Genomic DNA, 72,089 nt, shown 5'->3' with positions numbered 1-72,089 from the left:
TAAGGAGGATCAATGGGATCTCTATGGTCTCTAGATGAGCCTCAGAGTCCCTTGATTCCTCAGAGGGAAGCTCCTTATTGATCACTGGACGTCCCAGGAGGTCTTCCTCCTTGGGATTCACGTCCTCTCCTCTCCTTACAGGTTTGGCCATGGCACTTATGTCAATGGCCTTGCACTCTCCTTTTGGGTTCTCTTCTGTATTGCTTGGGAGAGTACTAGGAGGGATTTCAGTGATCCTTTTACTCAGCTGGCCCACTTGTGCTTCCAGATTTCTAATGGAAGACCTTGTTTCATTCATGAAACTTACAGTGGCTTTAGATAGATCAGAGACTAGATTTGCTAAATTAGAAGCATTTTGTTCAGAGTTCTCTGTCTGTTGCTGAGTTGATGATGGAAAAGGCTTGCTATTGCTAAACCTGTTTCTTCCACCATTATTAAAGCCTTGTTAGGGCTTTTGATCCTTCCATGAGAAATTTGGATGATTTCTCCATGTTGAGTTATAGGTGTTTCCATAAGGTTCACCTAAGTAATTCACCTCTGCTATTGCAGGGTTCTCAGGATCATAAGCTTCTTCTTCAGGAGAAGCCTCTTGAGTACTGTTGGATGCAGCTTGCATTCCATGCAGACTCTGAGAGATCATATTGACTTGCTGAGTCAATATTTTATTCTGAGCCAATATGGCATTCAGAGTATCAACTTCAAGAACTCCCTTCTTCATAGGCGTCCCATTACTCACAGGATTCCTTTCAAAAGTGTACATGAACTGGTTATTAGCAACCATGTCAATGAGTTCTTGAACTTCTGCAGGCGTTTTCTTTAGGTGAATGGATCCACCTGCAGAAGTGTCCAGTGACATCTTCGATAGCTCAGATAAACCATCATAGAATATATCCAGGATGGTCCATTCTGAAAGCATGTCAGAAGGACACTTTTTGATCAACTGTTTGTATCTTTCCCAAGCTTCATAGAGGGATTCACCTTCTTTCTGTCTGAAGGTTTGAACATCAGCTCTAAGCTTGCTCAGCTTTTGAGGAGGAAAGTACTTGGCTAAGAAAGCCGTGACCAGCTTATCCCAAGAGTTCAGGCTGTCTTTGGGTTGAGAATCCAACCATAATCTAGCTCTGTCTCTTACAGCAAAAGGGAAAAGCATGAGCCTGTAGACTTCAGGATCAACTCCATTAGTCTTAACAGTATCACATATCTGCAAGAATTCAGTTAAGAACTGAAAGGGATCTTCAGATGGAAGTCCATGAAACTTGCAGTTCTGCTGCATCAGAGAAACTAATTGAGGTTTCAGCTCAAAGTTGTTTGCTCCAATGGCAGGAATGGAGATGCTTCTTCCATGTAAATTGGAATTAGGTGCAGTGAAGTCACCAAGCATCTTCCTTACATTATTATTATTTTCGGCTGCCATCTCCTTCTCCTGTTCGAAAATTTCTGAAGGATTATCTCTGGATTGTTGTAATTTAGCTTCTCTTAATTTTCTCTTCAGAGTCCTTTCAGGTTCTGGATCTGCTTCCACAAGAATGTTCTTATCCTTGCTCCTGCTCATATGACAAAGAAGAAGGCACAGAAAAATAATAATAATAATAGAGATCCTTTATACCACAGTATACGGATCCCTGTGTGAGTGGAAGAAGAGGGGGAGACAAAGAATGTAATATAATGGAAGAAACACAACTGTGAGGAGGCTAGAGATGTGAGATGAGATGTTAGGATATGAATGAATAAATAGAATGAGATGGTAGAGGGAAAATTTTCGAAAATTATTTTGAAAAAGAGTTAGTGATTTTTGAAAATAGTTTTTGAAAAATGTTTAGTATTTTTTTTCGAAAATTTTTGAAATGAAAAATAAAAATAAAAATAATTAGTTAATTAAAAAGAAATTTTTGAAAAAGAGGGAGATATTTTCGAAAATTAGAGAGAGAGAGTTAGTTAGGTAGTTTTGAAAAAGTTAAGAAACAAACAAAAAGTTAGTTAGTTAGTTGAAACAAATTTTGAAAAGATAAGAAGTTAGGAAGTTAGAAAAGATATTTTGAAAAGATATTTTTGAAAAAGATAAGATAAGAAGATATTTTTGAAAAGATATGATTGAAATTAGTTTTGAAAAAGATTTGATTTTTAAAATCTCAATTAATGACTTGATTCATAAGAAATCACAAGATATGATTCTAGAACTTAAAGTTTGAATCTTTCTTAACAAGCAAGTAACAAACTTCAAATTTTTGAATCAAAACATTAATTGATTATGTTATTTTCGAAAATTTGGTATAAAAATAAGAAAAAGATTTTTGAAAAATATTTTTGGAATTTTCGAAAATAACTAAGAATTTTGAAAAAGATTTGATTTTTGAAAAAGTTTTTGAAAAAGATAAGATTTTCAAATTGAAAATTTGATTTGACTCATAAGAAACAATTAAATTTTAAAAATTTTTGAAAAAGTCAATCCAAATTTTCGAATTTGATGAGAGAAAAAGGGAAAGATATTTTTTTTTTGATTTTTGAATTTTTATGAAAAACATGAAAATTATGTAATGCATGAAATTTTTAGATCAAAACAATGAATGCATGCAAGAATGCTATGAATGTCAAGATGAACACCAAGAACACTTTGAATGTCAAGATGAACATCATAGACACATTTTTGAAAAATTTTTAATGCAAAGAAAACATGCAAGACACCAAACTTAGAATTCTTTAATGCTTACGCACTAAGAATTCAAGAATGCATATGATAAACATGAAAAGACACAAAACAAAAAATCATCAAGATCAAACAAGAAGACTTACTAAGAACAACTTGAAGATCATGAAGAACACTATGAATGCATGATATTTTCGAAAAATGCTAGATGCATATGCAAGTGACACCAAACTTATGATATGACTCAAGACTCAAACAAGAAATAGAAAATATTTTTTATTTTTATGATTTTCTAATTTTTTGGATTTTTTCGAAAATAGTATGAAAAAGAAAAAATAAGGATTCCAAAATTTTTAATATGAATTCCAGGAATCTTGCCATGTTAGTCTAAAGCTTCAGTCCAGGAATTAGACATGGCTCACTAGCCAGCCAAGCTTTCAATGAAAGCTCCAGTCCAAAACACTAGACATGGCCAATGGCCAGCCAAGCTTCAGCATTTAACACGAGAGTATATTGCTCTTTATAACAAATTGCAAGCATCAGTCCAAATAAATTTAGACATGGCTTTACAGCCAGCCAGGCTTTACATGCTCCATGAAACACTAGAATTCATTCTTATAAATCTTGAATAAAATTTTTGAAAACATTTTTATTTTATTTTTTTTTTCGAAAACAGATGAGAGATTTTTGAAAATATTTTTGAAAGATTTTTTTTTTGAAAAGAAAACGAAAAGAAAATTACCTAATCTGAGCAACAGGATGAACCGTCAGTTGTCCAAACTCGAACAATCCCCGGCAACGGCGCCAAAAACTTGGTGTTGTTGCCGGATCAAAACTTGGAACTGGGCACTATTGTTGCTGGACCAAAAGAGAATTTGGCACTGATGTTACCGGACCAAAAGCTTGCCAAAAACTCGAACAATCCCCGGCAACGGCGCCAAAAACTTGGTGCACGAAATTGTGATCTCCAGGCTCGAACAAATCCTGGTAATGGCTCCAAAGCTTGGTGCTCTGATCTTAATTCATAATTGTCACAACTTCGATACAACTAACCAGCAAGTGCACTGGGTCGTCCAAGTAATACCTTACGTGAGTAAGGGTCGAATCCCACGGAGATTGTTGGTATGAAGCAAGCTATGTTCACCTTGCAAATCTCAGTAGGCAGATATAAATTGATAATGGTGTTTTCGAATAATAAATAATAGAATAGGGATAGAGATACTTATGTAAATCATTGGTAGGAATTTCAGATAAGCGAATGGAGATGCTTTCGTTCCTCTGAACCTCTGCTTTCCTGCTATCTTCATCCAATCAGTCTTACTCCTTTCCATGGCTGGCTTTATGCAAGGGCATCACCGTTGTCAGTGGCTACATCCCCTCCTCTCAGTGAATAATATGCTCACGCACCCTGTCACGGCACGGCTATTCATCTGTCGGTTCTCGATCATGCTGGAATAGGATTCACCCTCCTTTTGCGTCTGTCACTAACGCCCAGCACTCGCGAGTTTGAAGCTCGTCACAGTCATTCAATCATTGAATCCTACTCAGAATACCACAGACAAGGTTTAGACCTTCCGGATTCTCTTGAATGCCGCCATCATTCTAGCTTACGCCACGAAGATTCTGGTTAGGAGATCTAAGAGATATTCATTCTAGCTTATTTCATGTAGAACAGAAGTGTTTGTCAGGCACGCGTTCATAAGGGAGAAGGATGATGAGCGTTGATGACAAGTCATCCTAGCCTATTTTAACTAGTCCTTTTTCTTTTGTTTTCATTAGAATTATGCACTTTCTTGAGCTACAAGCAAGCTAATTGAGTAGATTTTCATGTTTTCCTTGATTGAACCAACCATATATGAATTTATGCCATTTCATGAGGTTTTATGGTATATTTGTTGCATATTATGAAAGAATGAATATCTCATGATTTTGAGCATAACTTTGATGAGTTTGGTTGATTAATGATAGGTGAAGAAAGCTTGGAGAAAGGTTGAAGCAAAGAGGAATGGCTAGGAGTGAAGAGAGGACAATGGAATAAGTGAAATTGAACCAGGAAGCAAGAAGTTAGCCCCAACGTTAGCCCCCTAACTTGGAGGCTAACGTTGGAACTTGAAATTTCCTCCCTGGCCATCCCACGTTTGCGCCAACGTTAGCCCCCTAACTTGGAGGCTAACGTTGGCACATGAATTCCTCCCTGGCCATCTAACGTTGGCACATGAAAACATAAGGGAGAAGGGCCAACGTTTGCGCCAACGTTAGCCCCCTAACTTGGAGGCTAACGTTGGCACATGAAAACATAAGGGAGAGGGGCCAACGTTTGCGCCAACGTTAGCCCCCTAACTTGGAGGCTAACGTTGGCACCACAAGCACACTAGACAAGGCCAACGTTAGGGTCAAAGTTAGACCCCTAACGTTGGCACCAACGTGCATACCAGAAAAATGTGCTTGCTGCTACGAAAAGTTGGAGCCAAAGTTAGACCCCTAACTTTGGCTCAAACTTTTGGTCCAACTCTTGCAAAACTCAAACCCGGTTCAATTGGTTCACTTTGGTTCTTCTTCAAACTTCAAAAGCAATCAACCAAGGCCTCTTTCAACCCAATTCCACCAAGAGCAAAGGCCCAACTCAAGGCTTGAAGATCATTGGAAGAAAGTGTATAAATAGGATAGAATTCAAGTTATTCGGGAGCTTTCCTTTTGGAATTTTCATAAGAGTTTTTTTGGAGAGCTTTTGTTATAGAGTGAACTTTACTTTCTTTGTTTTCATTGCTTTCAATTTCAATTACACTTGTCTTGGACCTTGGATTGGAGAATTGAAGAAATTCTGTTTCAATCTCAATCTTGGATCTCTCTGTTTTCTTTACTGTTAATTGAATTTCATTTCCGGCTATTTGCTCTTCATCTATTCTCTTTGCAATTTACAATTCCCTTGCAATTGTTCTTGTTGGATCTAGGAAGGCATTGAGATCTAGACTTGGTTTTCTAGTCTTTGGGTCCTGAGTTCTAAATTTCCATTTCAATCCCCTGTTTACTGCTTTTTCTGTTCATTTACTTTTCTGCTTCATATCCGGTTCAATCCCAATTCCCTTTTACTCTTCTGTTTGATGCAATTTAGCTTTTCCTTGTTTAATTTCTGCAAATCCACATCCCAATCCCCTTTACATTTCAAGCAATTTACATTCCTTGCACTTTAAGATTCCGCAATTGACATTTCTTGCACTCTAAGTTTCTGCCATTTAATTTCTTGTTCTTTAAGTTTCAGCCATTTATTTCTTGTTCTCTTTACTTCAATGCAATTTAATTTTGCAAGTCACACAACCATCAACCAAATCTTGATTCGCTTGACTAAATCAACCACTAAACTAAAATTGCTCAATCCTTCAATCCCTGTGGGATCGACCTCACTCCCGTGAGTTTTTATTACTTGATGCGACCCGGTGCACTTGCCGGTTAGATTTGTGAGTTTTGGGAGAAATTTATTTTTCCTCCAAAATATCTCATCAAGTTTTTGGCGCCGTTGCCGGGGATTGATTAGATTGACAATGATTAAGTGAGGTGGTGATCTAGATCAAGCACTTTTTCTTTAATTTTTGACTAACCCACTAACTGTTTGAAGTTTTGTCCCAACCGGCTACATCCAATTTTCAAGAGAATCACTGTGTTTTCTATTGATTGATTTATATGTCACAGGGAAGAAGGAGTTTCTGAGAAAGAAGAACATCACAACATGAAGCCACAACTCATTACACTAATAGAGAACAATTGTTCCTATGGTGGAAATCCCTTGGAGGATTCTAAACAGCACCTATCTATTTTTCTGAAAACTTGTGGGGCTGTCAATCTCAATGGTGTAGACCATGATACCATTAAGCTCTTGTTATTTCCCTTCTCACTGAAGGATGAAGCGGCACAATGGCTTGAAACCTTTCCCCAAGGAAGTATAACTAGTTGGGATGAATTGGTTGCCAAGTTTCTAGCCAAATTGTTCTCACCCCAGCAACACATCAAGATGAAAGAAGGAGTACATCCATTCATACAAAGAGAGGAAGAACCACTGTTCAAAGCATGGGAGAGACACAAGAAAGCAAATGACAAGGTGGATTTTCGAGCGTTCTATGAAGGATTAACCTCCGAAACAAGAAAAGCAGTAGATTACTTCTCAGATGGCCTACTCAAGGCAACAGCAACCATCCAAGGAACTGCAGAGTTCAGTGATAAAAGAGCTAACAACCAACACTCATTTGAGACGCCACGGAATGCAATTTCAAAAAAGGAAGTAATGAATCTTGAAGGAGTGAGAGCAATCATGAATCAAAACAAGCAGCTACACCAGCAAACTCAGCAGCACTTGGAATCAATAGCTAGACAAATTGATTCTCTACATTCTGCCACAGTGAATGCACAATTTCCACCATGGAAACCACATTCTTATTTAAGAATGAGGGAATCTCAGCATCAGGAACAAAGGGACTTCAACTATAATAACCCCAACTTCCCAAACCTGCAGAAACATCATCATACCAACAAAAATCACTACACACCACCCCAATATACACACCTCCAACCCTATCCTACATCACCACCTGCCCAAAATGACTTACATCAATCACCACAATTAACACAGTCACAACCAATCCTAAACTTTCAAAAACTCTATGTTCTAGAAATGATGATGGAAAGGTTTATAAAAATTCAAGAAATGATATTAATAGAGCAGGAGGACATAAGGAAAAACCAAGAGGCATATCTCAAGAGAATTGAAAGGTACATGGAACGAATGGTTCAAAACCCTGCTAAACTGGGTGAGAGGGAGGGAAATATATCCCTAAGAGCCACTGAAGATGACTCAAAGAACAATGAAAAAGCTGCTGAGTTGAAAGGGAAAGCAGTTATGGAAAACAAGGAGAAGCCTACGGTAAGAGGAGGAAACCAAAGGCAACTGAGACCTCAACTTCCATGAGCATAGAGTGAAGGATGTCAAGCTTGTGACAATAAAAGAGCGCTTGTTGGGAGGCAACCCAACCTGAGGTAGTTTTCTGTTCATAACTATTTTAATAAAAAGGTTAATTAGTTTTATCTACATTGCGAGAAGCTAAGTTTGGTGTTGCACACCAAAACAATATAAGGGAGAATGAAGGATTCTAAGTTTGGTGTTTCACCAAAATCCCATCATAAAACACATTCTCATTTTCTGCATAATGCTGGCTTCAAGCATGATGGATGAACAAGTTAACTATTCTGCTGTTTCCTAGTTTTCAGTTTTGTCATTTTTGAAAAAGAAAAAGAGTTTTACACATGGTTAATCTGATGCACAAGAACCATTGGCAAGGTACTAAGTTTGGTGTTCTCACACCAAAGTAAGTACAAAGGCCCACAAATAAATCCTGCATGCTAACCATTGTTTTTAAGTGCTTGGGGAACAAGCAACTTCCAATATCATTGCAGAGCATCGTACAAGCTGTTGGAAGGATTGAGCATCATCAACCAAAGAACAAAAGATGAACCTAAAGGCCAGCAATGATGATGATGAGAAAAAGAAAAGCAATTGAACTCCAACAGGTTGTATTGTTAAGTGATACATCAAATATTGCTGTGATTGAAAGTTGGATTGTATCCTTAATTGCCCTGCCTGTCTGCATAGTATAATTTCTTTCTATATACCCCTGCCTGCATACATAGTATAATTTCTTTCTTTATAATTCAATAAGCAAGATGTTTGATCATTCACAACATTCTTATCTTCAAAACTTGTTTGCACTCAATTTCCAAGAAATGCATCACATGAAAGTTCTTTGAAAAGAAGGATTGAGGAATTAAACAATTTTGAGGCAAGCAAAAGATTAGGAGAAGTGGTGGTTCTAGTTGTATGATAATGTATTGAGGTTGCATGCTTGTGAAAACTTGCATGGGAGCTCATAGGCGGGACATGAAGTTCAAAGAAGTATTATGGAGATTCTCAAAAACTTATTGATCCAAGAAGCAGCAAACAAAACAAAAGAAAGAAAAGAAAATGCAAAAACAAAAAGAACATGGCCCAAGGCTCTGAGCATCAATTACTAGGCAGAAAAGAAAGAAGAAACAATGACTCAAAGAGTTGTTAGCCTAGTAAAATGCTTGTGGTTGAGTTGTGTCAAAGAAAGAGGCTTGAGCAAGTAAATCCTTAGGGGTGCTTTAACACCTAATACCTTAAAACCAACTGGTTTAGGAGTATTGATTGAAAGCTTATCTAAAGAGCCGCTTTGAGACATGATACTTAGAGTCGAGGCCAAAGCACAGAAACTATAAGCTGCTTCAAGGTGACTACATATAAAGAGATCTCCATGATACCATTTGGATGAAAATCCTAAGACCTACGACTCCCAATATGTAAGGACTAGTGAGCACTGAAGCCCTTGCATGAGCATATGATTTAGAGTTCACCCCACTGTTACTTGATCACTTCACTCACTGTACTTTACAAGTGTTCCTCAATCCATCTTAATTGAAAGAATCTCTGAGCATAATTCATTTCTTGCTTGAGGACAAGCAAGCTTTAAGTTTGGTGTTGTGATGACAAGTCATCCTAGCCTATTTTAACTAGTCCTTTTTCTATTGTTTTCATTACAATTATGCACTTTCTTGAGCTACAAGCAAGCTAATTGAGTAGATTTTCATGTTTTCCTTGATTGAACCAACCATATATGAATTTATGCCATTTCATGAGGTTTTATGCTATATTTGTTGCATATTATGAAAGAATGAATATCTCATGATTTTGAGCATAACTTTGATGAGTTTGGTTGATTAATGATAGGTGAAGAAAGCTTGGAGAAAGGTTGAAGCAAAGAGGAATGGCTAGGAGTGAAGAGAGGACAATGGAATAAGTGAAATTGAACCAGGAAGCAAGAAGTTAGCCCCAACGTTAGCCCCCTAACTTGGAGGCTAACGTTGGAACTTGAAATTTCCTCCCTGGCCATCCCACGTTTGCGCCAACGTTAGCCCCCTAACTTGGAGGCTAACGTTGGCACATGAATTCCTCCCTGGCCATCTAACGTTGGCACATGAAAACATAAGGGAGAAGGGCCAACGTTTGCGCCAACGTTAGCCCCCTAACTTGGAGGCTAACGTTGGCACATGAAAACATAAGGGAGAGGGGCCAACGTTTGCGCCAACGTTAGCCCCCTAACTTGGAGGCTAACGTTGGCACCACAAGCACACTAGACAAGGCCAACGTTAGGGTCAAAGTTAGACCCCTAACGTTGGCACCAACGTGCATACCAGAAAAATGTGCTTGCTGCTATGAAAAGTTGGGCTCAAACTTTTGGTCCAACTCTTGCAAAACTCAAACCTGGTTCAATTGGTTCACTTTGGTTCTTCTTCAAACTTCAAAAACAATCAACCAAGGCCTCTTTCAACCCAATTCCACCAAGAGCAAAGGCCCAACTCAAGGCTTGAAGATCATTGGAAGAAAGTGTATAAATAGGATAGAATTCAAGTTATTCGGGAGCTTTTCTTTTGGAATTTTCATAAGAGTTTTTTTGGAGAGCTTTTGTTATAGAGTGAACTTTACTTTCTTTGTTTTCATTGCTTTCAATTTCAATTACACTTGTCTTGGATCTTGGATTGGAGAATTGAAGAAATTCTGTTTCAATCTCAATCTTGGATCTCTCTGTTTTCTTTACTGTTAATTGAATTTCATTTCCGGCTATTTGCTCTTCATCTATTCTCTTTGCAATTTACAATTCCCTTGCAATTGTTCTTGTTGGATCTAGGAAGGCATTGAGATCTAGACTTGGTTTTCTAGTCTCTGGGTCCTGAGATCTAAATTTCCTGTTTACTGCTTTTTCTGTTCATTTACTTTTCTGCTTCATATCCGGTTCAATCCCAATTCCCTTTTACTCTTCTGTTTGATGCAATTTAGCTTTTCCTTGTTTAATTTCTGCAAATCCACATCCCAATCCCCTTTACATTTTAAGCAATTTATGTTCCTTGCACTTTAAGATTCCGCAATTTACATTTCTTGCACTCTAAGTTTCTGCCATTTAATTTCTTGTTCTTTAAGTTTCAGCCATTTATTTCTTGTTCTCTTTACTTCAATGCAATTTAATTTTGCAAGTCACACAACCATCAACCAAATCTTGATTCGCTTGACTAAATCAACCACTAAACTAAAATTGCTCAATCCTTCAATCCCTGTGGGATCGACCTCACTCCCGTGAGTTTTTATTACTTGATGCGACCCGGTGCACTTGCCGGTTAGATTTGTGAGTTTTGGGAGAAATTTATTTTTCCTCCAAAATATCTCATCAAGCGTCACACATAATCATCACCTTCATCACGTTCTTGGGTGCGAATGGATATCTTAGAAGCGAAATAAGAAGAATTGAATAGAAAACAGTAGTACTTTGCATTAATCTTTGAGGAACAGCAGAGCTCCACACCTTAATCTATGGAGTGTAGAAACTCTACCGTGAAAATACATAAGTGGAAGGTCCAGGCATGGCCGAGAGGCCAGCCCCTCTGATCTAAGAACCAGGCGTCCAAAGATGATCAAAAGATCCTAAGATGATCAAAAGATGCCTAATACAATAGTAAAAGGTCCTATTTATAATAAACTAGCTACTAGGGTTTACATGAGTAAGTATTTGATGTATAAATCCACTTCCGGGGCCCACTTGGTGTGTGTTTGGGCTGAGCTTAAGTGTTGCACGTGCAGAGGCCGTTTGTGGAGTTGAACGCCAGTTTCTGTGCCAGTTTGGGCGTTCAACTCTGGTTTTGGATCCTTTTCTGGCGCTGGACGCCAGATTTGGGCAGAAGGCTGGCGTTGAACGCCAGTTTACGTCGTCAATTCTTGGCCAAAGTATGAACTATTATATATTTCTGGAAAGCCCTGGATGTCTACTTTCCAACGCAATTGGAAGCGCGCCATTTTGAGTTCTGTAGCTCCAGAAAATCCACTTTGAGTGCAGAGAGGTCAGAATCCAACAGCATCAGCAGTCCTTCTTCAACCTCTGAATCTGATTTTTGCTCAAGTCCCTCAATTTCAGCCAGAAAATACCTGAAATTACAGAAAAACACACAATCTCATAGTAAAGTCCAGAAATGTGAATTTAACATAAAAACTAATGAAAACATCCCTAAAAGTAACTAGATCCTACTAAAAACATACTAAAAACAATGCCAAAAAGCGTATAAATTATCCGCTCATCAGCCTGCCATAGAAGAAATCATTCACAATTGAAGAAGACAGTAATACCAGAGTTAATCCAGAAGGATAAAGCATCTCTAAGCCTTACCCATCTTTTTATCATTGTAAACAGGTCAACCTAGTTTAGATTTCATTATTCCTTTTATGCAATTAAACAACATACCAACATCTCCTACTCACCTGACTAAGATCTGCAAGATAACCATAGCTTGCTTCAAACCACAATCCCCGTGGGATCGACCCTGACTCGCTCAAGTATTACTTGAACGACCCAGTGCACTTGCTGGTACGGTTGTACAAAGTGTGGGATTTGTGCACCACTCATCCCCAATTTCTCATAGCCAATGATACACACACCTCACTGCAATTCCTTTGAGAGACAACCTGATGTTTAATACTCTCAATTTTTATTGGTTTGCGTTATGACAAACAAAATTAAACTTTGATTGAGAGTTAATTTTTGGTTTAGACTATGCTTGCAACAAAATTGTGCTGAGAAATTCTAGACCGAAATTAATCCTTACATCAATTATTTACGATTTATTTTATTAACCTGAACTTATTATCTTTAGAGGGCTATTTCATTAAATATAATTACATTAATTTTATGATTATTAAGTTTAAATTAATTATGATTTATTCTATTAGTTTGAACTATTTATTAGAAACTATTTTAATAGGAAAAATTAAATTAATTTTTATAATTATTATTATCATTTGAGTTTGAATTTATTAAGATTATTATATAATTTTGCTATAATAAGACATTTTACATAATTGATTTTATACTAACTAGAGTTTAAATTAATTAGGAATTTTATATAATCTTTATTATAATGAGATATTTTGAGAAAAGATAAAATTATTATTATTATTATCATCATTATATTGATATTTTATTTTTATCCACTTTAATTAAAATAAGAATCTGTTTAATAATATTATTATCAAGTTCAAAATCTACCGGTATGAGTAAATATCAATACTACTCTTCGATGAACTTAGTTTTGTTAATGCTTCATCATATATCTTTTATTCTTATAATCATTATGTTACTAATGTCATTTATATTAGTAATCCCTATCTATTCATCCCTACATATATTATTACTTGTGTTTTAATATATCAAACTTTTATAGTTATCCGTTTAAGATATTTACAACTTGAATCGTTGACTTAACAGCTATATATTGTGACACCTGATGCATGAGCATTTTAGTTGTTTTCTTTAGCATTTCTTTCAAAAAAGTTAGTGAATCCCTATTCTTAATTGAGATTTTAGTACTTTAATCAATATTTCTTGAAGTTTCTTTGAGCTTTGGTATGTGTATGAAAGTGTTAAAAATAAGGAAGAACAAAGATGAAAAGAAGCAAGCAAGAGAAGCACTAGAAGCAAGGAGGAAGGGAGTCTAGAAACCAAGACACTAAGAGGCAGAGAAAGAAGGGATCAAACAGAAAGCTCTCTGGACCAAGAATGTAACAAAAGAATCCCCTGCAGTGTTGGAGCAAATCCATGCATTATATGCATGGAATGGTGCATATAACGTACCAAATTTTACACTTCCTAGTTGTCAAACAAAGGCCATGTGTTATACGCATGCCATTTGACATATATATGCTAAAACCTGATCTCTTGACACTCCAATGAGCATAACTTGAGCTAGAGAGGTCCAAATGAAGTGGTTTTTATGGCATTAGAAAGCTAACATTCAGAGCTTTCTAATGATATATAATAGTTTATAGTGGAAATGCATCTAGAACAACCTCCTCTTGCATTGAAGACAGCCACACTAAAGCCACAAAAAGCACTTTCAGGGAGAAAAAGAAGCCATGCGTTATACGCATGGAATGGTGCGTATAACACATTAAATCAGCCCTCCCAATAGCAACCCCCAAGCCAGGCGTTATACTTGAGACTTTATGCGTATAACGCATGGGCTTGGAACACCTCCAGTGGCTTGCATGAATTCTTGCGTTATACTCAAAAATTCTTGCGTTATACTTGCCAAGCCTCATAGAGACCAAATATTCCCAAATGAAGACCCATGCGTATACCTAATAAACCCCGATTTTGTGATTTATCTTGTGCTTAATTTGGGGGATCTTATCAACCTTTCTTATATTTATTCAATGAAGTAGCATGGTTTTGTATTTCTCCCTTGATTTGTGCTTAAGTGTGAAAACTTGCTTTTTAGGCCTTAAAAATAGCTAAATTTAACTCACTTTAATTCCATTCAATGCCTTGATATGTTTGTTGAGTGATTTCAGGTTTGTAAGGCAAGTATCGGAAGGAAGAAGTGAGGAGAAAAGCATGCAAAGTGGGAGAACTCACGAAGAAATGAAGGAACCGTAAAGCTGTCAAGCTTGACCTCTTCACACTCAATCAATCATAACTTGAGCTACAAAGGTCCAAATGAGGTGGTTCTAATTGCGTTGGAAAGATAAAATCTGAGGCTTCAAAATGATATAAAATTTGGGGACAAAAGAAAAAGAAAAAAAGAAAAAAAAGTGACAAAAATGTCCCAAAGTAAAGTTCAATAAAAATCAATGCATATGGAATGTGAATTAAAGAGAATGCATGAGTATGTGAAAAAGTGGGAATCATGGGTAGCTAGGCAGTGTATTAGAATTGTATAGGTTGTTATATGTGTTTGGTGAGAGCTTAGGCTAATCAAAGATTCAAATTTCAAGCTCACTTGACCATATGCATCCTTACCTTTACCCTAGCCCCATTACAACCTATGAATAAGTCGTCATGATAAATGTGTGCATGCATTGAATAACTGTTGATTGTTAGAAGAAAAACAAATCATGGAAAGTATGATTAGAAGAAAATTGAGTGATCAACCCTATACACTAGAGCGACTAGAGCGGATACACGTCCGGTGAGGGTTCGATGCTCAATTCCTTGTTCCCAGCTTTCATGAGCTTTCTTCTTGCAAGTCTATTTGAACTTCATGTTGATATTTGAATTGGTAGGATTCATGAGTTATCATAATACTCAGCGCTACTTGATATATATTCTTGGAGATTGATTTAATTTTAACCAAGTAGGTAGAAGAATTTTGCATTTAGTTGCATACATATAGATAGGTTTATATAGTTTCTTTGCATTGAATAAATATTCATACCCTTTTTCTTGTCCTTCTTTATTCTTAGCATGAGGACATGCTTGGTTTAAGTGTGGGGAGATTCGATAAACCCTGATTTTGTGGTTTATCTTGTGCTTAATTTGGGGGATTTTATCAACTTTTCTCACATTTATTCAATGAAATAGCATGATTTTGCAATTCTCCCTTGATTTGTGTTTAAGTGTGAAAACATGCTTTTTAGGCCTTAAAAATAGCTAAATTTAACTCACTTTAATTCCATTCGATGCCTTGATATGTTTGTTGAGTGATTTCAGGTTCATAAGGCAAGTATCGGATGGAAGAAGTGAGGAGAAAAGCATGCAAAGTGGGAGAACTCACGAAGAAATGAAGGAACCGTAAAGCTGTCAAGCCTGACCTCTTCGCACTCAATCGATCATAACTTGAGCTACAAAAGACCAAATGAGGCGGTTCTAGTTGCGTTGGAAAGCTAAAATCCGGGGCTTCAAAATGATATAAAATTTGCCATAGTTGGCTGGCGTCTAGGGACGCGCACGTGCACTGTACACGTGCGTGCCGATGGAGTAGCGTGGGTCCACTTTGGGCAACTCGTTAGGGGCAATTTCTAGCTCATTTTGGGCCCAATCCAACTCATTTTTGATGCTATTGAACCCAAGTATTGAAGGGGTAATGAACCAAGTAGTCATAGTTTAGTTTTCATGATGTTTTAGGGTAGAATTCTATAGAGAGAGGCTCTCTCCTCTCTCTAGGCTCTCTCCTCTCTCTAGATTTTGGATAGAAATTAGGGTAAAGTTAGGTTAATCACTCTCAAATTTCTCTTTTAATTCTTGTTTTGATTTCAATTCTCTTTATGTTTTAGTGTTCTATTGTCTTTGATCTTCTAGTTTCACTTGTTAATTTCTTATTTTGCTCTCTTTAATGTTGATGAACATTGTTGGATCTAATTTTCTTTTAATGCAAATTCATGTTTCTATGTTTCTTTTATGTTGATCTTGATTGTTATTATTGATTTCTTGCTTATGTTAGTTATGGGTCTCTTTAATTCTTGCATTTGGTGATGTTTACTTTTCTTGCACTCTAGGTGTTTGATAAAATGTCTCCATTAGTTTTTGAGTAGTTCTCTTTACTCTTGGCCTAGGCTATGGGAATTGAGTGACCTTGAGTCATTGGGTCTTAATGATTTAGTGATTTGAGAACCCTTGGTGATCAATTTGATATCCATTGATAATAACCCACTACTAATCTAATTAGTAGATAGGTTGGGACTTATGGGTTGATGTGATCAAGCCTATTTGACGTACTTCAAGCCTAGGAGTAGATATTAGTTACTTAAGGCTTTTGGAAGTAGACTTAATAGGTTGGCCTCTCATAATTGTCAATATATGGTTTGTAGACAAGGATGGTGATCTCAATTACCTATGTCAAGCCAAGAGTTCTTTTCTTTCTTTTGTTAGTTAATTGTTCATTTACTTTTCTTGCCATTTATTTTCTTGCCAAAACTACAAACCAAACCCCCACATCTTCATAGCCAATAATTATACACTTCATTGCAATTCCTTGTGAGATGACCCGAAGTTCAAATACTTTGGTTAATTCTTATTGGGGTTTGTACTTGTGACAAAACCAAAATTTAATTTGATGTGAGAGTTGTTTGTTGGTTTGGAGCTATGCTTACAACGAAATTCTTCTTTCTATAAGAGAAATTCCTAACGAACACGATTCATGCAATCAATACCGCATGGTGCATGCGTATAACGCATCAAAATGGGGCTCTCTTAGGGCCTTCAATTCACTCACCGATTCCTCAATTCTTCAAGCACTTAAGTGGGTAACTCAAGACTTATCATAAGCCCTTGAAATCAAGCATTAATTGCCAATTGTGGATATGATAAAGGGAGATTATCTGGAAGGAAAAATTCTCCGAGAAGACTTAATTAATGATATTTGATTTGATTTAGTTTTGCTTTTGAATTAGTTTGAATTATGAATTAGTTTTTAGGGTTAGTATAAAAGGCAAAGGAGGCACACACGTCCTTTCCTCCCTTCAGCCATTTTGAATTCATAATTCTACGTTTTTCTTTGCCTCATGAGCAACTAATCTTCTCTGTTAAGGTTCAAAGCATTGTTCATCTTTTTATGAATTATTAATTTAAGTATTTTACTTTATTTGAGATTTATTGGAAAGCATTCTAACTCTATTTTGAATTCTAAATATTGTTTTGGAGAAAGTAATTTGGAATTAGCTTGAAAATAATTTCTCACTACTTTTTTATTTAACTAGGAATAGTTTCAAAGAGTGTGTGACACTTTATAAGTTTCAATTATTTAGGACTAGCTTGGATAAGTGATATATAATTCAACCTGAGGACTATTCTTGAATCTTATTTGAAATTAAATCAGAATTGTACTTCACCTCTTTTCTTAAATAATAAGGAATTAGCAATTAATTAGGTTAAAGAGAAATTAACTTGCCAAGAAATTCAAATTTGATTATTTATGAAATTTTGTGATTAATTTTTGCATACCTCAAATAAATGAACACAAGGATTACTTTCCTAAAGAGTGAATATCTCTGAAACCTTAACATTCTCACTATTATTGTCTTTAGATTCACTGTTTGGTATTCTGATTGCTCTCTATCACGTTTATTTCTTCTTATTCCTCTGTTTAATTGATTTATCTAATTAGAATAATGAATTGATCATTTTGCTTAATCCTTTAATACTCATGGGAATGATAACTCACTCATCGTGATATTAATTGATACAATTTGGTGCACTTGCCGAGTTGTGGTGTTGCAAAACTCCGCATCAACACCCAACTCCCTTAAGACACCTAATCATCATTGTCCCATTAATAATCATCATTCAGCCATGTATGATCCATTATTTATGAAAAAAGAGAGAAAGGGCCGAGAGATAAGAGAGAAACTGTGACTCCCTCCATGAACTTCCAACTTTGATTCCTTGAACTTCGTAACCCCAATAAAAGATATCTAATTTGATTAAAGTGTTTGTATCTTCTTCCTCTTTATGTTGATGTCACTTTTGTTTGGGAGAAATCAACGATGAAGCTTTTTTCCAAGTTTGCATGGTTCGACCAAAGTGAGAAGTAGGTGGAGTAGCTGATTTTCAACATTTTCTTCTTCAATTGTTCGGTCAGAAACCTTTCCTGGAGCTTCGGTTGTTGTGATTCCCGTACGGTGGTAGGTTTGGTAAATTAATTAAAAATTAATTGTGTTCTTGAAGTTTGATTGATGATTGGTTGTTCGGTGATTGAAACTGAGTGTTTATACATTGATTTGATCATGTTTCTTTGGTGAAATTAAGCTTGGAATTCAAGTGACTTAGAAGTCACCGCTGCTGCTGTTGAACCGTGAGCTTCTGATAAGTGAGAATTTTTCGTATAGTTCGGAATTAATCAAAACAAGAATCAATTCGTTAGTAGTATAGTCCAAACTAACAATTAATTCCTAAATCAAATGTTTTAAATTCAGATTATAATAACTGAGATCAAGAGTACTTCAACCTCGGGTCGTTCTCCCTAAGATGCAATTGAAAGTTTTTCTCTTTCGGTTGTAAGGGCGAAAGGGGGTTTGCAAATCAAAGAACTAAAGATTAAACGAACTAAGCAATAAAAGAACTAAGCAATGAGCAAAATTTTAATTAAGGCAAGTAAAAGGAAAACAAGATCAAAACTAGTGAAAATGCTATAAATGCTATGAAAGAGCCTTGACTTGGGAATGAGAGTCTAAGAATTCTATCATTGCCATAACCACAACTATGATAATTATGATGAGTCATCAACCCCAACCATCAAGGAGTAAGTCAAGCAAGCATAATTGACCTTAATCCATAATTCCTAGCTAACTTACCAAACTAGTTGATAAAAAGCTAGTGTCAATGGAAACAAGAATCAACTAACTACCCATGAATTAATACTAAATGTTAGACATTATGACTCTAGTATCCTAAGAACTCAAACCACAAGCCAAGGAGGAAAAATCTACTCAAATTCTAAAGTTGGAATTTTCACAAATACTTTGTGTGCATGAAAGTAAAACATGGAAAATTGCAAGAAAAAATAACAAACTATAACCAACTATCAACAAAACCAATCATAAACAAGCAATCAAACATAAAGAAAGCATGAAACATTAATTTCATCAATCAAAACTTCAAGAACTCAAAATTGTACTTATAAACAAAGTGCTTGAACCAAAGGAAATGAAAATAAAGACAATGTAATTAAAGAGGAATTAAAGAGTACTTACGATTAAAGATGATCAAAATCCACAATTAAGCTTGCTATAAGATCTTACATGAGAATGGAAAATGAAAATCCTAAGAGAACAATGCTACACTACTCTTACTCCTACTCCTAAAACTATGAAAATTAAATGCTAAGTCCTCATGTCTTCAAATGTGTTGATATCCCCTTTATATAGCCTTCTATTTCAGCCTTCCAGCCTTCCAAAATTGGCCAAAATGCCTCAGAAAATGCGAGTCACGTGTTTCATTAATGAAAACACGTGTTGGGTCTTGTACGGACGCACGGATACATGTGCGTACATGACGAGAGGAACTTTTGCGTGGTCTAGAAATTTGCAGATAAATCGTCATTGCAAGTATAGTTTCTAAACCTTCAAAAGTCCTTTCATACAAACGTTTTGGTTGTCACAAGTAACAAACCCCTTTTAAAATTGATAACCGAGTATTTAAACCTCGGGTCGTCTTCTCAAGGAACTGCAAGGAAGTATGTTCTTATTATTGGCTATGGAGATTGTAAATGGGGGTTTCAAGAATGAAGAACGAATAGTTTAATTAGCAATTAAAGTAAATGAAGAACAAGTAATTTAAATAGCAAGTGAAATAAATAAATGACTATAAATAAACTTTTGGCAAAGTATGAGAAATTAGAGGTCCTAGCCTGGCTATCCTTATCAATGATGATGAGAATTGAATCTTAATTCCACTTTGTTAACCTTTACTAATATAAAGGAGGGTCAAGGGATTAATTGGTTTGATCTTCGGATCCTATTTATTTCGTAAGAAAAGATTGGGATTATTGAAGTTCAATTCAATTAACAAGATAACAATTATCAATCATGTTTGAGTTTGACAACTCCTGAGTTACTGATTTCTTAACCAAAACCAAAAGGAGAAGTAAATCTACTGGAATAAAAATGTCTTCAGAGTAAAAACAGTAATAGCATAAATAAAAGAAATCAATATTAAACTGAAATACCTCAAATAACATTAATAAAAGAGTAATCCATAACATGAAAGGATTCATAAAGTAACTTGCAAAAGTAAATAAAAGGAATATTGAACCTGATCAAAAGAGATAATCCTGAAAGCGAATAAAAATCCTAAGTCTAAATCCTAATCCTAAAGAGAGAGGAGAGAGCCTCCCTCAAAACTAATTCTAATTCATGGGAAGTAAAAATTGGCGAGAGCTCCCTTTGGATGGATGCATTCCCATACTTCATAACCTCTGGTCTATGCCTTCTGGACTTGGATTTGGGCCAAAAAGGGCTTCAGAATTCGCTATGAGCGTTTTCTGCAATTTTTGGTGCGTGGCCTCTGTCACGCATCCGCATGGGTCACGCAGTCGCGTCATTCGGAGCTATTCTTGTCACGCGGTCACGTCAGTCATGCGTTCGCGTCATATGTGTTATGCTTAAGGCGCGCGGTCGCGTCAGTCATGCGGCCGCATCGTCGCTTCTTCGCGCTTGGCATGCGATCGCGTCGTCCATGCGATCGCATGGAGCCAGTTTCTTCAAGGACTTCGTTTTGTGCTTTCCTTCCATTTTTGTATGTTTCCTTTCCATCCTTTGAGTCATTCCTGCCTTAGAAGATCTGAAACTACTCAACACACTAATCACAGCATCAAATGGAAATAAAGGTAATTAAAATAATTAATTTTAAAGCATAAGAAACATATTTTTCACATACATCACACAATAAGGAAGGAGAAGTAAAACCATACAATTAATATGAATAAGTGGGTGAAGGATTGAATAAATCACTCAAATTAAGCACAAAATATATCATAAAATATGGGTTTATCAACCTCCCCACACTTAAACAATAGCATGTCCTCATGCTAAATCCAAGGTAAAGAGTAAGGTAAGATTAAAGTGGTGGAATGTTATGCAATGCAACCTATTCTAAATGCAACTACCTAAATGAGTCATGCAATTCTAATTTATTCACTCATATATAAAGCTTACATGTAGTTAAATTAATTCACATTCTCAAGGAATCATATATATACATAGCCAACCCTTAAATAATAAAGCACCTTTGCAAATGAGATGGGAAAGAAAAATATTTTACAAACTTGTAAAACAATTAGTAAATTAAGCATAGATATATATTGATGAGTTATTGAACCCTCACTGGATTTTGTGTTTACTCTCTAGTCACTCAGTGTTTATTGGGTTAATCACTCTATTCTTCTTTTTATTCTTACTTTCTATAACTTTGTTCTTCATCTAACCAATCAACAATTATAGAATATAGTCATACCAAAAATCATGATGTCTTAAGTAAGGTTGTAATGGGGCCAAGGTAAAGGTAAGGGTATATGTATAAGGCTAAGTGAGCTAATTAAGTGAATCCTTGAATAGTCTAAGATTTCACCTAACATACATACTTTCTAAATTAGAGCTTCTTCACTTCTTTTCCCATTTTTTTCACTTTTGATGTTACATGCTCATGTCTTGATCTTTATTTTTATCCCATGTGCATTGTTTTTATTTTGCATTTTGGGGAATTCTTTTGTATCCCCTTTATTCAAATGCTGAAAATTAAAATATTATAATAAATTATTTTATTATTATTTTTATTTTTTTATTTTATTTTTTTTAATGCACATGGTAAATTAATTATTTTAATCTCACATGAGCATGTTTCCCAAAAATTTCATTTTGATTAATTTTATTTCTTTCAACTTCCTACCCTTTCTTTCTATGTTCCCAATAGGTTTCTCCACACTTAAACAATAAACAATTTCTATCTTAAGCTAACCAAGGATTCAACTTGGGATTTTTATTTTGTTTTTCTACTTAAGGCTAGTAATGTGGTTATTAAAAAAAAAGGGATTTAAAGGCTCAAGGGGGCTAACAAAGGTGATGTAAAAGGTAGGCTATTTTCGGGACAAGTGGGTTAAAATCAAATAATGGCCTCAATCACTTTCTTGGTATGTATCTATATTCTACAACTGGACATATAGATTAAAACAAAGTAAAGAACATCAGAATAAAAAGAAGCGAAACACACAGGGATGAAATTATGGTTTGAATGCAACCATACAATTAAGCTCAAGACTCATAGGCTGTGTGTTCTCTAACTCAAACATCATATATCATTCATATATGTTATGCAGGTTTAGTTAAAAATTCCCATTATTCTCATAAAAAAATTTATTTAGGGTGGCCTTTAAGGTTTTAATGTTTTTCCTTGATGAAATGTTGTTAGTTTAACTACATGATGTAATGCTACATATACAAGGTTTATGGATTTGATTCTGTTATGTTCAAGTTCCTAGCTTACTTCCTTTTTATATTTTCCAATTTAAACTAAGCTCTCTTATGCTAAAAAGGGTAAACTATACTAATTAATCCACTAATAAGTTAGAATTGCAAACTAAACTAAATAACTAAAATATGAACTAAAAAATGCAAAATGCAGGAATAGAGTAAAAATACATAAAAGTAGCAATGTATAAATACTCAGAAAATAAAAATAAAAACAGAGAGAAAAATACAGAAAAATATCCAAAATAAAAGAAAAAGAGTCTGTAGTGGTTCACCAAGATAATACCCCAGAGATGGCGACCTCCCCACACTTAAAATGAAGCATCGTCCCTGATGCTCAATCAAGCAGGGCGTGAAGGGGTGTCATCACTGGAAGGAATGGTAGCTGAAATCTCTGTTGTGGTGGGCTGAGGATTTGGCTGCTGTAGAGGAGGTACTGGCTGGATAGGGATCTCAAGATCTACAGCCTGAATCTGATGTGGAACCTCTGCCTGTGGTGCAGCCTGCTCTGTGCCTGCCTGCTCTATCTCTCCCTGGGGATGGGTTTCAGCCTCGGGATCATCCGCCTCCTCCTCAGATGCCTCGGATGGTGTGTCAGGCTCGGAGGAGATGTCGCTAGAGCGTATCATCAGCTTCAGGTGCTCATAGCGTCGCTTGTTGCGACGCTCCATCTGGTCAAGCCGTCGAAACAGGCGGTGCACTAGATGATAGATGGGCTCGAGGGCAGGTGGAGGTGCAGTGGTGGTGGAAGGTATAGCTGTAGAGGAAGAAGGGCCGGCAAATGGTGTGGCAGTGTCACCAGGGAGGGCTAGAGGTTTGTAACCCAAGGCCAGAAAGTTCCTACTGTGCGGGATAATCTTTTTGCATTCTGCAGCAGGTGGCCTCTCATCAGCATCCTCCCAAGGCACGTCAGCTCGACGGCCCAGCTGGGTAACCAAATAGGGAAAGCGGAAAGTGCCTCAGACGTGGACCCTGGCCATATAGTGCCGGATAAAGCGTGGCAAGTACAGGTCCTTACCCTCCATCACACACCATAGGAGGGTGATCATAGTGGCTGGTATCTCATTCTCGTGAGTACTCGGCATAATGAAGTTGCTAAGTATCTGATGCCAAAGCCAAGCCTCGTCATTCAAGTATGCCCGCTTGATTCCCTTGGGCAAGGTAGTGTTCTGACCCATGATCCAAGGAACTATCGGGTAAAGGGCAATCCTCGCCTTGACTGCATCCCAGTTAAATCACATATAGCGCATATCCTCCTCAGCTTTCTGATAACTGTCTGGCTGATCAAATTTAGGCAGAAGCTTCAGAATGTCCTCTATGGCCTCTTCAGTGACCAGAATTTGCTTTCCTCTGAGGTTCACTGCATCTAGGGTAGTGATGTAGTAATTGCAGTAAAATTCTCTTACCCAAGATGCATTGAACTCTGTCAGATTTCTCGCTAGAAAGAACCAGCCTCTTTGCTTGATTTGATCAGTGGTGTACTGCTGAAGTTCTCCTGGGATCTTGAGAGTCCTCTCCAGGTATAGGTTCCTGGAGGTTGCAAACACCGGATACTTCAGCTCACAGTATCGGTTTACAAATTTTACTGGATCATTAGCAGGGAGCAGCTGGTCGGCCTTCTCCTGCTGGGTAAAATTTTTCTCCTGCCAGGAAGAATCATGCATGAGATCAATGATGGACATGGATGATTCTCCCCTTTTATGTTTGCTAGTAGTAGCCTTGCCTTTTCCTTTCCTCTGACTGGCAGACATCCTGAAAAATGAAAAACCAGGATATATAAAAATAGGAAAGCAAATAGGCAAATAATCAAAGAAAACACAAAGTGGCAAATGAGCAATAGGATAAGGAAAATGAGTTAAGTAAATGCGCATTAAGGATTGTGTAGGAGTTAAAAGTTCGAAAAGAAGAATTTACAATCCAAAATGTAATTGAATTCATGTTAAATGGAAAAATTAACATTATGCCATGGTTAGAAGGTTAAAAGAAAGTGAAAAACCAGGAGAAAATTTTAAAAGGTTAGTTTGGTTAGGAGTGAAAAAAAGAGTTTAGGAAGTTAACATTAGTGAGTTAGTAGAAAGTGGGTTAAAGTAAGTGGCATAATGAAAATATTCCAAGTAACAAGTATTCACAGTTAGAAACTATAGGTAACTCATAACCACATAAGGAAAACAGGTTGATGCTGATTCAAATAGATATAGAGAAAGAAAAATTGGAATCAAAACATCACAAATGCAGTTTATGAACCAGAAAATCAAAAAGGATAGAAAGCATGCCCTAGCATTCATGAAATGGTTTGGATAAAGCAGAGGAAAACGAAGTTCAAAATACCAAAACCAAAACATGAATGAAAACATTTTACAGAAATTTGGGCAGCATTTCGGCTAAAATTGGATTGTCCCGGAAAATAAACAGCAATCAAATAGTTCATATGAATTAAAATTAAAGCTTGCAGTTACATATAAGGAATATAATCATGAAAAATCAATGTAAAGAGCAGCAATATACAGGAGAGTACAACATATGAACTAACATTACAGCAGCAGCAGGATTGCGAAAACATAAAGCAATAAACATGAACAGCGCAAATAAACAGACCTAAATCCACTAACCACAGCCTAGGCTACCTAACAACCTAAAATCCACTACAACATGCATATCTAACTAGCCTAAATATGAGCATAAATAGAAAAAAATTAAGAACTAACTACGAATGGATAAAAAGGTGACGTTTTGCGGAACCTGGGAGACGAATGAAGGAGGTTGGGGTAGAGAGGTGGCTGGGGATGATGGGGCAGTGGCGTCCGGCGCAGTGGCTGGTGGTGGCGCGGCGGCGGTGGTGCTGTTCGGAGGTAGGTAGGGGGAGAGGGGGGTTTTGGGGGTCGGAAGGGTGGTTGTGGGTAGTGTGGGGGCACAGCAGTTGATGGCGGCGCGGTGGGTGGTGCTCGCGGAGGAGGGAGGCAGGGGTGGTTGTGGGTGGAGGAAGAAGGAAGAGGAGGGAAAAAGAGGGGGGGTTTGGGTGGTCGGCGGGGTCTGGGTGGTCGGCGGTCAGACGGTGGCTGGTGGTGGTTGGTGGTGGGAGAGGAAGAGAGGGAGGAGAGGGTTTGGGGGGGCTGCGCGACAGGTAGGGTTCACGTGAATGGGGGGTTATAATTTTGAATCCACGCGATCGCATGGGGCACGCGATCGCGTGGTTGTGGTGAAAATGGGGTTGACGTGATCGCGTGGGTCGCGCGATCGCATGGACGGGTAAGAGAGGGGATGACGCAATCGCATGGGGCATGCGAACGCGTCATTGGAAATTGTGCTAAACGCACGATTCCAGCGTCGTTTCAGCGCAACTCTCTGTCTCCTTTTGGGATTTGTGCAATCCGTGCGACGGGATCGCGTCGCTCACGCGGTCGCGTGGGATTGGTTGTGTGCATGTGACGCGATCGCATAGGGAATGCGATCGCGTGGGCCATTTTGTGCTAGACGCACAATGGCCGCACGATTCCAGCCCAACTTTCTGGACGTTGGATCCTTACGCCGATTTCCATATCACGTGGCCGCGTGGGTGACGCGATCGCGTGGGTAGTGTTTTTCGCAATATGACGCGATCGCATGAGTGATGCAGTCGCGTCGGGCGGGTTAGATAGTAGATTCTCACCATAGTGACCAAATATTTTCCGAGATCCATTCAATTGAGCATGATACCAATCCGTGCACTTCGAGTTGAAGCGTGGAGCATTATTGAACCTTGTGCACCAGCTCTGAGTGCGAGGCATTTTCCTCTTACTCTTAAAGCCGCAGAGAGCTCTAAGCTGGCCATCTGTTTCAAGTAAACCATATTCAAGTGAATAAGTAAAGTTAAAGGTTAAGGATTGTACCCACTTGAAGCTTGTATTAGGTGGTAATGGCCTTGGGGTAGGTGTTTCTGGTGGTTCTGTAAGTTCTACTCCCTTGTGCTCTTCTGTGAATTCCTCCACTTCCTTGTGACAACCAAAACGTTTGTATGAAAGGACTTTTGAAGGTTTAGAACCTCTGATTCTTGGGGTGATGGATTTGGACATAAAACATAGGGAAGTGGTGGTGCTTGGGGGTGATTGGATTGGAACTGGGGTAGGAAAGGATCATATGGTGGCGAATGATGAAGATAAGCTTGTGAGTGTGGTGGTTCGAGGTTATGTTGAGAGGTTGGTCTATAGGCACGGGGTGGGGCTTGTTGGTAGTCACAAGGTTATCCATCATATCTTTCAGCTGGGTATGCATTGTAGAATGGTCGTTGTCCGTGATATCTTGGAGGGTGTTGTTGCCTAAAGGGTTGATTAGATCCTCTTGGCTCCATCCATCCTTGATTGGTCTGACCTTAATGCATATTCCTGCTGTAACTTCTATTTCCTTCAACAAAGTTAGAACCAAACTCAAATTGAGAGGGGTGAGAGTTCATAGTAGCAAATAAAATTAAAAAGGAAAAACAAAAATAAATAAACAAGTAAAAGAAAAATATTTACAATAACCAATAATAAGGCACACGTTAGCAGTTCCCCGGCAACGGCGCCATTTTGACGAGAGGAACTTTTGCGTGGTCTAGAAATTTGCAGATAAATCGTCGTTGCAAGTATAGTTTCTAAACCTTCAAAAGTCCTTTCATACAAACGTTTTGGTTGTCACAAGTAACAAACCCCTTTTAAAATTGATAACCGAGTATTTAAACCTCGGGTCGTCTTCTCAAGGAACTGCAAGGAAGTATGTTCTTATTATTGGCTATGGAGATTGTAAATGGGGGTTTCAAGAATGAAGAACGAATAGTTTAATTAGCAATTAAAGTAAATGAAGAACAGGTAATTTAAATAGCAAGTGAAATAAATAAATGACTATAAATAAACTTTTGGCAAAGTATGAGAAATTAGAGGTCCTATCCTGGCTATCCTTATCAATGATGATGAGAATTGAATCTTAATTCCACTTTGTTAACCTTTACCAAGATAAAGGAGGGTCAAGGGATTAATTGGTTTGATCTTCGGATCCTATTTATTTCCTAAGAAAAGATTGGGATTATTGAAGTTCAATTCAATTAACAAGATAACAATTATCAATCATGTTTGAGTTTGACAACTCCTGAGTTACTGATTTCTTAACTAAAACCAAAAGGAGAAGTAAATCTACTGGAATAAAAATGTCTTCAGAGTAAAAACAGCAATAGCATAAATAAAAGAAATCAATATTAAACTGAAATACCTCAAATAACATTAATAAAAGAGTAATCTGTAACATGAAAGGATTCATAAAGTAACTTGCAAAAGTAAATAAAAGGAATATTGAACCTGATCAAAAGAGATAATCCTGAAAGCGAATAAAAATCCTAAGTCTAAATCCTAATCCTAAAGAGAGAGGAAAGAGCCTCCCTCAAAACTAATTCTAATTTATGGGAAGTAAAAATTGGCGAGAGCTCTGGTATGCGAAATTGTTACTCCTGGTTGTAAAATTTGTTGTTCGTTCTCTCCCTGACAATGGCGCCAAAGACTGGTGCACAATACCATGGTCCAAACATAACTTCACAACTTCGCACAACTAACCAGCAAGTGCACTGGGTTGTCCAAGTAATAAACCTTACGTGAGTAACGGTCGATCCCACAGAGATTGTTGGTATGAAGCAAGCTATGGTCATCTTGTAAATCTCAGTCAGGCAGATATTAAATGGTTATGGAGTTTTCGAATAATAATAATAATAAATAAACAGAAAATAAAGATAGAAATACTTATGTAAATCATTGGTGAGAATTTCAGATAAGCGTATGGAGATGCTTTCGTTCCTCTGAACCTCTGCTTTCCTGCTGTCTTCATCCAATCATTCCTACTCCTTTCCATGGAAAGCTTTCTGTAAGGGCATCACCGTTGTCAATGGCTACATCCCATCCTCTCTGTGAAAAAGGTCCAAATACTCTCTCACGGCACGGCTAATCATCTGGAGGTTCTCGATCATACTGGAATAGGATTTACCCTCCTTTTGCGTCTGTCACTACACCCAGCACTCGCGAGTTTGAAGTTCGTCACAGCCATCCCTTCCCAGATCCTACTCGGAATACCACAAACAAGGTTTAGACTCTCTGGATCTCAGGAATGGCCATCCATGGGTTCTAACTTATACCACGAAGATACTAATAACTCGGACTCGGTCCCCTGTATTAGATATCTAAGAGATATTCATTCTAGCTTGTTTGCATGTAGAACGGAAGTGTTTGTCAGGCACGTGTTCATAAGTGAGAATGATGATGAGCATCACATAATCATCACATTCATCATGTTCTTGGGTGCGAATGGATATCTTAGAAGTGGAATAAGTTGAATTGAATATAAAACAGTAGTACTTTGCATTAAATCATGAGGAACAGCAGAGCTCCACACCTTAATCTATGGAGTGCAGAAACTCTACCGTTGAAAAATACATAAGTGAAAGGTTCAGGCATGGCCGAATGGCCAGCCCCCATGATCTAAGAACTAGGCGTCCCAAGATGTCTAATACAATAGTAAAAAGTCCTATTTATACTAAACTAGTTACTAGGGTTTACAGAAGTAAGTAATTGATGCATAAATCCACTTCTGGGGCCCACTTGGGGTGTGATTGGGCTGAGCTTGAAGTTTACACGAGCAGAGGCTTCTTTTGGAGTTGAACGCCAAGTTGTAACGTATTTTTGGCGTTCAACTCTGGTTCGTGACGTGTTTCTGGTGTTTAACTTCAGACTGCAGCATAGAACTGGCGTTCAACGCCCTTTTGCGTCATCTAAACTCGACCAAAGTTTGGACTATTATATATTGCTGGAAAGCCCTGGATGTCTACTTTCCAATGCATTTAAAAGCGCGCCATTTTGAATTCTGTAGTTCCAGAAAATCCATTTTGAGTGCAGGGAGGTCAGAATCCAACAGCATCAGTAGTCCTTCTTCAACCTCTGAATCTGATTTTTGCTCAAGTCCCTCAATTTCAGCCAGAAAATACCTGAAATCACAGAAAAACACAAACGCATAGTAAAGTCCAGAAATGTTAATTTAACATAAAAACTAATAAAAACATCCCTAAAAGTAACTAGATCCTACTAAAAACATACTAAAAATAATGCCAAAAAGCGTATAAATTATCCGCTGATCACAACACCAAACTTAAATTGTTGCTTGTTCCCAAGCAACTGAAAATCAAATAGGCTAAAAAGAAGAGAATATACTATAAATTCTAAAATATCAATGAAACATAGCTCCAATCAGATGAACGGGACTTGCAGCTTTTTGCCTCTTGAATAGTTTTGGCATCTCACTTTATCCATTGAGGTTCAGAATGATTGGCATCTATAGGAACTTAGAGTTCAGATAATGTTATTGACTCTCCTAGTTCAGTATGTTGATTCTTGAACACAGCTACTTTATGAGTCTTGGCCGTGGCCCTAAGCACTTTGTTTTTCAGTATTACCACCGGATACATAAATGCCACAGACACATTATTGGGTGAACCTTTTCAGATTGTGACTCAGCTTTGCTAAAGTCCCCACTTAGAGGTGTCCAGGGTTCTTAAGCACACTCTTCTTTTGCTTTGGACCTTGACTTTAACCGCTCAGTCTCAAGTTTTCACTTGACACCTTCACGCCACAAGCACATGATTAGGGACAACTTGGTTTAGCCGCTTAGGCCAGGATTTTATTCCTTTAGGCCCTCCTATCCACTGATTCTCAAAGCCTTGAGATCCTTTTTATTTACCCCTGCCTTTTGGTTTTAAGGGTTCTTGGCTTTTTGCTCTTGCTTTTTGGTTTTAAGAGCTTTTGGCTTTTTCTGCTTGCTTTTTCTTTTTCTATTTTTTTTTGCCATTTTTTTTCTACAAGCTGTCTGTATTCACTGCTTTTTCTTGCTTCAAGAATCAATTTTTATGATTTTTCAGATTATCAAATAACATTTCTCCTTATCATCATTCTTTCAAGAGCCAACATATTTAACATTCTTAAACAACAACTTCAAAAGACATATGCACTGTTCAAGCATTCATTCAGAAAACAAAAAGTATTGTCACCATATCAATATAATTAAACTAGTTTCAAGGATGAATTTGAAATCATGTACTTCTTGTTCTTTTGTTTTTAAAACATTTTTCATTTAAGAGAGGTGATGGATTCATATTCACTACTTTAAGGCATAGACACTAATGATCATGTAATAAAGACACAAACATAGATAAACATTTAACATAAGAAAACGAAAAACAAAAAATTTAAGAACAAGGAACGAGTCCACCTTAGTGATGGTGGAGTTTTCTCCTTGAGGAACCAATGATGTCCTTGAGCTCTTCTATGTCTCTTCCTTGTCTTTGTTGCTCCTCCCTCATTGCTCTTTGATCTTCTCTAATTTCATGAAGGATGATGGAGTGATCTTGATGTTTCACCCTTAGTTGCTCCCAATAATTGTGTGGAGGAAAATGTATCCCCTGAGGTATCTCAGGGATCTCTTGATTTACAGTCAAATATTCTACCACTGAGCTATAGACCCTTGAAATGAATCTCTCCATCTCCTATGACTCGGAGGTGGAAGCTTTTGTCTTCCCTTTGCTCTTTCTAGAGGTTTCTCTGGCCTTAGGTGCCATCAATGGTTATGGAAAAACAAAAAAAAGCTATGCTTTTACCACACCAAACTTAGAATATTGCTCGCCCTCGAGCAAAAGAAGAAAGAATAGTAGAAGAAGAAGAAGATATGGAGGTGAGTTGATGGTTTGAATTTGAGTGTGTGGGTGTAGGTAGGTTGTATGATAGTTTTAGGGGAGTAATGGATGTGAGTGGTGAAGGGTTCTTAGGAAAGGGTGATATAGGATTATGAGGAGGTAAGGTGAGTGGAGGTATGTGGGGATCCTGTGGGGTCCACAGATCCTGAGGTGTCAAGGATTTGCATCCCTGCACCAATTAGGCATGTAAAATACCCTTGCATGCAATTCTGGCGTTTAAACGCCGAATTGATGCTTGTTCTGGGCGTTCAGCGCCCAGATGCAGCATGTTTCTAGCGTTGAACGCCAGTTCTATGCTTGTTTCTGGCGTTCAGTGCCAGCTTTCCTCAGTGTGCATTCCTGGCGTCTGAACGCCAGGATGCTGCTTGTTTTGGGCATTCAACGCCAGATCCATGCTCTGTTCTGGCGTTGAATGCCAGCCAGATGCTCCTTACTGGCGTTTAAACGTCAGTAAGTCCTTCCTCCAGGGTGTGATTTTTCTTCTGCTGTTTTTTATTCTATTTTTAATTTTTTTGATTTATTTTGTGACTCCACATGATCATGAACCTAATAAAACATGAAATAACAATAAAAATAAAAATAAAATTAGATAAATAAAAATTGGGTTGCCTCCCAACAAGCGCTTCTTTAATGTCAATAGCTTGACAGTGGGCTCTCATGGCTCCACACAGGTGATCAGGTCAATTTTATAGACTCCCAACACGAAACTTAGAGTTTGGCTGAGGCCTCCCAACACCAAACTTAGAGTTTGACTGTGGGGGCTTTAGTTGACTTTGTACTGAGAGAAGCTTACTATGCCTCTTTTCCATGTTTACAGAAGGATGACCTTGAGTTTTAAACACAAGGGAGTCCTCATTCAATTGAAGGACTAGTTCACCTCTGTCTACATCAATCACAACTCTTGCTGTGGCTAGGAAGGGTCTTCCAAGAATGATGGATTCATCCTCATCCTTCCCAGTATCCAGGATTATGAAATCAGCAGGGATGTAAAGGCCTTCAACCTTTACTAACACGTCCTCTACTTGTCCATAAGCCTCTTGTCTTGAGTTGTCTACCATCTCTAATGAGATTTTAGCAGCTTGCACCTCAAAGATTTCCAATTTCTCCATTACAGAGAGTGGCATGAGGTTTATTCCTGACCCACGGTCACATAGAGCCTTCTCAAAGGTTATGGTGCCTATGGTACAAGGTATTAGGAACTTTTCAGGATCCTGTTTCTTCTGAGGCAATCTCAGTTGATCCAATGCATTTAGTTCATTGGTGAACAGGGGAGGTTCATCTCCCCAAGTTTCATTACCAAATAAATTGGCATTCAGCTTCATGATTGCCCCAAGGAACTTGGCAACTTGCTCTTCAGTAAGATCTTCATTCTCTTCAGAAGAAGAATACTCTTCAGAGCTCATGAATGGCATAAGGAGGTTCAATGGAATCTCTATGGTCTCTAGATGAGTCTCAGATTCCTTTGGTTCCTCAGAGGGAAACTCCTTATTGATCACTGGACGTCCCAGGAGGTCTTCCTCCTTGGGATTCACGTCCTCCCCTTCCTCCTTGGATTCGGCCATGATGGTTATATCAATGGCCTTGCACTCTCCTTTTGGATTTTCTTCTGTATTGCTTGGGAGAGCACTAAGAGGGGTTTCAGTGATCTTCTTACTCAGCTGGCCCACTTGTGCCTCCAAATTTCTAATGGAGGACCTTGTTTCATTCATGAAACTCAGAGTGGCCTTAGATAGATCAGAGACTAAGTTTGCTAAATTAGAGGTATTTTGTTCAGAATTCTCTGTCTGTTGCTGAGTGGATAATGGAAAAGGCTTGCTATTGCTAAACCTGTTTCTTCCATCATTATTAAAGCCTTGTTGAGGCTTTTGTTGATCTTTCCATGAGAGATTTAGGTGATTTCTCCATGAGGAATTATAAGTGTTTCAATAAGGTTCACCCATATAATTTACCTCTGCTATTGAAGGGTTTTCAGGATCATAAGCTTCTTCTTCAGAAAATGCCTCTTGAGTACTGTTGGATGCAGCTTGCATTCCATTCAGACTCTGAGAAATCATATTGACTTGCTGAGTCAATATTTTATTCTGAGCCAATATGGCATTCAGAGTATCAATTTCAAGAACTCCCTTCTTCTGAGGCGTCCCATTACTCACAGGATTCCTCTTGGAAGTGTACATGAACTGGTTATTAGCAACCATGTCAATGAGTTCTTGAGCTTCTGCAGGTGTTTTCTTTAGGTGAATGGATCCACCTGCAGAAGTATCCAATGACATCTTAGCTAATTCAGACAGACCATCATAGAATATATCCAGGATGGTCCATTCTGAGAGCATGTCAGAAGGACACTTTTTGGTTAGTTCCTTGTATCTCTCCCAAGCTTCATAGAGGGATTCACCTTCTTTCTTTCTGAAGGTTTGAACATCCACTCTAAGCTTACTCAGCTTTTGAGGAGGAAAGAACTTGGCTAAGAAAGCCTTGACCAGCTTATCCCAAGAGTTCAGGCTATCCTTAGGTTGAGAGTCCAACCATATTCTAGCTCTGTCTCTCACAGCAAAAGGGAAAAGCATGAGACTGTAGACTTCAGGATCTACTCCATTAGTCTTAACAGTATCACAGATCTGCAAGAATTCAGTTAAGAACTGAAAGGGATCTTCAGATGGAAGTCCATGAAACTTGCAGTTTTATTGCATCAGAGAAACTAATTGAGGTTTAAGCTCAAAATTATTTGCTCCAATGGTAGGGATGGAGATGCTTCTTCCATGTAAATTGGAATTAGGTGCAGTAAAGTCACCAAGCATCCTCCTTGCATTATTATTATTTTCGGCTGCTATCTCCTCTTCTTGTTCGAAAATTCCTGTAAGGTTGTCTCTGGATTGTTGTATTTTAGCTTCTCTTAGTTTCCTCTTCAGAGTCCTTTCAGGTTCAGGATCTGCTTCAACAAGAATGTTCTTGTCCCTGCTCCTGCTCATATGAAAGAGAAGGGAGCAGAAAAAAAATAATAGGGATCCTCTTTGCCTCAGTAGAGAGAGGTTCCTTTGTGTGAGTAGAAGAAGAAAGGGAATAAGAGTGAAGAAGAATGGATAATCCAAACACAAGGGTGAGGATAGAAGCAGAGATATGAAGTGAGGAGAAGTGTTAGTAAATAAATAATTAAATAGAAGAAGATGAGAGAGAGAAGTTTTCGAAAATAATCTTTTGAAAAAGAGTTAGTGATTTTCGATAATTAAAGGAGGAATAAGATTAAAATCAAAATTTGAAACAATTAGTTAATTAAAAGAATTTTGAAAATAGAGGGAGACAATTTTCGAAAATTAGAGAGGGAAAATTAGTTAGGTGGTTTTGAAAAAGATAAGAAACAAAAAAAAATCAATTAGTTAGTTGAGAAAAGATTTGAAAATCAATTTTGAAAAGATAAGAAAATAAGAAGTTAGAAAAGATATTTTAAAAATCAAATTTTTGAAAAAGATATGATATGAAGAGATATGATTTTGAAAAAGATAAGATAAAAATATATTTTTTGAAAAGATATGATTGAAATTAGTTTTGAAAAAGATTTGATTTTTAAAATCACAATTAATGACTTGACCCACAAGAAATCACAAGATATGATTCTAGAACTTAAACTTTGAATCTTTTTTAACAAGCAAGTAACAAACTTGAAATTTTTGAATCAAAACATTAATTATTGATAATTTTTTCAAAAATTATGAGATAAAATTAAGAAAAAGATTTTTGAAAAATATTTTTAAAATTTTCGAAAATAAATAAGAAAAATGAAAAAGATTTAATTTTTGAAAAAGATTTTGAAAAAGATAAGATTTTTAAATTGAAAATTTGATTTGACTCATAAGAAACAACTCAATTTTAAAAAGTTTTGAAAAAGTCAACTCAAATTTTCGAGAATTTATGAGTGAAAAAGGAAAAGATATTTTTTTTATTTTTGAATTTTTAATAAAGAAAGAGAAAAACATGAAAAAGACTCAATGCATGAGAATTTTTAGATCAAAACAATGAATGCATGCAAGAACACTATGAATGTTAAGATGAATGATGCGGGTGGAAACTGTCTCTCAACAAATTTCCTTTGGCAAGTGTACCGAATTTGTCGTCAAGTAAAAACTCACAATAGAGTGAGGTTGAATCCTACAGGGATTGATTGATCAAGCAACTTTAATTAGAAGAATGTTCTAGTTGAGCGAATCTAGAATTTGGGTTGAGAGTTGCAGAAAATAAAATGGCGGGAATGTAAATAACAGAAAAGTAAATGCTAAAATTAAAGGACTGGAAGCAGATGACTGAAAATAAATTGCAGAATTGTAAATGGGAATGGGGGATTTGCTCATAAAAGTAAATGGCAGAAATTAAAGAGAATGGGTAAGATCAGATATGGGGAGTTCATTGGGCTTAGGAGATGTTGCAATTCTCCGGATCAAGTTCATTTTCATCTCTTCCTTAATCAATGCACTCATTGATCTCCTTGGCAATCTTAATTGATTGAATTACAATTTCTTGCAATTCAATCTCTCAAATCTTGATCAATAGCCAATTCCTTGGTCAATTGCTCATGAGAAGAGATGAAGTATGGTCACTGATTATACCACATGCATTTCCCAAATCAAGTATTGAGAGGGTTATAGTCACATACCCATCCAAACCCAATTTGGTCCAGCATGAGAAAGCATTTCTAGCTTGATCTCTTCATTCCTCTTTCAAGGTTCAGAAGAGATCCAAGTTTGAATAGCTTCTTTTCCAAGATAACTACTCAATTGGATGAAGATCGAAAGCTTTCAAGTAAAATCAAGAGAAAAGATAGAAGAAGAATAATGAAAATTAGTATTGATCCATCAAATTACAATAGAGCTCCCTAACCCAATGAAAGGGGTTTAGTTGTTCATATCTCTAGAAAATAAAAACAAAGATGGAGAATACATCATAGAACTAGAAATTGCAGAGAAAGTAAAATACAGAGAGTAGTTCTCTTTTTTTTAACTTCCAGAACTCCTTCAACAATTCAAAGCTACTCCTATATATACTACTTCTCTCAGCTTCTAGTTGGCTCTTCAAGTCTTGGGCCATTGGATCTTGAGTTTGAAGCAGTTCTCTTCTTCATTTGGGCTTGGCTTTACTTGCAGAGAGAAAATGTGAAGTGGGCAGAGACTTTAGCTCAGGACGTTAGGGGTGTTAACGTTTAGTGAAAATATGAGTTCGAGAACGTTAGTGACAATCAACTTTCTTACTAACGTTCCTAAGTAAAAGCCACGTTAACTTCAACGTTAGTGGCACAAACGTTGCCACTAACATTGCCTCTAAGTCCTTCGCACACGTTATTGAGACTTAACATTCCCAATAACTTTGAAAAGCCCCTTTTGTTCCCACGTTAGAGCCCACGTTAACTTAGTTAATGTGGCTTTTTAACGTGGGCTTGCCATCCTTCGAGAACGTTAGTGACACTCAACATTGTCACTAACGTTCTAAGGTGCCCCTATGTCTCACGTTAGAGTCCACATTAACTAGGTTAACGTGGCTTCTAACGTGGCCATGCTTAGCCATCTCCAACGTTAGTGACAATGTTGAGTGTCACTAACGTTGGCCATTCTTTCACTCATCAACGTTAGCTTCCACGTTAACTAAGTTAACATGGAGGTTAACGTGGCTCCTTGGGGGGTTGTGTGGTTGCTTCCAACGTTAGTGACAATGTTGGGTGTCACTAACGTTGTCAACCACTCTTGCTTCTTACGTTAGCTCCCACGTTAACCAAGTTAACGTGGGAGTTAACGTGGTATATTTCTCCTTAGGCCAACATTAGTGACAATGTTGAATGTCACTAACGTTGGCGTTTCTCCCCCTTTCTAACGTTAGAGGCCACGTTAACTAAGTTAACGTGGACTCTAACGTGGCCAATTATGAGCATTTGCCAACGTTGGTGACAATGTTAAGTGTCACTAACGTTGGCTCAACTTCCCCTCTCCACGTTAGAGTTCTCATTAACTTAGTTAACGTGACTCTCAACGTGGTCAATGATGGCTTCGAAAGCGTTATTGGCAATCACTTTTCTCATTAACTTTGCAAGTTACCTCCCATTCCTTGCTTCCTTTGGTCCTGAAATCAAGCAATAGAGTGCATCAAAGTTCTAGTACAAGTCATGGGTAATGCAACATACAATTTGTCACTAAACTCATGCAAAATCCTCATGAAATAATGTAAGATGCACAATGTATGCTTGAATCAAGGTGTAAGTGAATATCTACCCAAAACTAGCTTATATCCTAAGGAAATGCATGAAACTAACCTAAAAACAGTAAAGAAAAGGTCAGTGAAACTGGCCAAGATTCCCTGGCATCACAACACCAAACTTAAAGCTTGCTTGTCCCTAAGCAAGTACTGGAACAAGAGAATGATGAATGGAATGCCAAGAGCAATGAGTCATTCTTGTGGAAGTCATATTACTGATTTTATGGTGGTTTCATGCATAGCAACTTAGGTTCATTCCTGGCTTTCAGACCTTTATCATGTCTTAAAACACTCACTTTGCTTACATCCCATGAAACTTTTATTCATTGATCCCTTTATTGTCATTTCAGAGCTTATTGGTGTTCTTAGGCTAAGTGCTCTGTAAGGGGACAACTTTTTAAGATAAGCTTTCAGCCAACACTCCCGAACCAGTTGGTTCAAGGTGCTAGGTGTTGAAGCACCCCTAAGGACTTACTCCCTCAAGTCTCTCCCCCATACATACACACCACAGGCATATAGTTCATTTATTTTCCTTCTTGAGACCTTGGTGTCTAGCACCTCTTTGGGTTACTAAATGCTCTGTGGTGAGGGTTACTCTTGATAATGGACTTTCAGCTGATAATCCCGGGTTAGTTAACCCAAGTTACAAGGTGATAAAGCACCCCTAAGAGCTTATTCATCCAAGTAGATCCCTCACACAGGAACACCACAGACACATATCTTAAGATCAAAACCATTGGTGCCTAGCCTTATTGCTTACTCTTTTTCTTTTGTTTTTTTCCACTTTCAATATTCTTTTCTCTTTCTCTTATTAGGATCTTGTCATATACTTAGTCTCATGAGTATATTCAAAGCAAAGTATTCAGGCCAGATAGTTGTCATCCCACCTTATGGTTGAACCAACTTAGCTAACTTATGATCATACCACAAACTCATGAATGTACTCCATAGTGTGAACTCCACTCTGGTCTTTTGAAACATAAACATTCTCTCTTCATTTGATTAAAAGGGACAAGCATGCAAGTAAGTAAAGTAAGGATGCAGTGAAATAAAGACTAGTGCACATAGACCTATTCAGAACTTAAAAGACAGAATTTAAAAAGGGTTCAACTACGAGTAACTACAAATCAAAAGTGCATTCGGACTTCCAACTTTCAACAATTCTGAGTACAATGGAATTAAGTAACAATACAACCTTCGGGTGATGATTTCTGGTTGCCCTTTCTCTTTGTCATCATCCTAGTTTTTTGCTGCCTCGCTTCTTTGGGTGGAGGTGCACCATTTCCTCATAAGATTCCTGCAAGGTTACTGGAAGTTGCTTGTTCCCAAAGCACTTGAGACATAGTTAGCTTGCATGTATGCTGGTGCTTTTTGAACTCAATTTGGTGTGTGAACACCAAACTTAGTTCCTTGCCCAGTGCAAACATTGCACATATGCAGAGAACCCCATATCTTGTTGTCAACAAAGGAATGATCACCTATAGTCTAACTACATCTAAGTGGTTTCTCTTGATTGGATGGAGCTAGCAATGTTCTTTTGGAGTGGAGTGTAATTCTAACCAATGTCCTTTGGTGGAACACCAAACTTAGAATTACACCATCACTCTTGGATTGTTCTGGTGTGGAACACCAAACATAGCTCCTTACAATACAGGGGAAACGACTTGTGATTTTTTATTGAAATAAAGATGAAAGTGAAACTACCTGAGGTTGGGTTGCCTCCCAACAGAGCGCTCTTTTATCGTCGCTAGCTCGACGAGTCCTTAATTACTTGAGATGGTACTTTACTCTGGGGTTTTCCCCCATGTTGTCCAGATAATGCTTGAGTCTTTGTCCATTCACTGTAAAAGTCCTCTCTGAACCTTCATCCGTGATTTCGATGTGGCCATATGGTGATACTTTCGTAACCATGAAAGGTCCGGACCACCTTGACTTGAGTTTTCCTGGGAACAGCCTTAATTTAGAATTGTAAAGGAGTACTCGCTGCCCCTTTTCGAAACTCCTGGGCGCAAGATGCATGTCATGTTTTCTCTTTGCCTTTTCTTTATACATCTTAGTGTTTTCATAGGCTTGTGACCTGAATTCCTCCATTTCTTGCAGCTGCAAGATCCTTTTTGCACCAGCAGCAATGCTGTCAAAATTTAGTATCTTGATAGCCCAGAGAGCTTTGTGTTCCAGCTCCAGTGGTAAATGACAAGCCTTCCCATAAACCAGTTGATATGGAGACATTCCAAGTGGAGTTTTGAATGCTGTTCTGTATGCCTAATGAGCATCATCCAGCTTCTTCGACCAATCCTTTCTAGATGCACCCACATCTTTTCCAGGATCCTCTTCAGCTCTCTGTTGGATATCTTAGTTTGCCCACTTGTTTGAGGATGGTAAGGTGTGGCTACTTTGTGTTTTACCCCATATCATAGGAGGAGAGCTTCTAGTGGTTTGTTACAAAAGTGGCTCCCTCCATCACTGATGAAGGCTCTTGGGACTCCAAACCGGCTAAAGATATTCTTCTTGAGGAAGTTCATGACTACCTTGTTATCATTAGTTGGGGTTGCAATAACCTTTACCCACTTGGAAAAATAATCCACTGCTACCAGGATGTACTTGTTTGCATATGAGGTTGGGAATGGTCCCATGAAATCTATTCCCCACACATCAAACAGTTCCAGTTCCAAGATGAAATTTTGTGGCATGGCGTTTCTTTGGGGCAGGTTTCCAGATCTTTGGCATTCATTGCAGCTTTTTACTAGTTCCTTGGCATCCTTGAAAAGGGTGGGCCAAAAGAATCCGCTTTGTAACACCTTTGCTGCAGTTCTGTCCCCTCCAAAGTGCCCGCCATAACATGAACCGTGGCAATTCCACAGGACTTCTCTTCCTTCTTCTTCCGAAACACATCTTCTAAGGATTCCATCTGAACATTTCTTGAAGAGATATGGCTCGTCCCAAACAAAGTATTTTGCATCATTCATGAGCTTCCTTTTTTGATGTTTATTGATCCCTAGGGGTAATGCCCCAGTTGCCTTGAAATTTGCAATATCTGCAAACCATGGTACTTTGTGAACTGTCATCAACTGCTCATCAGGGAAGAGCTCGTTCACATTTGTATCATTTCTTCCACCTTGATCATGAGAGATTCTGGATAGGTGATCTGCCACCTTGTTCTCCACTCCTTTCTTGTCTCTGATTTCAATATCAAATTCCTGCAACAGTAAGATCCACCTTATTAGTCTTGGCTTTGATTCTTGCTTGGCAAACAAATATTTAAGTGCTGTGTGATCTGTAAAGACAATCACTTTAGCACCAATGAGGTATAATCTAAATTTGTCAAATGCAAAAACTATTGCTAGCAACTCCTTTTCAATAGTGGTATAATTTCTTTGAGTTTCATTAAGGACTTTGCTAGCATAATATATCACACGAACTAAGTTATCTTTCCTTTGTCCTAACACTGCCCCAACTGCAAAATCAGATGCATCACACATCAATTCAAATGGTAGGTTCCAATCAGGTGGGGAAATGATAGGAGCAGAGGATAACCTCATTTTCAAATGTGCAAATGCTAGCATGCATGTTTCATCAAAGATAAATGGTGTATCAGATACAAGAAGATTGCTTAAGGGCTTGGCTATCTTTGAAAAATCTTTAATGAACCTTCTGTAAAAACCAGCATGCCCTAAAAAACTCCTAATTGCCTTGACATCACTGGGTGGGGGTAGTTTTTCAAAAAGTTCTACTTTAGCTCTATCAACCTCAATGCCTTGGTGAGAGACCTTGTGACCAAGGACTATTCCCCCTGTCACCATGAAGTGGCATTTTTCCCAGTTCAAGACCAAATTGGTCTCTTGACATCTTTTTAATACCAAGGCGAGGTGATGTAGGCAACTAGGAAAGGAATCTACGAATACCGAGAAATCATCCATAAAAACTTTAATAAATTTTTCTATCATATCTGAAAAGATAGAAAGCATGCAGCGTTGGAAAGTTGCAGGTGCATTACATAGCCCAAATGGCATGCGTCTATAGGCAAACACTCCATATGGACAAGTAAATGAGGTTTTCTCTTGGTCTCTGGGATCAACCACTATTTGGTTATATCCTGAATAACCGTCGAGAAAACAATAATATGCGTGCCCTGCAAGTCTTTCCAACATCTGATCCATGAATGGAAGGGGAAAATGGTCTTTTCGTGTAGCCTCATTGAGTTTTCTGTAGTCTATGCACATCCGCCATCCTGTGACGGTCCTTGTAGGTATGAGTTCGTTCTTCTCATTGATAACCACAGTGATTCCTCCTTTCTTGGGCACAACATGTATGGGGCTAACCCAAGGGCTGTTTGAAATTGGGTATATGACCCCTCCTTGCCAAAGCTTCATAACCTCTTTCCATACCACTTCCTTCATGACTGGGTTCAGCCTTCTTTGGGATTGAATGGATGGCTTAGCATCATCTTCCAACAGTATTTTATGCATGTATATGGCTGAACTGATTCCCTTCAAGTCAGCAAGGGTCCATCCAATGGCATCCTTATGCTCCCGAAGCACCTTGAGTAGCTCGTCCTCTTGATCTTGACTGAGGGATGAATTTATGATCACTGGGTAGTTTTCATTTTCTCCTAGATATGCATATTTGAGAGTGGGTGGCAGTGTTTTGAGTTCATGTTTGGGTGCTTCTGACTTTTCGTTCCCTTCATTTGGTGCATCTGGTATATGTATTTCTGCTGTGGCCACCTCTTCACTTGATTCAGATTCTTCCTCCACCAATCTCTCGTCCTCTTCAGGTTCTTCTTCTTCAAATTCTCCTGCACTTCATCCTCAAGTGCATCTAACCTCATGCATTCCCCCAATTGTTCTGGTGGGTAACTCATGGCCTTGAACACGTTGAATGTCATCTTTTTATTATGTAATCTCAGGGTGAGGTCACCCTTCTGAACATCAATGACAGCTCCAGCAATGGCCAAGAATGGCCTTCCCAAGATGATGGAGGTCTTGGCGTCCTCCTGCATGTCCAGCACCACAAAATCTGCTGGAAATATGAAATCTCCCACTTTTACCAGCAAATCCTCTACTATCCCGTGAGGAAATTTGAACGATCGGTCTGCCATTTGTAGGGCCATTTTTGTTGGTTTAGCCTCCTCAATTTTCATCTTTCTCATCATAGCTACTGACATCAAATTGATGCTGGCCCCTAAGTCACAAAGAGCCTTCTCTACTGTGATCTCTTCTATAATACAAGGGATCTGAAAACTCCCAGGTTCCTTCAGTTTCTGGGGTAGTTTATGCTGAATGATAGCACTACACTCTTCGGTTAGTATCACAGTCTCATTGTTCTTCCAGCTTCTCTTCTTAGTCATTAGCTCCTTCAAAAACTTGGCATAGAGTGTCATTTGTTCTATGGCTTCAGCAAAGGGTATGTTGATTTGTAGTTTCTTGAAGATTTCCAAAAATCTCAAGAACTGGTTGTCATCTTCCTTTATCTTCAATAGCTGGGGATATGGAGCTCTTGAGATGTTCAGTTGTGGCATCCCTTTTTCTTTCTGCGGACTTGGTGTGGGAGGTTGAACTCCATCTTGCTCTTCTCCCTTTTCATTTGAGCCTTCTTCTTGTGGTTTTTGGGGCAGTTCCTTCAGTTCCTTCCCACTCCTAAGTGTGATAGCTTGACACTCCTCCCTTTTGCTTGAATTGGCATCATAGCAAAGGTTGTGGTTAGGAAGCTGCTTAAATAGATAGCTGATTTGTGTCTCCAGTTTCTTGATGGCAGCATTTTGATTCTGCATGTTTGACTGCACTTCCTCTCTGAATGCTTTACTGTTTCGAATGTCTTTGCTTACTCCTTCAATTAAGGTTTCGATCTTAGAGAGCTTGTCATCAATTGATGGGTGATTCGGAGCAGATGTGCTGTTTTGGTTTTGATAAGCGTGTGGAGAAGTGTTGTTGTGGGGGTGTTGAGATGTCCTCTGTGTGAATTGCTGGTGAGCTACATTGTTGTTGGAGTTGTAACGTCTCTGGTCTTGGTTTTGATCTTGCTCACTTCTCCACTCAAGGTTTGGGTGGTTTCTCCACCCAGGGTTCTAGGTCTTGGAGTATGGATCATAGTTTTTCCTTGGTGAATTCCCAATGTAGTTGGCTTGCTCCTGACTACCCTCTGCTTCTTCATTCACTCCTTCTTGGGTTGTTGATGAAGTGGAGATTGCTGCTACTTGGTTCATCTCCATCTTCTTGGTGAGGTCAGCCAGCTGCTGGATAATGAGCTTGTTTTGGGCCAACAGAGCATCTACATTGTTTAGCTCCATTACTCCTCTTGTGTTCCCTCTTTCGGAAGCATAGAAATAGTCGTTCTCTGCTACTGTTTCAATAACATCTATGGCTTCCTCAATAGTCTTCTTCTTGTTCAAAGATCCTCCGGATGAATGGTCTACGGCCTTCTTTGACTCATAAGAAAGCCCTTCATAGAAAATGTGCAGCTGCACCCATTCGTTGAACATATCTGGTGGGCACATCCTTGTTAGGTCTTTAAACCTCTCCCATGCTTCATATAGAGTCTCACCATCTTGTTGCCTAAAAGTTTGGATCTCAGCTCTCAGCCTATTGATTCGTTGAGGAGGGTAAAATCTTGCTAAGAATTTGTTCACCACGTCTTCCCAAGTTGTCAGGCTTTCCCTTGGGAAAGATTCCAGCCACTTGGCTGCTTTGTCCCTAAGTGAGAATGGAAACAAGAGCAGTCTATAGGTGTCAGGATGAACACCATTAGACTTTACTGTGTCACATATTCTCAAGAAGGTGGTCAAATCTTGATTGGGGTCTTCTTGAATACCTCCTCCAAACGAACAGTTGTTCTGAACAAGGGTGATGAGCTGTGGTTTAAGTTCAAAGTTGTTGGCATGGATTGTTGGCTTTTGGATGCTACTTCCACAATTGCCTGGGTTTGGATTGATGTAAGAGCTCAAAACTCTTCTATCCTCCCCAGCATGATTTGCTCTACCTCCTCCCCCATGGTTGTGATCCTCTTCTTCATGATGGTTTTCCATGTTGTCTTCCATGTTTGGTTCAAAGAATTCCTCTTCTTCCTCAGCACCAACCACTTTCTTTCCTCTTGCCTCCCTCCTTAATCTAAGGAAGGTCCTCTCAGGTTCAGAATCGAAGGAAGTTGAAGCCCCGCTTCTTCTCCCTGTCATACAACCATCAAGTACAAGCAAGAAAAGATAGGTGCAGAAAGTATTTGTGTCAGAATTACTGTTAGTTGTGGGTGATGCAATATATCAAACAGTTAGTGGGTTAGCAAACAGAATTAAAAATAACAAAGAAAAACAAAAGAGTAGAGGGGGAAGGGAAGAAGTTTAACTAAAACAGAAAGTAAATCACTCAAACAGAAAATGAAATTCACAAAATAAAAATGCTCAATCTAGTGATCTTCCAATTTGATCATTGTTGATGCATAATCAATCCCCGGCAACGGCACCATAAACTTGATGCGGGTGGAAACTGTCTCTCAACAAATTTCCTTCGGCAAGTGTACCGAATTTGTCGTCAAGTAAAAACTCACAATAGAGTGAGGTCGAATCCCACATGGATTGATTGATCAAGCAACTTTAATTAGAAGAATGTTCTAGTTGAGCGAATCCAGAATTTGGGTTGAGAGTTGCAGAAAATAAAATGGCAGGAATGTAAATAACAGAAAAGTAAATGCTAGAATTAAAGGACTGGAAGTAGATGACTGAAAATAAATTGAAGAATTGTAAATGGGAATGGGGGATTTGCTCATAAAAGTAAATGGCAGAAATTAAAGAGAATGAGTAAGATCAGAGATGGGGAGTTCATTGGGCTTAGGAGATGTTGCAATTCTCCGGATCAAGTTCATTTTCATCTCTTCCTCAATCAATGCACTCATTGATCTCCTTGGAAATCTTAATTGATTGAATTACAATTTCTTGCAATTCAATCTCTCAAATCTTGATCAATAGCCAATTCCTTGGTCAATTGCTCATGAGAAGAGATGAAGTATGGTCACTGATTATACCACATGCATTTCCCAAATCAAGTATTGAGAGGGTTATAGTCACATACCCATCCAAACCTAATTTGGTCCAGCATGAGAAAGCATTTCTAGCTTGATCTCTTCATTCCTCTTTCAAGGTTCAGAAGAGATCCAAGTTTGAATAGCTTCTTTTCCAAGATAACTACTCAATTGGATGAAGATCGAAAGCTTTCAAGTAAAATCAAGAGAAAAGATAGAAGAAGAATAATGAAAATTAGTATTGATCCATCAAATTACAATAGAGCTCCCTAACCCAATGAAAGGGGTTTAGTTGTTCATAGCTCTAGAAAATAAAAACAAAGATGGAGAATACATCATAGAACTAGAAATTGCAAAGAAAGTAAAATACAGAGAGTAGTTCTCTTTTTTTTAATTTCCAGAACTCCTTCAACAATTCAAAGCTACTCCTATATATACTACTTCTCTCAGCTTCTAGTTGGCTCTTCAAGTCTTGGGCCTTTGGATCTTGAGTTTGAAGCAGTTCTCTTCTTCATTTGGGCTTGGCTTTACTTGCAGAGAGAAAATGTGAAGTGGGCAGAGACTTTAGCTCAGGACGTTAGGGGTGTTAACGTTTAGTGAAAATATGAGTTCGAGAACGTTAGTGACAATCAACTTTCTTACTAACGTTCCAAAGTAAAAGCCACGTTAACTTCAACGTTAGTGGCACAAACGTTGCCACTAACATTGCCTCTAAGTCCTTCGCACACGTTATTGAGACTTAACATTCCCAATAACTTTGAAAAGCCCCCTTTGTTCCCACGTTAGAATGTTAGTGACACTCAACATTGTCACTAACGTTCCAAGGTGCCCCTATGTCTCACGTTAGAGTCCACGTTAACTAGGTTAACGTGGCTTCTAACGTGGCCATGCTTAGTGATGAGCGGATATTTTATACGCTTTTTGGGGTTAATTTCATATAGTTTTGAGTATGTTCTAGTTAGTTTTTAGTCTATTTTCATTAGTTTTTAGGAAAAATTCATATTTCTGGACTTTACTATGAGTTGTGTGTTTTTCTGTAATTTCAGGTATTTTTCTGGCTGAAATTGAAGGAGCTGAGCAAAAATCTGATTCAGGCTGAAAAAGGACTGCTGATGCTGTTGGATTCTGACCTCCCTGCACTCAAAGTGGATTTTCTGGAGCTACAGAACTCGAAATGGCATGCTTCCAATTGCTTTGGAAAGTAGACATCCAGGGCTTTCCAGCAATATATAATAGTCCATACTTTGCACAAGGATAGACGATGTAAACTGGCGTTCAACGCCAGTCCTCTGCCCAATTCTGGCGTCCAGCGCCAGAAAAGGATCAAAAGCTGGAGTTGAACGCCCAAACTGGCACAAAAACTGGCGTTCAACTCCACAAATGGCCTCTGCATGTGAATTGCTTAAATCTCAGCCCAGCACACACCAAGTAGGTCCCAGAAGTGGATCTCTGCACCATCTGTCATAGTCTACTCACTTTTTGTAAACCTAGGCTACTGGTTTAGTATTTAAACAACTTTTAGAGACTTATTTTGTATCTCATGACATTTTAGATCTGAATTTTGTACTCTTTGACGGCATGAGTCTCTAAACTCCATTGTTGGGGGTGACGAGCTCTGCTGTGTCTCGATGAATTAATGCAAGTATTTCTGTTTTCCATTCAAACACGCTTGTTCCTATCTAAGATGTTCATTCGCGCTTAATTGTGATGAAGGTGATGATCCGTGACATTCATCACCTTCCTCAAACCATGAACGTGTGCCTGACAACCACCTCCGTTCTATATCTGATTGAATGAGTATCTCTGAGATCTCTTAATTAGAATCTTTGTGGTATAAGCTAGAACTGATGGCGGCATTCATGAGAATCCGGAAAGTCTAAACCTTGTCTGTGGTATTCCGAGTAGGATTCAATGATCGAATGACTGTGACGAGCTTCAAACTCGCGAGTGCTGGGCGTTAGTGACAGACGCAAAAGGATGAAGAACCCTATTCCAGTATGATCGAGAACCGACAGATGATTAGCCGTGCTGTGACAGAGCATGTGAGCATATTCTTCACTGAGAGGATGGGATGTAGCCATTGACGACGGTGATCCCCTACATACAGCTTGCCATAGGAGGACGTGCGTGCGTGAATCAGAAGACAGAGGAAAGCAGAGATCAGAAGACAAAGCATCTCCAAAACTCCAACATATTCTCCATTACTGCAGAACAAGTAACCTTTAATTTATGCTCTCTTGGTTATTCGCAATTCAACTGATAAACATAATTGATTTCCTGACTAATAATTACAAGATAACCACAGCTTGCTTCAAACCAACAATCTCCGTGGGATTCGACCCTTACTCACGTAAGGTATTACTTAGACGACCCAGTGCACTTGCTGGTTAGTGGTACGCGTTGTGAAAAGTGTGATTCACAATTCGTGCACCACTTAGCATCTCCAACGTTAGTGACAATGTTGAGTGTCACTAACGTTGGCCATTCTTTCACTCATCAACGTTAGCTTCCACGTTAACTAAGTTAACGTGGAGGTTAACGTGGCTCCTTGGGGGGTTGTGTGGTTGCTTCCAACGTTAGTGGCAATGTTGGGTGTCACTAACGTTGTTGACCACTCTTGCTTCTTACGTTAGCTCCCACGTTAACCAAGTTAACGTGGGAGTTAATGTGGTATATTTCTCCTTAGGTCAACGTTAGTGACAATGTTGAATGTCACTAACGTTGGCGTTTCTCCCCCCTTCTAACGTTAGAGGCCACGTTAACTAAGTTAACGTGGACTCTAACGTGGCCAATTATGAGCATTTGCCAACGTTAGTGACAATGTTAAGTGTCACTAACGTTGGCTCAACTTCCCCTCTCCACGTTAGAGTTCTCGTTAACTTAGTTAACATGACTCTCAACGTGGTCAATGATGGCTTCGAGAGCATTATTGGCAATCACTTTTCTCATTAACTTTGCAAGTTACCTCCCATTCTTTGCTTCCTTTGGTCCTGAAATCAAGCAATAGAGTGCATCAAAGTTCTAGTACAGGTCATGGGTAATGCAACATACAATTTGTCACTAAACTCATGCAAAATCCTCATGAAATAATGTAAGATGCACAATGTATGCTTGAATCAAGGTGTAAGTGAATATCTACCCAAAACTAGCTTATTTCCTAAGGAAATGCATGAAACTAACCTAAAAACAGTAAAGAAAAGGTCAGTGAAACTGGCCAAGATGCCCTAGCATCAATGAACACCAAGAACACTTTGAAGATCATGATGAACATCAAGAACATATTTTTGAAAAATTTTTTATGCAAAGAAAATATGCAAGACACCAAACTTAAAAATCTTTAATGCTTCGACCCTAACAAACGAAAAAGGCATATGAAAAACAAGAAAAGACACAAAACAAGAAAATTTAAAGATCAAACAAGAAGACTTACCAAGAACAACTTGAAGATCATGAAGAACATTATGAATGCATGAATTTTCGAAAAATGCATAAACTTTTAGAAAAAATGCAATTGACACCAAACTTGAAATTGACTCAAGACTCAAACAAGAAACACAAAATATTTTTGATTTTATGATTTTATGATTTTTTTTGCATTTTCTTTTAAATTTTTTTGAAAAACATATAGGAAAAAGAAAATAAGAAATTCAAAATTTTTAATAAGAATCCTAGGAATCTTTCAATGTTGGCCTAAAGCTCCAACCCAAGGGTTGGGCATGGCTTAATAGCCAGCCAGCTTTAGGATATAAATCAGGCATATAACAGCTGATACTTCATCAACTTCATATACATGCCTTTTATGTTGACAAGTGGAAGCCTCAATCCAAAAGAATTTGGATATGGCTTTACAGCCAGCCAGGCTTCAACATGTTACCATGAAACTCTAGAATTCATTCTTAAAAATTTTGAATAATTTACGAAAACAAAAGGAAAAATTTTTTTTGAAACATTTTTGAAGAAATATTTTTGAAAATAAAACAAAAAGAAAATTACCTAATCTGAGCAACAAGATGGACCATTAGTTGTCCAAACTCGAACAATGCCCGGCAACGGCGCCAAAAACTTGGTATGGGAAATTGTTACTCCTGGTTGTAAAATTTGTTGTTCGTTCTCTCCCTGGTAATGGTGCCAAAGACTGGTGCACAATACCATGGTCCAAACATAACTTCACAACTTCACACAACTAACCAGCAAGTGCACTGGGTCGTCCAAGTAATAAACCTTACGTGAGTAAGGGTCGATCCCACAGGGATTGTTGGTATGAAGCAAGCTATGGTCATCTTGTAAATCTCAGTCAGGCAGATATTAAATGGTTATGGAGTTTTTGAATAATAATAATAAATAAACAGAAAATAAAGATAGAAATACTTATGTAAACCATTGGTGAGAATTTCAAATAAGCGTATAGAGATGCTTTCGTTCCTCTGAACCTCTACTTTCCTGCTGTCTTCATCCAATCATTCCTACTCCTTTCCATGGCAAGCTTTCTGTAAGGGCATCACCGTTGTCAATGGCTACATCCCATCCTCTCTGTGAAAAAGGTCCAAATGCTCTGTTACGGGACGGCTAATCATCTCGAGGTTCTCGATCATACTGGAATAGGATTTACCCTCCTTTTTCGTCTGTCACTACGCCCAGCACTCGCGAGTTTGAAGTTCGTCACAGCCATCCCTTCCCAGATCCTACTCGGAATACCACAGACAAGGTTTAGACTTTCCGGATCTCAGGAATGGCCATCCATGGGTTCTAACTTATACCACGAAGATACTAATAACTCGGACTCGGTCCCCTATATTAGATATCTAAGAGATATTCGTTCTAGCTTGTTTGCATGTAGAACGGAAGTGTTTGTCAGGCACGCGTTCATAAGTGAGAATGATGATGAGCGTCACATAATCATCACATTCTTCATGTTCTTGGGTGCGAATGGATACCTTAGAAGCGGAATAAGTTGAATTGAATATAAAACAGTAGTACTTTGCATTAAATCATGAGGAACAACAGAGCTCCACACCTTAATCTATGGAGTGCAGAAACTCTACCATTGAAAAATACATAAGTGAAAGGTTTAGGCATGGCCGAATGGCCAGCCCCCATGATCTAAGAACTAGGCGTCCCAAGATGTCTAATACAATAGTAAAAAGTCCTATTTATACTAAACTAGTTACTAGGGTTTACAGAAGTAAGTAATTGATGCATAAATCCACTTCCGGGACCCACTTGGTGTCTGCTTGGGCTGAGCTTGAAGTTTACACGTGCAGAGGCTTCTTTTGGAGTTGAATGCCAAGTTGTAACGTGTTTTTGGCGTTCAACTCTGGTTCGTGACGTGTTTCTGGCGTTTAACTTCAGACTGCAGCATAGAACTGGCGTTCAAAGCCCTTTTGCATCGTCTAAACTCGACCAAAGTATAGACTATTATATATTTCTGGAAAGCCCTAGATGTCTACTTTCCAACGCAATTGGAAGCGCGCCATTTTGAGTTCTGTAGCTCCAGAAAATCCATTTTGAGTGCAGGGAGGTCAGAATCCAACAGCATCAGCAGTCCTTCTTCAACCTCTGAATCTGATTTTTGCTCAAGTCCCTCAATTTCAGCCAGAAAATACCTGAAATCACAGAAAAACACAAAAACTCATAGTAAAGTCCAGAAATGTGAATTTAACATAAAAACTAATAAAAACATCCCTAAAAGTAACTAGATCCTACTAAAAACATACTAAAAACAATGCCAAAAAGCGTATAAATTATCCGCTCATCAAGCTCCCTTTGGATGGATGCATTCCTCTACTTCATAACCTCTGGTCTATGCCTTCTGGACTTGGATTTGGGCCAAAAAGGACTTCAGAATTCGCTATGAGTGTTTTCTGCAATTTCTGGTGCGTGGCCTCTGTCACGCGTCCGCGTGGGTCACGCGGTCGCGTCATTCGGAGCTTTTCTTGACACGCGGTCGCGTCAGTCATGCGGCCGCGTCATATGTGTTATGCTTAAGGCACACGGTCGCGTTAGTCATGTGGCCGCGTCGCCGCTTCTTCGCGCTTGGCATGCGATCGCGTCGTCCATGCGATCGCGTGGATGCCAGTTTCTTCAAGGACTCCGTTTTGTGCTTTCCTTCCATTTTTGTATGTTTCCTTTCCATCCTTTGAGTCATTCTTGCCTTAGAAGATCTGAAACTACTCAACACACTAATCACGGCATCGAATGGAAATAAAGGTAATTAAAATAATTAATTTTAAAGCGTAGGAAACATGTTTTTCACATACATCACATAATAAGGAAGGAGAAGTAAAACCATGCAATTAATATGAATAAGTGGTTGAAGGATTGAATAAATCACTCAAATTAAGCACAAAATATATCATAAAATATGGTTTATCAGTACGCACACATGGAAATTCTCGCTTGTGCGCGCGCACGTAGGGCTGTGCGCACGCACACTTCGCTATGTGTGCTTTTCCTTATTTTCTTCATGTTTTCTCCCTTGTACATGCTTTCTTCCACTTTTGGCCATCCATTCTTGCCTCTAAGGCCTGAAATCACTCACAAACCATATCACGGTATCGAATGACATAAAAGTGGAATTAAAATCACTAATCTAAGCATTAAAATGCATGTTTTCACATTTAGAATCAAATTAGGGATCAAACACAAAAGTATGCTATTTTGGTGATTAAGTGTGAGTTCATGTGCTAGAATCCATTCAAATCAAGCCAAAATACATCGGAAAATATGGACTCATCAGCTTCCAAGGCATGAATTCAAGATTAATTGATGTATTTTGATGTATTTATGATGGCTGAAATGTTGCTGTTTGGTTTGAGAAAATTGGCTAAAAATCAACCAAAGGAAAGTGTAGCAACATTGAATGATTTGGTCAATAAGTTCTTAACCAAATTCTTCCCACCATAGAGGTAGGCAAAGTTGAGACATGATATCCAAACTTTCATTTAAATGGATGGGGAATTCCTTTATGAAGCTTGAGAAAGGTACAAAGAAATGTTGAGAGAGCGCCTTCTGAATATGTTTGCTGATTGGGTACAATTCCGAATCTTCTATGATGGACTCACTCATACTTCTAGAACTTTGTTGGATTCCTCAGCTAGAGGATCCATGCATATAAAGACTACTAAAGAAGCCTTAGAGTTGATTGAGATTGTGGCCAACAATTAGTATTTATACTCCTCTAAAAGAATAATGAAGAGAGATGTGATAGAGTTAGATACTCTGGACACTATTTTGACATAAAACAAGGCTATGTCTCAACAAATATCTTCACTTACAAAGCAATTGAGGCATATGCAAGTCTCCACAGTGGGAGAACAAGTTGTTCTCTGTAGCTAGTGTTGAGGAGCTCACAAGGATGAAGAATGTGAGTTGTTTAAGGAGGAGCAGGTAAATTACATGAGAAACTTCTCAAAGCCACCATATGATGACCCCTTCTCAAAAACTTATAATCTCGGATTGAGGAACTACCCTATCTTTAGTTGGGGTAATCAAGAGTTAAAAAACTTCACTACACCTCACCAACAAAAATCCCAACCCATACAACCACAAATTCACCAAAGACTTTCTTCTCTGAAAACCAAATTCACTTCTCTAGAAACCAAATTTTCTTTCCTTGAAACCACCATTTGAAAACTATCTCAAGTCACTATCACAATAGCCCAATCTATAACGTTTCTACTAGAAAGAACATTATGTAACCTTTTCTAATATTAACTACTTAATTACTGAGCCTTTATATCAATATCGCATTTCTGTTTTAAGAAAATGCTAGAAAATTTTGTTTTTATTCTTTAAAGACATATCTCAAAGATTTTCATGTAATAATAATCACATAAATATTATTAGCAATAAGCTTTATACAAAAGAAATAAAATAAAACTCAAGTACAACATACCATACCTACCCCTCTATGTAAAATAAAATCTTAAGGTACAAGAGCGAGGGGACTCTATAAAAACTACTGAAATAATAAAGAAAGCCTACTAATTGCTCGGAGCTTCATATGGGTCTTCAAACCTATGTCACTAAAAGGGTGAAAAATTTGAGGTGAGAACCAAACCACAAGTTTTCAATAGAGGTCGAGAATGCTGTGAAAGTAAAAGATAAAACGCAAATAGTTAATTTAGTTAAAAAATTTCATTTTTATTAATTATATAAAACATTTTGAAATTACGTTGGAAAAGAATTGGGTATTAGCTTCAAGTTATATTTCTTAAAATCTTTCTAATCAATACCAACCTTCAATATAAAAGTGAATGCATATACAAACAAATCAAATTTTCGTTCTCTTTTTCTTTTTTCTATTTTCTCTTTATCTCTTTGTGCTGCTTTATTTCTCTTCTTCACATTTGTTTATATAGCTTATGTCAATCTCGGTATGAATAGTCATCCTGTCCCAAACAAAGGTTTCTTAAGTCTATGCTGAACCAATATGACTTTTCATATAATACCTAACTCTAAGCGCAATTCAAAAACAGACAAACAGAACACAAACAGACAAATAGAACACAAACAAACTAAGCAAGGAATAGAATAAAAGCACAAGAATATAATAGAGAATGATGCATAAATAAGATAATGCATGTCTAGCCCTAGTACAGGTAATGAGCTCATTTGTTGGTTTCTACCCGCTCCCGACGTAACCGATAGCAGCAGAAACGGGTATGGTTTTCTAGTCAGCATAGGTACGGTTCTCACTAACTGATGTATGCATCATATCCTCTGTAAGCAGACTCTACCTTATAGATGCGGCATTCCTAACTGTGTATGAAATGATACCCTCTGTAATTGATCCCAGGCTATCAGTTGCAGGTGCAGCTCTCACTAGCTGTGTATCACTAAAAAATATCCTTTGGTTGTACCACTATCTATCTGATTGCCTCCACCACGAAGTAGATGAATATAAAATCTATTTCATTATCCATCATTCATTTCACATTCTCATTCATTCTCTTTTACAATCGTAATTACGCAAGCGGGACAAAGCCCACGTCCTTGCCAAACAACCATAGCATCACCCACTATGAGCCTTACATACCAACAATTTCCAATCTCAACTATCTTTTCTCAAAAGGATCATTTAAATTATTATAATAACTCTTACTTTAATAGTTTTCCAAATATTTTATAACAATATAAAATTCTATTTTTAAGTTCCATATCTAAGATTATCACTAAAAACAACTTCGCCAATATAGTTTCAATTATGTTTTCAAAATACCAAATGAATTCAGAATCGCACAAACTTTATGTCCAGGAAACCGTCTCAGATTAAGCTTTCTAATAAACTAAAAATTATAATTTTCTAATTTATTTAGTCTCAGGAATAAGAAGAAAATCTGTGATTGCTCTACAATGTTTAAAAACCAGAAAATAGTAGTAGTATGCAATATTCAAAATTCTATATAAAATCCAAATTAAATTTAACAGCCTTCAAAATTAATATGGTTCAATTTAACATATCCAAGTTTCTTTCCCAATTGGTTCCATATCAATACCATTTTTAATGAAGAAGTTATGTAACTTGGAAGTGAGGTAAAATTCTGTATAATTCTATTTTAAAATACATTAAACTTATCCTCTTCCAAGTCCCATAACTCACTCATTAAAACAGGGACAATCCTGAAATTTAAATTGCATACACTAAACATACTCAATTTCAATCATCAATTGGTTACCTTAATACCCATCCAGAATTAAAAGTTATAAGTTCTTAAAGTTTCTAACCTAGAAAATAGAACCTGGTTTTTACTACATAATGCATCATATTTTAAAAAGTCATATATTTAAAACCACAAAGCCAATAGTTCTAAAACTTTACGGTATTAAAATAATAACAATAAAGTTTTATCTAAAATTAGTTCAATCTAAAAATTCAATTTAAAACATTCCTAGAAGAGCCAATAAGTTATTGCTATTATAAAAATTCTACAGGAAAAATTAGATTTCACAACCATAATTCAAAAATTCACTATAAATCATATACTTAACAAAAAAGTCTCAAGTTCTCTAGTCTAGTTCCATATATTCCCAAGTTTAACCCATACTTAGTTTCATGCAATTTCGATCATCACAGGATTAGTTATAGCATTTCAATGTTACTGATTTCATTTAAAGGTAATTCAGAAAATTAAATTTAACAGTTTAACTTTAAAAAATCATAACTAATCCCCCACTTAATTCGAACTTCTAAAAATTGAATTCCAACAACTGCTTTTTATCTTAGTTTATGCAGTTTTTACTCTCATACCGTTTTAATTACTATTGAGTTACTGGTTCAATTTCAAAGTTTCCGTTTAATTTCAAGAATCGGATTTTTAGCAAGCAGTTCAAAGTTTTAAGATCCTACCTTTAATACCTCTTAAAACCAATTTCAAATCAATCACCAACCAAGTTCACTACCATTATAATATATCAATTAACCAGCTCAACGACAACCAAACCAATGTAATTCATTAGGATTCAAAATTCTTAGCAATCACTCATTGGACATTTCACAATCCACACATAATCAAGCCACATCACAAAAGTCAACAATTTAAATCACATTTGCAGCCACAAATCAACATCCATATAACCAATTAACTACTCACAATAATTAAACCTATTTGCAGTTATTCAATAAACTTTGTGGGTGATGAACGGATTTTTGACGGTTTAGAATTCCTCAATGAATTCTCGTTGCAAGTATAGTTTCTAAACCAACAAATAATCCTTTCATGCAAAAAATTGTTTGTCACAAGTAACAAACCTCAATAAAAATAATAACCGAAGAATTCAAATCTTGGGTCATCTCTCAAGGAATTACAGGGAAGTGTACCTATAATTGGTTATGGGATTTTATCTTTTTGGGTTTTGAAATAAGGAACAAGTAATGTAAATAACAAGGAAATAAAATAATAATTCAGAAAAGTCTTAGCAAGGATTGATAATTGGAATTCCTATCCCCATTATCATAGTCACTTGTGATGGTAATTGTAAGTTGCACTCACTTAGTTAACCTCTAACAATTGAAGGTAAGTCAAGTGAGAAATCAACATGAACCCTCAAGTCTTAGTCAACTCCTAAGGAAAGACTAGAGTTAGTGGAATTCAAGTCAACTAGCAAGTTTCAATCACCAACCAATAAGAGACTTTGACAATTCAAGAGTCTCTAATTACTCAATCATAACTAAGAACATAAAAATCTAGTTTAAAATCTAACCTAGCATTTCATCAAACACTTGATGGGCGCAAATTAAAAGCATAGGAAAACAATAGAGAATGTAAAATCCAAAACCAACAATTACAAGCATCAATGGTAACAAATAAGGGAAGAAGCAATAAACATGAAATACCTCAAATTGCATTAAAAGGGAAATCAAATCTAACATGAGAATTCATAAACTAAAATAGCAATATAAAGAGATCAACAAGAGAAATGGATAAACTAAAGTACTAGAACAAATAAAACAGCCCAAAAATCACCCCCAGCATTTTCTGACGCGTGAGCGTCTGTCATGCGTACACGTGACTACTCGCGCGATTCTAGCACCATGGCCGCACAACTTTCTGTTCAATCAGCATACTACGCCAATTTTTTATTCCACGCTATGCGTCACTGACGCTTATGCGTGGATGGAGAAAAATGCAGGGGACACATAAGCGTGGGTCACGCGTACGCATGGGTCTGGCTGTGCGCCTAGCACCCCTCTCGCGTCGTTCCATTGCAACTCTCTGTCCATTTTCAATATGTTGAGCATACTCATACGACGCGTGCGCATCGATTCCCTCTTTTTTTTTTAATATAAACTAACAAACTACCAAAATAAATCCAAATATTATTAAACTAGTAAAACCACAACTTAAACTAAATAATTCTAACTAAAAAAATTCAATTAATTACCAACATAAATAAAAGAAATAAAATTGGAAGAGTTTTCCATGGTGGGGTATCTCCCACCTAGAACTTTTAGTTAAAGTCCTTAAGTTAGACACCTTATAAGCTTCTTCTCATGGTGGCTTGTGCTTGAACTCATCCTGAAACTTCCACCAGTGCTTGGACTTCCAATAAGCTTTAACATCTCCAAATAAATTCACCAAGCCTTTATGAAGTTCTCCACAAGCTTTGAGCTCCCAAAGTTGATCCTCTTGTATGTCCGGATCCCAAATCTTGTTCTTACACCCGTCTTCAAGTTCATCATCATGATTCCATCCGAGTGGTTTAGCCTTGAAATTCTCATTTAAGCACCCAAACATCCTCCTAGACCCAATCAATCGAGAATTATACCAACCTTTGCAATTAGGCCTTGAGCTTCCAACCATAACGAACCTAGGATGGTGTTGCCAACCACTAACCTTCTTCCTTTTACTCTTAAAACCGCAGATAGCTCTAACTTGTCCATTCGTTTCAAGCAGACCATATTCAAGTGGGAAGGTAAAGTTTAAGGATAAGAATTTTACCCACCTGAATGTTGTGTTGGATGGAAATGGCTTGGGGGGAGATATCTCCAGTGGCGGACTTGCTAATGTATGCTTCAATCTCTTAGGCTCCTCTTTGATAATCTCCACCTCTTGATAAGCTTCTGCAACATTGACCTCTTCTTTAAGTCCAATGGGGGGAGGATTCAATTGTTGATAAAAACTCATCAATTATTGAATCCATCTCATGATCAACCTCCTCCAAGTCTTCAACCATGACATGCCTTGGAGGTTGTACACCCTTCTCAACATCAAATTCAAACATTTTGGAAGGAGGCTCTATGACATGAGATTCCAATGGAGGTTCTTCCTCTCCTAAGTCCTCAACCACTTCCTCTTCTTCGATAATTTTGGTTTTCTCCACTTGCTATAGTACAAAATCTAACTCCTCCTTGATAACTTCCACCTCTTGATAACTTTCATCAATTCCCCCTAATTCTTCAACTTCTCCTTCATCTTCAAGGGTCTCTCCTACCTCTACTTTTTGGTCCTCCTCTTGCTTCTCTTGAAGTATGTATGCGTAAAACCGATCCATTACGTCCCTAAGACGATCCCTTCTCTCTTGTTCCATGTCAATAGCGTAATTGGGATCATGTTGCTCTTGGATTGATGGATATGGGTAAAAGGTAAGTGCACCAGAGCTTAAGGGTTGAGTATTGGGGGTAAAGGATGGATCCACACGGGATATAAGAGCTTGGAGAGTAGAAGTGAGATCAGTGAGAGCAAAGGTAAGTGTGGTTTGAAGCTCCTGTTGCCCTTGGCAAATAACACTAAAGGTATCATCTATGGGAGCTTGGGTTGGATAGAAGGGTTCATTTGTTGGGAGAAAAGGCTCATAATATGGAGGTAGTTCTTCTTGATAAGGGTATGGAGATGGTGTATATTGAGGTGGTGGTTCTGGGTATGGTTCATATGGTTTGTATGGTGGTTGGTGTGGTGGATAAGGGTTAGAGTCATATGGAGGTGAATAGTGGAAAGGGGCTTGTGAGTATGGTAGTTCAAAGCTATGTTGAGGAGGGGGTTCATAGGCATATGGTGGGGCTTGTTGGTAACTACAAGGGGGTCCACCATATCCATTGTCTTGGTATGCACCGTGGAATGGATCTTGCTCATAGTAAGTTGGTGGAGGTTGTTGCAAAGAGGGTTGATCAAATCCTCGTGGCTCCTCCCATCTTTGATTGTCCCATCCTTGATGCAAGCTTTTATTGTAATCTCCTCTTCCTACAACATGATTGTAACCAAACTCATAGCCAAAGGGGTGAGAATGCATAGTATCAAGAGAAAATAAAAACAAAAACTAATAAGGAATAATGAAACTAAACTCCTAAAACTAGAAACAACTAACAAAGAAACAAAAAAGTAAATTTATTCACAATATTCACAATAACCAATAATAAGGCACACATTTGGAATTCCCCGGCAACAGCGCCATTTTAATGAACGGATTTTTGATGGTTTAGAATTCCTCAATGAATTCTCATTGCAAGTATAGTTTCTAAATCAACAAATAATCCTTCCATGCAAAAAATTGTTTGTCACAAGTAACAAATCCCAATAAAAATAATAACTGAAGTATTCAAACCTCGGGTCGTCTCTTAAGGAATTGCAGGGAAGTGTACTTATAATTGGTTATGGGAATTTATCTTTTTGGGTTTTGAAATAAGGAACAAGTAATGTAAATAACAAGGAAATAAAATAATAATTAAGGAAAGTCTTAGCAAGGATTGATAATTGGAATTCCTATCCCCATTATCATAGTCACTTGTGATGGTAATTGTAAGTTGCACTCACTTAGTTAACCTCTAATAATTGAAGGTAAGTCAAGTGAGAAAATCAACATGAACCCTCAAGTCTTAGTCAACTCCTAAGGAAAGTCTAGAGTTAGTAGAATTCAAGTCAACTAGCAAGTTTCAATCACCAAGCAACAAGAGATTCTGACAATTCAAGAGTCTCTAATCACTACAAGAAAAACACCCATTCAGGTACACTTGAAAAGTGTAGCTAAAAGTGAAAAAAAAATGATGCCTTAGGCTACGGCTACGCTTTTTGGGCTACGGCTACGCTTTTTTGGGTGATTCCTATTCGGCCGTTGCCTATTCTCAAAGGCTACGCTTTTCTGCACCAAAGGCTACGCTTTTGGCGTTTGGGAATAGGCTACGCTTTTCAAGTGATGCTGTCCAGGACCAAAGGCTATGCTTTTCAGCTTTCATTTTTCCAGAATAGGCTACGCTTTTCAACCCTACTGCATCACTTGTAAAACGTAACCACATTGTATACCATAGTTACTTTTTATAAGCGTAGCCTTAGATCCCTCTTTTTTTTTTTTTGTATACTATAGCTACTATATATAAGTGTAGCCTTAGGTCCTTCATTGTTTTTTTTTTATTTCCTATATATATATATATATATTCTAATAATTTTTTTTTCTAAAACCTAATATTTAGTAATATGATTATATATATAATCTTATTTTTTTAAATTAAATTAATCAAAAATTATAAAATAAAAATAAATACATAATAATACCATAAAATATTCTTTAAATAATAAAAATTATCCTTTAACAAAATATATTTATAATGAACTAAAAATATTGGAATGATCATAAATGAATATTCATACATCTCACACTAAATTAAACATACCCATATCAAAATATACATCACTTCACTTAGAATTTACTACTAATAAACTATAAAAAACTAAAATATTGTATCCTACATAAGTATCTTCTAATAAAAATTATTAACCTTCTGATAGATGAGAAAAAAATCTTGTTCTTTAAATATCTTGTTCGACGGAAGATCGTATTTGGGAGATTTCTGGTTCTTCATCTGCCTCAAATCTTGTTCTGTAGGTTCTGGCAACTACAAAAGAAAAAAATCAAAATTATATAACACTTACTAAACCCCTTAAGGCTTAAATTTGAAAGCATACATAGCACAAAAATGGAAAAAAATAAAATTCACAAACAAAATCAGAAACAAGGTAAAGAAGTGTATATCATACCAATTCAATGTGACCCTGAGGGAAATAGAAAACTCTGTCTTGAACACAAGGAACATCCATTAATGGCCCTGCACACAGCCTCCACAGCTCTTTAAACAAATCATCACCAGCCCCATCTGCCACAAAACAAAACACAAACATGTTGGAAACTTTGCATGATTTTTTTCAGACCAAAGATGGAAAATTTTTCCTCTCATTTTTGCATTAAGCTCTTCCTTAGTAACCTCCATGTTCACAAGGCAAAAGGGTCATTCACTTCATATTGAAAAATTAAAGGAAAACATTAAAAATGAAGGGTCCCAACAACATTAGTGAATTGCTAAAAGAACACAGACATTACTCTTTTTCAGCTCAACACTCACATTAACCAAACATGGTAACAACAAAACTACATGAAAATAAATAAATAAGTGGGAGATATTGAGCAGAGGAAGAGATATTATTAGATCCATTAAGACTTAAAAGAGTCAACTATCTAAGGTAAAGAGTCAACCATAGTCTCTTGAAACTCAGCTCCAAGATAGCCACTAGAAACATGGAACCAGTTATCCAATAACAAGTAGTTTGCCACAGTACCAGAAATGTATAGATAATAATAAGAGACAATCAAGAAGACACGAAAGGAGAGAATAAAGGGCACAGACCTCATTTTGGATCCTGTTGCATAAAGATTCAACCAATTGATTTCTGTCAAATCCCATATTAACCACTTCCTGAAGAAGCTCTTCGTCAATTTGCAAAACCATGATATTGGTGGATTTTGTATATATGAACTGATTATAATATATCCAGAAATTCAAATGAAAATGCAACAACAAAAGCCAAAGTTTAGGTTCAAAATCAGCAACAATATCAACTCAGTAAGAGCATTCCAAATTTCAAATATTCACAAACAAACCAACAAATCATGAAACAGAAACTATAGATATTCAATTGGAGCACCTAAATCTTTTCAAATGCATGTAAGATAGAGCAGTTGGCACATCTGTTTTACAAAAAGTGATAGTGACGAATAAAAAGATTGTTATGCAAATCTGTTTTACAATTACACATGATGTGTAGATAGAGTAGTTGGCACTAAGAAAATTAGAGGAGTATAGCAAAATAGGGTGACATTAAAACATGCAAGGTTTTGATAAATTGGAGCAAATAAATAAGAAACAGAAGAATCTATTGCCAATATCTGACCTGCGATAGTGTCGTGCAGTTTCGATCAGCAGTGGCATTGATTAGCACCTGACATGTTAAGTAAGTGAATAAGTGTGAGTATCAAAATTGTTTAAGGTGGAGTTAATGTCAAAAATAAAAACCAGATGAGGCAAACGCTGCTTGCGGACTTGCTCCCAGTATCGTCAACTATTCCATCCAATGAGTCCCCTTGTTCATTCTGGCGTGCCTGCAAATTTGACAACTCTTCATAACATTTCTCTTGCTCTTCTCCATCAGATGTTGAATTCACATCAACTGCTTCAACTAGCAGAGATGAATTCTCAGAACTGAAAAATCTTTCTCCAGAATCTCCAATCTTGTCATTAACTCCCATTGTGCATTCAGATTCTCTAGATATTGCAGTTACTGATGCTACATGTTTTCCATCAATAGATTCTGAATCAATATTAGTAAGAAAGCTAGAGCAATGCTCTTCTATAGAAGCCTCTTGCCTCCTAAGTTTGAAATTGTGTATAGATAAATTTTGTGGAGTTTGAAATTGTGTATAGCTAAAAACTAAACCTTATTTTACCTGGGAAAATGTTAACAGAGATAAGAGGTAAGAAGAAATTAATTCAAGAACATCCATTTATCTCATTCTCATTTTCATTTTTTCTTTTCACTTCACCGGCACTTGTTCAATATATTTAAGGTAAGCATTCAAAGCGTATTTCTCTCAGAAAATTACAGGGAACAGATAATTTCAAAATTCTTTTAACCCCCAAAAACCCAAAAAAATGGGACAAGCTTGGTTGCTATTGTTTAACAAAAGATTTAAGGAAATCTCCCTTACTATATTTAAGCTCACAACATGTAACGGTGGTGCATCAAAAAATGCAATCCCATTCAACTCAGTGCCTGTCCACTTGTGCAAAATAATTTTTGGACCAGATGCTATCAAGAGATGGTCCTGAAGAGAGGCCAAGGCAGATATAGCTCCTTTTAATTCCTTTGAGTACACCTCTGAAACCTGTGAAAATGAACATTTAATAACTGTCCAAAAAAAAGCATCACTCAAGGTTTAGCCAAGTGACAAAAAATTCAGCCAAAATTTGAGAAAGCAACCCCAAAGATACCAGAGTTTGAGGATTATTGGTATTTTTTCCTAAAGAGAACAGCAGGATACGTCCTCTAGCAGCCACTTCTCCTCCTTGCACATAAGCAGTGCCAACAGCCAAAAGTGTTTCATTTTCTTTGGAGGATGTATTCTACGCAAAAAGAAAAATCACAAAATGGAATTAGTGAGGCCAAGCAGCTAAAAACATGATCTATTCTATTATCATATTCAGCACTCAGAAGGAAAATACAATTACCAGCAGTGTAACCATTCTCACTGTAAGGGCATTTTCAGAAGTTTGCATAGGAATTGTTGCCTTTGTTTGCCAAGGGCCACCAGACTTATCTAGCTCCATAATACGAACCTCAAATTCATCAACAGAATAAAAACGGTTTTATTCAACAGACTTCTCACTCTGATGGTTGGAATCTTGTTCAACTAGAGAAACAACTTGATTAAGTGGTTTAGGAACCTGGTTTTATATCAATAAACAGTTTTGATTACTTTCTGAAAAAATTAGCAAACTGATTAATATTTTATAATATATGAACTGAACAAGCTACAACACAACTTACTAAACAGGACACAATCTAGTGAAAATGAACCTGAGCAGGACTAGTTAATATGGTCTGAATGTTTGATTCTTAACACAAATGTTGGAAATAACAATAAATATACTGTGGTTTTTTTTTTTTCTTTTAATGCATCAATCAGAAAAAAAAATTCAACCACAAGGAATACTCATAATCATATTTAAGGCCTAATAAATAAAGAAATAAAAAAAGAAAAGAATACATCTATCTTACAGGAACTGAGACAATAAGTGGATATAGATTCTTCTCCGCAAAGCATGTTACTTGATGTGGGGTGGCCTTCAGTGGAATCTAAGGATGACAACAGATTAGAAAGTTCAAGAAATAAGGGATTGTATACATGAGACAATAATTAGTGATGATGTCTTGGCATAATTAGAAATCAACCATATATCTTGGCAGCTTCCACGATGATTCTGGGCAGCTCCAGTGATGGTGGAAGACCTTCAGCAACAGCCAAACAGAAACGTTGGTTCCCGCAGCAGTAATGACAGTTACAGTAGCACAAGGAATCCGAACTCAACGAACTCAAGGGCAGAATCAGCTCAGGGCAGTGGACGTTGAATATGATTACGACGGCAATAGGGCAGTAGCAACTCACCCCCGCTAGTGTCTCCAATCGCAGCAACTCCAAATCGACGGCAGCAGCGGCTTGAACGGCAGCGGCGACAGAAGCTCAGTGACAGTCGTGGCTCCAGCGACAAGCCCTTATAGCGGTGGCGACAGATCGACGGCTCAGGGTGAGGGAAGCTCGACGGTGCACAGCGACACGAGCACGACAGCGGCTCCTCGCAGCTTCGTTGGTGGTGACGGCGACGAGCCTGGCTTCGATGGCAGCGATCACGGGTAGCTCCTCTCGAATCTGTCTCTCTCTCTCTCTCATGTGCGACACGACGGCGGCATTCGACGGCAAGGAGGACGACTTTCCGCAGCTCTGAAGGAGGCAATAGCTGCAGCGGCGCTGCGGTGGTGATGGCTGGGCAGGCCTTTCCTCTCCTCTCTTCTTCTCCCGATCCCTCTTCTCTCTACAGTGGCTGCTTTTGTTTGTTACGTTGAAGGAGGGTGAGGTTGCGGCTGTTAGGGTTAGGAATTTTGGGAATTAGAGTTTTCTGAGTTAATTTGGGGAATTTGGAATTTAGGGTTAGAAATTAGAGATGTTACAGTGAGTGGTGATGGTGCAGAGTCCTCTCTGAGTTGGGAGGGGCGCGAAGAAGGGAAAAATTAAGGTGGGGTTTTATGTTTTCATTTTATTTGGCTAAGTGTTTGTATGTGGATTATTTGCTGAAAATTGATGAAAATTGAAAAAAATTTTACTAAGTGTTGGACATTTGACTTGAGATATATTAGGCAACACTTTTAAAGCGCACCTGAAATCTGACAAATAGGTTACTCTTTAAAAGTGTATTTTTTGGTGTAAAAAGTGAACCCATAGCTTTTAAGATAAGGCTACGCTTTATAAGTGATATTTATAATACCTAAGGCTACACTTTTCAAGTGATGTCACAAATGTGTTTTCTATTCTCCTACAAAAAGGAAACACGGAGAAAAGCGTAGCCTATTCCTAGAATAGGCTACGCTTTTCAAATGTAGCTTAAAAAAAGTGTGGCTGAATGGGTATTTTTCTTGTAGTGAATTACTCAATCTTAGCTAAGAACATAAAAAGCTAGTTTAAAATCCAACCAAGCATTTCATCAAACACTTGATGGGCGCAAAGTAAAAAGCATAGGAAAACAATAGAGAATGTAAAATTCAAAACCAACAATTTCAAGCATCAATGATAACAAATAAAGGAAGAAGCAATAAACATGAAATACCTCAAATTGCATTAAAAGGGAAATCAAATCTAACATGAGAATTCATAAACTAAAATAGCAATATAAAGAGATCAAGAAGAGAAATAGATAAACTAAAGTACTAGAACAAATAAAAGTAGAAGAGAAACTAAATTACAATAAGATAAAATTCATAATTTGAGAAGAACTAAACCTAAAAATCCTAAAACCTAGAGAGAGGAGATCTAAAACCTAAAATTATGTGAATGAAAGTTGTATCCCCTCCAGCTCCACTGTGCAGCCTCTAATCAGTATTTTCGGGCTTGAAACTAGGCCAAAAATAGCCTAGAAATTGCCCCCAATGTTTTCTGATGCGTACAGCACGTGGCTCTGTCACGCGTATGCATCGCCCATGCGTACGCGTCGCTGAACATTCACAATATCACACGTACGCATGATCCACACGTGCGCGTCGCCTAACTTCATGGAAACTATAGAGTTTTGAATATCATTTTGAAGCCTCAGATGTTAGCTTTCCAACGCATCTGGAACTGCCTCATTCAGACCTCTGTAGCTCAAGTTATGACCGATTTAGTACGAAGAGGTCAGGCTTGACAGCTTAGCAGTTCCTTCAATTTCTTGTATTCCTTCCACTTTTGCATGCTTCCTTTCCATCCTCTAAGCCATTCCTGCTCTATAAACCCTGAAAACACTTAACAAACATATCACGACATCGAATGGTAATAAGAGATGATTAAAATTAGCAAATTTAAGGCCAAAGAAGCATGTTTTCAATCATAGCACAAAATTAGGAAGAAAAATATAAAACATGCGAATTATATGAATAAGTGTGAGTTTAGTGGATAAAATTCACTCAATTAAACACAAGATAAACCCTAAAAATAGGGTTTATCAATCTTCCCACAGTTAAATATTAGCATGTCCTCATGCTAAGCTCAAGAGAAGCTATAAAGGAGTGAAGAGGAATGGTAAAACTTATGAAATGCAACCTATCTATATGAATGCACCTAAATGCAACAATACTTCTACCTACTTGGTTAAAAGTAAACAAATTCTTCAAAAAAAAATATAAATCAGATTCCACTAATTTAAATAACACAATAAAAAACTTGTAAGAAGATAGCTCATGAATGCCGGGAACACAGAATCAAGCATTGAACCCTCACTGGAAGTGTATATTCACTCTAATCGCTCAAGTGTCTAGGGTTAATTCACTCTAATCTCCTCAAGTCATGCTTTTCAAAAGTTTGTTCTTCATCTAACCAATCAACAAAGATTTAATGTACAAATGCAAACATCATGAGGGCTTTTTAAGGTTGTAATAGGGCTAAGGTAAGGGTGAGGATACATGTATTGCCAAGTGAGTTATACTTTGAATCTTTGACTAACCTAAATTCTCACCTAACACACATACATACTCTATATAACTCTAAAATCATGTCTACCTATGCAAAATCTCACTTTTGTATATTTCACATACTCATGCATCAATTTTTAATTCCAGCACATGTGCATTGATATTTTTATTGAACTTAGCATTGGGGTGATTTTATCCCCTATTCATTTATTTCTTTTCTTTTCTCTTTTTTTTCTCTTTTTTTTATCATAAATGAAAACATAATATATCAATGCATATGGTTTTTCTGATTTCACATGAGTAAGCATCCAAATTTCCAATATTTGTCAGTAAAAACACAACACATTCTCATCAACCCAAGTTCCCACATTTCCCCACACTTAGTTGACACACACTATCTTAAGCTAAACAAAGATTCAAATTGGGTAATTAATTATTTTTTCGCTTAAGGCTAGTGATGTGGTAATATAAAGAACAAATGGGGATTAAAAAGGCTCAAAGCGACAAACAAAGGTAATTGAAATGGTAGGCTTTTTGGGATAAGTGAGCTAATAACAATTGATGGCCTCAATCATATGTATGCATGCATACAAATACACTAAACAATGGACATATAGAATGGAACAAACTATAGATTGTAATCATAGGGAAGAAAACACACAAGAATAAAATATTATGGTTAAATAATGTAACCATATAATTAAGCTCAAAATCTCACACGTTGTGTGTTCTTAGCTATAAACCATGTTCCAAATTATAATCTTCAAACAAGTTTTAATTTAAATTAGTGAAATGCTATAAAAAGGGTCTTGAAAAAGAACTTATCACTCCAACCAACTAGTGGTAGAAGAACATGCACAAAATCAAACAAACATGCAATCAAACATGCAAATGCAACAACTAATTTAACAAGAAAAATTAAACATTGGTGTTGAAATCGGAAATAACTAACCCACGGAAGTCGGTATCGACCTCTCCACACTTAAAGATTGCACCGTCCTCGGTGCACGCTAAGATGTGCAAGTGGACGGGTGGCTACAACTGATGCTTTTCTCCAAAGAATGTGTAGATTGGCTCGTCGGTTGCCCCAATGAGAAGCTTTCCCTTTCCCTTCTTCGGTGGCCATCCTGAAAGAAGAGGAAAAGGAAGAAAAGTAACACAAAAATAAAGATAAGAAAATAAATAAAGTATGGGTGGGTAGACGCCAAATAATGAGGGTCTCAACTACATGGTAGCTACAAAATGTAAGTAAGGAAAACAGTAGAAGCTAATGGCATGCAAAAATTGCAACAATGGGGAAGAGAGAGCGGGTAATTAAAGACAATATAAGTGCATATCAATTCAAAAAGAATACAAGTGTCATAAAAGATTAGCATTGACCTATAAATAGTATTACCCAATAATGGAAACAAGTCAAGATGCACCAAAATAATGCCTGGAAGATGCAACAGTTGAAGAAGAACATTTAACACCAATGGAAAAATAATAAACTTAGAAAAGAAAATATAAACATGCACAAGGTTCAAATGCAATGAATGAAAATATGCAAATGAATTAAGTAAAAGAGAATGAAAGAGAATAAGGATGAGAAGTTAAAGAAATGAAGAAGAAGGAAGTAAGAAAGGAGGAGGAAAGAAGGACAAAGGAGAGAAGAGAGATGTAAGAAATGAAAAATAGGATGCGACGCGCGCGCATGCATCACGCGTACGCGTGAAAATAGAATTACCCATCCGACGCCTAAGCGTTGCACACTCGTACGCGTGAGTGGCCAAACATGCACACTGACGCGTGAGCGTCGGTCACGCATACGCGTGACTACTTGCGCGATTCTAGCACCATGGCCGCACAACTCTCTGTTCAATCCGCATACTACGCCAATTTTTTATTCCACGCGTACGCGTCACTGACGCTTACGCATGGATAGAGAAAAACACAGGGACGCGTACGCGTGGGTCACGCATACGCGTGGGTCTGGCTGTGCGCCTAGCACCCCTCCCGCGTCGTTCCATCGCAACTCTCTGTCTATTTTCAATATGATGCGCATACACATACGACGCGTGCGTGTGGATTCCCTCCTTTTTTTAATATAAACTAACAAACTAGAAAAATAAATCCAAATATTATTAAACCAGTAAAACCACAACTTAAACTAAATAATTCTAACTAAAAAAAAAAATTCAATTAATTACCAACATAAATAAAAGAAATAAAATTGGAAGAGTTTACCATGGTGGGGTGTCTCCCACCTAGCACTTTTAGTTAAAGTCCTTAAGTTGGACATTTGGTAAGCTCCTTGTCATGGTGGCTTGTGGTTGAACTTATCCTGAAACTTCCACCAGTGCTTGGACTTCCAATAAGCTTTAACATCTCCAAAAAATTCACCAAGCCTTGATGAAGTTCTCCACAAGCTTTGAGCTCCCAAAGTTGATCCTCTTGTATACCCGGATCCCAAATCTTATTCCTACACCTGTCTTCAAGTTGATCATCATGATTCCATCCGGGTGGTTTAGCCATGGGATTCTCATTTAAGCACCCAAACATCCTCCTAGACCCAATCAATCGAGAATTATACCAACCTTTGCAATTGGGCCTTGAGCTTCCAACCATAACGAACCTAGGATGGTGTTGCCAACCACTAACCATCTTCTTTTTACTCTTAAAACCGCAGATAGCTCTAAGTTGTCTATCCGTTTCAAGCAGACCACATTCAAGTGGGAAGGTAAAGTTTAAGGATAAGAATTTTACCCACTTGAATGTTGTATTGGATGGTAATGGCTTGGAGGGAGGTATCTCCAGTGGCGGCCTTGGCAATGTATGCTTCAATCTCTTTGGCTATTCTTTGATGATATCCACCTCTTGACAAGCTTCTGCAACATTGACCTCTTCTTTAAGTCCAATGAGGGATGATTCAATTGTTGATAAAAACTCATCAATTATTGAATCCATTTCATGATCAACCTCCTCCAAGTTTTCAACCATGACATGCCTTGGAGGTTGTACACCCTCCTCAACATCAAATTCAAACATTTTGGAAGGAGGCTCAATGACGTGAGATTTCCATGGAGGTTTTGCATCTCTTAAGTCCTCAACCACTTCCTTTTCTTCGATAATTTTAGTTTTCTGCACTTGCTCTAGTACAAAATCTAACTCCTCCTTGATAACTTCCACCTCTTGACAACTTTCTTCAATTCCCCCTAATTCTTCAACTACTCCTTCATCTTCAAGGGTCTCTCATACCTCTACTTTTTGGGCCTCCTCTTGCTTCTCTTGAAGTATGTATGCGTGAAACCGATCCATTACATCCCTAAGATGATCCCTTCTCTCTTGTTCCATGTCAATAGCGTAATTGGGATCATGTAGCTCTTGGATTGATGGATATGGGTGAAATGTAAGTGCACCAGAGCTTGAGGGTTGAGTATTGGGGGTAAAGGATGGATCCACACGGGATATAAGAGCTTGGAGAGTAGAGGTGAGACCGGTGAGAGCAGAGGTAAGTGTGGTTTGAAGCTCCTGTTTCCCTTGGCGAATAACACTAAAGGTATCATCTATGGGAGCTTGGGGTGGATAGGAGGGTGATGAGTCCATATTTTATGATAATATTTTAGCTATAATTGGATGGATTTCATCACATAAACCTGCACTTAAGCACCATAATAGCATACTTTTGTGTTTGATCCCTCTATTGTGCTTGATTATGAGAACATGCTCTTTTGTGCTTAGTTTGACTAATTTTATTCCGTTTACCTTCCATTCGATATCTTGATGTTTTTTATGAGTGATTTCAGATGAATGAGGTAGAAATGGCTTGGTAGGAATGGAAGAAAAGCATGCATTTGGGATAAAGCATGAAGAAAACAAAGGAGGAGAGCTCAGCCATGCGTGCGTACGCACAGAAGGAATCAGCATGCATGCATACGCACAGCTACCCGTGCGTACGCACAAGAAATCAAGCAGAGCGAGTCCAGCACATTGCGAAGTGTGCGTGCGCACAACCCTCTGTGTGTACGCACGGATGGAAATTTTCGCGAAGTGTGCGGACGCACACATCTGTGTGTCTGCAAAGGTCCCAGCACATGCCTTTATTAAAAATGCACGTGACTCGCGATTTGGGGGCTCTTTTGGCCCATTTTTGAAGGCTTGGAGGTTGGTTTGAGAGGCTATATGAAGGGAAATGCAACACATATGAAGAGAGCTCACTTTAGATTAGGAAAAACACCTTAGAAGTAGTGTAGTGTAGTTTTAGGTTTTGCTCTCTTAGGGTTTAATTAGGGTTTTGTAGCATTTTATACTTCAATTTTGGCTTTGGATTTTTTCTATCTCATTGTAAGTATTTCTTTAATTTCTCTTTTAATTACTACACTTGTTCTACACTTTCATCTATTTCAATTTCTCTTGTCCATATTTACATTGCTTTGCTATTTTGGATTTCCAATTGTTGAATTTGATGTTTGATGCTTATTTTATGATTGTTGAGTTACCTTGCTTGCTTGTTATCATTTATGATTCATAGCTTTCATTAATTTACCAATTTTGTCATGTTTTATGTTTATGCCCTCTATGTGTTTGATGAAATGCCAATTTTGATTATGGGGTAATTTTCACCCCTTGGCTTGGGAAAAATGAGTGTATGGATTACTAGAGCAATAATGTCCAACATTTAGTGATAATTATTGGGTTGTTAATTGTTCTTGTTCCCACTAACGCTAATTTGATGCTAAGGTAATTAGCAAGCAAGCTAGGATTTGTGGGTTAAGAACACTTATGCTCATTTAACTTACTCTCCAATGTGAGGGTTGACTCAGTGAGATTAATCCATCATAATTATCATAGTTGTGGTTATGGCAAGGAAGGGATTCCATGACTCACCCCAAGTCAAGGTTTCATTTATGTTTGAACCACTTTTCAATCACTTTATAGTTTTACTTGTTCATCTTACATATATAGTTCTTTTATTCCTGTATTAGTTTATTAATTGCAATTTTGTCTAGTTCTTTTATCTCTTTATTTTGTTTGCTCTCAATCATTGAAACAACCCCTTTGATTCTCACAACCAATTTTATGCACTCATTGGCATTAGTTCCTAGGGAGAACGACCCGGGAGTCTAAATACTCTCGGTTATAATTGTGTTTGAATTGTGACAATCTTTAGAATAATAATTTAATTGA

The 72,089-nt window shown here is 37.6% G+C and overlaps 3 non-coding genes across 3 annotated transcripts; all 3 read left to right on the top strand.

The window, feature by feature from the left end:
- Positions 1-910: 910 nt before the first annotated feature.
- On the top strand, positions 911-1,018 carry LOC148576729 (small nucleolar RNA R71). Its single transcript, XR_015903374.1, has one exon. It is a non-coding gene; the product is annotated as a small nucleolar RNA R71 (small nucleolar RNA).
- Positions 1,019-33,540: 32,522 nt separating this feature from the next.
- LOC148576728 (small nucleolar RNA R71) lies at positions 33,541-33,644 on the top strand. The gene has a single exon (XR_015903082.1). It is a non-coding gene; the product is annotated as a small nucleolar RNA R71 (small nucleolar RNA).
- A 10,269-nt stretch (positions 33,645-43,913) lies between these two features.
- On the top strand, positions 43,914-44,020 carry LOC148576727 (small nucleolar RNA R71). Its single transcript, XR_015902784.1, has one exon. It is a non-coding gene; the product is annotated as a small nucleolar RNA R71 (small nucleolar RNA).
- Positions 44,021-72,089: the final 28,069 nt, after the last annotated feature.

Source organism: Arachis ipaensis, chromosome B1, assembly GCF_059453495.1.
Source record: "Arachis ipaensis isolate K30076 ecotype BB chromosome B1, ASM5945349v1, whole genome shotgun sequence".
Lineage (NCBI taxonomy): Eukaryota > Viridiplantae > Streptophyta > Magnoliopsida > Fabales > Fabaceae > Arachis > Arachis ipaensis.
This window is presented reverse-complemented; position numbering and strand designations above follow the sequence as displayed.